Source organism: Tamandua tetradactyla, chromosome 20, assembly GCF_023851605.1.
Source record: "Tamandua tetradactyla isolate mTamTet1 chromosome 20, mTamTet1.pri, whole genome shotgun sequence".
Taxonomy (NCBI): Eukaryota; Metazoa; Chordata; class Mammalia; order Pilosa; family Myrmecophagidae; genus Tamandua; species Tamandua tetradactyla.
In genome coordinates, this window is record NC_135346.1 from 60,724,400 (window position 1) to 60,796,488 (window position 72,089).

The 72,089-nt window shown below is 39.4% G+C and overlaps 2 protein-coding genes and 3 long non-coding RNA genes across 5 annotated transcripts; 3 read left to right on the plus strand and 2 right to left on the minus strand.

The window, feature by feature from the left end:
- Positions 1-9,484: 9,484 nt before the first annotated feature.
- LOC143664645 (uncharacterized) lies at positions 9,485-14,479 on the minus strand. The gene is made up of 3 exons (XR_013166566.1): positions 14,394-14,479; positions 13,764-13,863; positions 9,485-9,807 (listed from the first exon to the last, which is right to left on the minus strand). It is a non-coding gene; the product is annotated as an uncharacterized LOC143664645 (long non-coding RNA).
- Positions 10,940-11,885, plus strand: LOC143664642 (olfactory receptor 14C36-like). Its single transcript, XM_077138113.1, has one exon. It carries the CDS (start codon positions 10,950-10,952, stop codon positions 11,883-11,885), a length of 936 nt encoding a protein of 311 aa, XP_076994228.1. The 5' UTR covers positions 10,940-10,949.
- On the plus strand, positions 14,454-47,763 carry LOC143664644 (uncharacterized). Its single transcript, XR_013166565.1, has 3 exons — positions 14,454-14,968; positions 17,864-18,031; positions 47,654-47,763. It is a non-coding gene; the product is annotated as an uncharacterized LOC143664644 (long non-coding RNA).
- LOC143664643 (uncharacterized) lies at positions 15,559-21,792 on the minus strand. The gene is made up of 3 exons (XR_013166564.1): positions 21,611-21,792; positions 17,532-17,735; positions 15,559-15,647 (listed from the first exon to the last, which is right to left on the minus strand). It is a non-coding gene; the product is annotated as an uncharacterized LOC143664643 (long non-coding RNA).
- A 3,998-nt stretch (positions 47,764-51,761) lies between the features above and the next one.
- On the plus strand, positions 51,762-52,912 carry LOC143664646 (putative vomeronasal receptor-like protein 4). Its single transcript, XM_077138114.1, has one exon. It carries the CDS (start codon positions 51,916-51,918, stop codon positions 52,852-52,854), a length of 939 nt encoding a protein of 312 aa, XP_076994229.1. The 5' UTR covers positions 51,762-51,915; the 3' UTR covers positions 52,855-52,912.
- Positions 52,913-72,089: the final 19,177 nt, after the last annotated feature.

Sequence of the window (72,089 nt, forward strand, 5' to 3'; positions counted from 1 at the left end):
CAAGAGATTAATATTCAGTATACAAAGAATCTTCCAAGAATTCCAGTAATAAAATAGATAATAGATTGTCTAAGCATGGATACCTAATTCCTCAATAAAGATATGAGAAGATACTAAACATAATTGTCCAACTGAAGGTTCTAATATGAAGGTTATAAGCACTATGGAGTTTCATTACACACCGTATGCATTTGCTGAAGTTTTAAGGATTTGATTGAAAATTTGGCATACATGTGGAGAAGACACACATATCATGTATCTATTCCTGGTGAAGCACAACAGGTATTTCTGCATTGAAAGACATATTTTCATTATGCATTATGAAAAGACATACATCTGCTTTAGATCCAGCTATTTCTGTTCTACATACTTAAGTAAGTGTTTATGTCCACCAAAAACAGGTACAGGAAATGTTACTGGTGATATACTGTTTCTAATAGCTAAAATCTGGTAACAAAAAAATATATCCATTAAAAGGGTATTGAATTAGGAAAAAATTAACTATTCATATGGTGGAATACTACCAGCCATGTAAAACATACAATGCTGTTACAACACATAAAATTAGCAAACATGTAGTGAGGAAAATGAGACAGCCACAAAAGAGAATATGCTTGCTATATGTTAGTATTTATATAAAGCTTGAGTAATCATACTATCAATGTCATAAGTGAGAATAATGGATATTTCTAGAAGAATTAAACATGGAAATCAATTGGATGACCAAAATCTACTTTGTGGGTAAATGTAAATGTAAATATAGATTTAAACAACCCAATAGAAGAAAAATTAGATAAAGAAAGGTTGGCACAAATAGCAAACAAACGGCTGATCTTAAAGTGACTAAACGACCAATTACATTCAATATTTGATATAAATAAACTAAAGAATGCAATTACACAACGATTGACAAAGTGGACTGAAAACAATTCAAGGTCTAATTGCATCCTATTGTTATGAAATAAATGCTTGGAAATAGGCATTGAAAATCAGTATTTAAACAAAATGGAAAATACGTAATTTAATACAAACCAAAGATAGCAGGGTGGACTATACGCCTAATGGTAGTAAAACACTGTTCCCCTGGCTTGCCTCTCCTGCATGGTTAAACACATGACCATGTATGTTTAATGTACACAGGGATTTTACATCATGATAAGGAAGTTGGTTAATAGGAAGACATAGTCTCAGATTTATAGGCACCTACAAATATATCTTTGAAGCATATCCTGCATAAAATAGCAGAACACAAAGCAGAACATTGTAAATTCGAAAACCATCATTGGAGGGGAAAATACAATTTATTTAGGTTATACAACATGGACAAACATGTACAAAGGTATACGTGTATGAAGTTATAAAGCACTTGCACAGCATGTTTGCATAATATGTCATAATAAGCACATATATAAATTATCACTCTCATGGTACAGAACAAACATTTTTGAGTGCATTTAAAAACTTTGTTTTCTCTTAAATATTTGCATTTTGAGGAAAATCCTAAAATTTTGAAGGATTTCTTATGCCAGAAACCTATTAAATGAGAGGTAATTAGCATCAAGGTGACTTATCTTATGGTAATTGCACATACATAATTATAATTTTTATTATGTTTAGTAAAGCTGAGATATCCTTGATCAGTTTGAAAAAACTGAGTAGAAGATTCCTTTCCTGAAGAAATGAGATGGAGAAAGTCTTTTGAGAATGGCATCACTGAACCATAAGTTAGCTCAGTCTGGATTTGGATGATTTCCCCAGTCCTTCCCTAATTCAGAAGCATTTTGTACATGTATCAAAATAGAATTTGTACTCAGCAAAAATCAACAATATTTCAGTGGATAAAATTTATAATGATTGTGTTTTCTGAGCTTAGTTGAAATAAACTGGAAATCAATGACAGAAATATAAGTAGTACCTCTAAGAACCATGGAAAGTCTTTTGCTTTCCTGATAGAATCTGACTGATCAATACACACCATATTCATGAAGAATACAATAGGTATTGTCACACTTTCTCATATGCACAAAGTGCCAGCTACTAGCCTAAATGCTTTGGTGATGTGCTGGGCTTTGGCACCATGTTGGTAAATAACATCAAATCCTTTATTTTGGACAATTTCCAAAGGGCTGTTTTGTTCATGAAACAAATCCTCTGAGTTTGACTTCACTAGTGAAAATCATTCCATTCCTCAAAGGGCAACCCTGAGGATGAGTGAGACAATCTTGTTTCCAGGAATTTGGCAGAGGCTGGCTGGCAGCCTCTTCTCTGCTCCTTGTTTTCCAGAATCTACAAGAAATTCATGGGTTGAGATATAAGTATTTCTTGACATAGGAATGTGATGCTTCTTCAGAGTTGTCATTTGGGCCCTGTTTTCTCACCATCAAGAGGCAATTATATCCTTGAATATACCCCTGGGCACTGGCTGTTCTTGATACAAAGGGCTGCATCCCCAGAGGCTTTCTATAATGCCATTATGTCCCCACATTTTAAAATAAAACTGAACATAGACATCCTTGTTAGAAAACAAAATACCTCCTGTCAACATCTCTGCCATTGCCATTGAATATGTCCACTCATCCTGCACCTGCAACAAGTCTGGACCCTTATCAGAAACCCTGACTTGCCTCCGCATCATATTAAACACAATATTTACTTGTGAGTATTTGATATTAATAAATTTCTTTTCTTCTTCTTCTCCTTTCTTCATGAATCATACCCGCTTATATCCTGCAATGCTCATTGCTTGTTTTGTTTCATTTTTCAAAACACTGTCTTGATAGCATAAAGTTTTCAAGTAAAATGTGGGGAGATCAAACCAGAGTTATTTTGTTCTGAGTACTTACATGAGGTAAAGCCCTGTCTCAACAACTCTTAGTTTATCTTTGAAAGATTCAAAACTATTGGTGCTGTGGCATTAGCAGGAACAGGAAGCAAATTTCTAAGGGATTCCTGAAGTAGAAGATGGGGGTCTGATGATAACATACAATTCATCCATGGAGACAGTTTAAACTATTTGAGAAGGACAGGTTTCTTCCATTTATCAGTTTCTGTCAGTTTGGTCTCAGTAGTAAAAACACTCCATTCATGAGAGGGAAACCCTGAGGGTAAGAGAGAAAACCTTGTTTCCAGGGACCTGGCATCCTGATCATTTTCCTAACATTTATAAATGAGGTTGAGATGTTTTTTCAACTTCACTGATGTAGGATATATGTGAACACATAAAATTTAATGATAGGAATAACATTTTGAGTATGAAATGTAGAATCTTATAGTAAGAATATAAATGGCAAATTATAACCAATTTGTGACTGGAAAATCTTAAAATAAATCTATTTCTGCTTGAATTAGAAATAGAAAATATCTTAATTAGCATGTATGGTTTAATTAATATTTGTTTATATTTAATCTTAAATATTAATGAAAGAAGTATGATTTACCCACTGCACTTTTGAAAGGTAATGTATATTTAAAAGATATTGTACAAAAAAAAAGACAGACATATTCCCTGCAAATGTTTCCAGATTTTACTGCATAAAAGTCTGGAATTCATATTATAACCATAATTGAAGTCTATTCATCATCAATCGCCCATTGGATAAGTGTCATGAAGAAGAAACATTTATGGCTCTGGAAATATTCCACAGTTTCACTGACCTGAAGTCTAGATTAGATAGCCCATGCTTCTCTGGTAACAGCTCATTTACTTTATTTGTGACTTTAACCATTGTTCCAGTTGGTATGTTAGTATTTCAAGGATATTGTGGGTCCATAGTTTCCCAGCAAGCTTATTGTGTGGATGAGGTCTGGCCAGCGGCTCCATTCCTTCTTCTGTCTGGGTGTGGAGTGCAGAAGCCAGGTTCAGTCACCTGAGAGTCAAGGAGTCATGGGCCTGCAGAGTGTCCCCTTCTCCCAAGTGGTCAGCTCCACAGTTGTTAATTCCTCCACACCATGCCTTCTAACAGCACCTTCATAACTCAAAGGATATTAGCTAAAGCCACAGCTAAAAGCATAGTCAGCACCACTTTAAAACCAAGTGTTCATTGCCTCTTATGAGGGATCTTTGCCTTTTGCAACTGAATATCAGGCCTGGGAAACTGCACTAATAACTTTCAATAAACACAGATGTCACGAGGGATATACAATTGAGATCTATTTCACAACCAGGTAAGAACTGAATTGAAGTTAGGTCTTTAAATATACATTTTCCCTTTCACTATCAAAAAGTGACCCTTGTCAGAGCAAACCTCACGGCTGCATAGAAAACAGTGCACAGGACAGAATGTTACTCCAACATCAGTAGTTGATGTTTTCATTCAAGGGCCAGTTCCACTCCTGAGATGGGTCATTTGACATAGATCATCCTCAGGAAACAGAGCAAGTCCTTGATCCCTGTTTGTTCAGAGAGACTTTAAATGAAGTTAGTTACAAAATTTAGATAGGAAGGGTACTCGCACAATGAGACCAATGTCTACTTTATGTTCATCATATTAAGAAAAACTCAGTCCCAGAATCTTTAGCAGATTGAAAACTGTTAATGGAAGTTCTGAGTGGATAATAGCACCTAATGGAGGTGATTCCAGCAGAGCAGAGAGGGAAGGACAGAGCATCCCTGTTTGCTGTTTACAGACTCTCAAGAGATTTGCAGATGAAGCAATGGTTGTTAAGAGAGGACATTCAGCAGATCTTGAAGAATTATAGTCAGAAAAGAGAAGAGTGGATGGGATGAAATGTCACCGCCGCTAGAATTGAGTATGAGCTTGCTGTTTGAAGTCCATAAAAATGCTACTTACTGTTCCAGGAATAAAAGAGGCATAGTTCACACTTGGTCCCCTTTCCATCCTCCTCTCTTTCCAGAGGACTTCCTCCAGCCCCATGGTTCCCTCCTTCTCCTTAAACTACATAACCCCAATGTTGATGCTGAGTTCACATCAGGATTCATCTTTATAATTCAGCTAAATGCAGCATATTCCACAAATCTCAGTCTCCCACCCCCACACCAGTATTCCTGAGAGTTATTTGATTATAAGTTTTAAGAAGTTTGATTTGATTTTGAGAAGCTAAATTTGTTTCCTTTATATTAATTTCTTCTTTAACTCCTCACTGTGTCTACTTTGCCATAGAACTGTTGTATCCACACATGCTCTGTGGGACATCACAACTGCTTCTCCACCTGTCATCTAGAGCCTCTCTGTCACCCACCCCTATGACCGTGGTCCCTTTGGCCAAAACATCCCCAAGCCTGGTCTGCTACTTCCCTCCCCAGCCCTGCTTTGTAGAGTGTTGATGGCTGAGAAGGGAATTCTCAAATTGTTTCTCCTGGTCCTCACCTACTGAGTGGCCAGGCTGATGTGTTTCAAACCTGGATGTCTTCACAGGGAGATGAGATGATGGCAGAGTTGGAGAAGATCTTTAGTGCTCACAGGGCTTGCTGGAGAAAATTGCACTGTACGCTGGTCTCTTTTCTGCTGTCTAGTAAAGTTGACAAGATACTACCCCTGTAAAATCTTGTAAAAACAGCATATGTTAAAACAGACCTATTTCAGCATTGCTCTATTAGGAAAATGTTACTAGACCCCAATAAATGATTATTTTTCCCTTAAAGATTGTACTTAAGAAAAGACATACTGACTTGTCTCAAGCAAGCAGCGTGTGCTTGTCCTGTTTTGGAAGGGGCAGCCCTGGAAGAGAAGGCAAACAAGGCCCCAGAGTGCATGGATGATGACTTCTGTGTATAGAAACTTTGCATCTAGAGCTGGTTCTTTACTGACTATGAAATCTTCCTTTGAAGATTTATTGTATGAAACCTCAAATTTGAGGAGAAGTCCTCAACTTGGTGTGAAGTCTCCTTTAAACCCCTCATTCTGGTGGAAAACTCCTTCGTGTAAAAGTAGAGTTTTCAGTTGTTCTTTCCCTCTGGAAGAATTAGGTCTTTTCTGAAAACACGTGGCACATGCTTAGATATGTGATCATAAGTACTTTAAGGTGTGGCACCAGATATCTGTGCATGGCACTTTTGTGAGCCTGGCAGCCAGATTGTAAGTGGGGGGTCCACTAATCTCTACACAAGATGAATTTAGCCTGTGATAAACCGAGGTCTCAAAGAAAGATACAACCCATTAGTTTTCTGCATTCACCTTATAATTACATATATATCAGATCCTTCTGAAGGTGTGTGGAGCCAAAAGCCTTTGGCCACAGGAGGTGTGCATGTGTCCTTAGCTGGACTTGAAGAGAACGTTAAAAATCTGAGGGTGTTTTTGAGATTATTTACAGTGTATGGTTTGTGAACTTTTTTCTAAGACTGAGGATGTTTTGAGCTCCTTCTATAAAGTTGTACTCTTTGCATACAATTGTAGCTTAAAACTTTATATATTCTCAAAGGTCTGATTTAGCTATTAGAAGTTGTTTACTTCTGCTCACAGAACCAAGCTTCATAGGTGATGCATTCCTGGGTGGCATATAATTGCAGCTTACCCCAGTACTGTGGGAGTGTTTTTTAAAGGTTCTGTTCCTGCTTTACAGGAATCAGAAAACCCCTCTTATCTGTTGTTCATAACTTGTTTCCTTATTGACTTTGTTGGACCATCTTTCCTTGTAGAGACTGACTTAGACTGTGATGAAGCAGTTGACAGTAATGCATATTATGTGCAAAACAAGAGAATGAAATTAGTTACTTTGAAGGAATTCTGGCATTGTATAAAGCATTTTTGTACAAATTGTTACTGGACATATAATTATATATTTAACTCCAATCCAGTTTGTGTAAACATTTAAACAATAACGATTCAAAGAAACTATTGAGGGGTTGATCTTAGAACTATAAAAAAATAAATGGTAGTGTTTGGGTACATAACATATCTTCCCCTGAAGGACACAGAGTTTTAAATTAATTATACTGTCACATGGAAATTCAAGATAGAAAACTAAAATTGATTGGAAAGCATGAAATATTTTTACCTTGTGTTCAAATTTCAAATGATTGTTGCCTTTATATAATATAATAGTGACAGTCTGATATGTAGTTTGCAGAGAAACAATTAAGCAATTTCTTTAAGATCTCAACCTGCAGTATGAAACTGACTGTAGTAGATTAGAGATATTCATACATATTGAAAGAGCCATTTTTAATCGAGTTGATATTACAATGTTATCAAAAAAACCCTGTGAATAGGTTAGCTTAAAATAGCAGCAACATAAATGGAATGCTTGAAATGTTCCTAAAATAAAGAACATCATCAAGGAGCAAAAGAGGGAACAATTTTCATTTTATGAGCAGGAGGTTGGTCTGAAAGTGCCACCTGTCCTGACTTCTGAATTAGCAGAGGTTCCCTGTGTCATGAGTTGGGATTCTGGTCACAAGAAAAAAGTAACAAGAAAATAAGAATGTGAAATGGAGGAGCGTGGTAAACATTCTCTTATGGTCAAGAAATTGAGAGTACAAGGTTAAGCAGGACTGGAAGTGTATATTTCACAAATTCAAGCCATCATGCGCAGTAATTTAAACAAGTCCGGTATGATATGTGCTATGCTTAACATTCATTAAGGGTTTTGTCTAGGGACCTCCAATTCTTCTTGTATGGATTGTAAAAACATATTAAATCTTCACAGCTTATGTCAACATCAATTAAATACTGATATCACACCAACAATGCTTGCTCTTACAGTAGTCATCATTTATCTGTCTCAGCTTAATCACATTCTAAAATATGTCCAGGTCTTATTGGAAAGCATAACAATATTTTATACAATATGACTCATTTCATCAGTGAAAATGTCATAATTTTGTTAAATAAATGATTACTTCCACAAAAATATCTACTTGTAATAAGTTGCAAGGAAAGATATTAACTGTCATCGTTCTTCATTTCTAGAAATGAGAAGATTAATTGTGGGAAATTACTGAATGATGAATTAAACAGTCAATGAATTCATCAAGTTTTCACTTTTTTAATGTAAGGTTAACATTCTTAGGTATTTTTTAATCCCGAAATATTGGAATAGATATTGATGGTACTAAATGTTTATAGTTTGAAAGTTCAAATTATCAAAAATAGAAAAGAAATGAACAGCAGCAGCATAACCACACTCGCCCAAAATAATGTATTTTAAGGATTTTTTGTAATGTTTCCAAAGCACATTTTTGAAATATTTTAATAATTTTAAGTTAATTGGGGAGTCTTATTGGCTGTATTACTTGGAGACCTTCTTGCTAGGGATTTCATTTACATGATATAATATCTAAGTTGGTCTCAGTTCAGCAACACTTTGACTGAACTAAAAGTGTTTTATAATAAAATGATGGAGAACTATGATGTATTCAAGTTCAACTAAGTACATGATGATTTAAAAGAATAATATTGCTAATGAAGTCTTACCAGCAATCAGGAAGGAATGTATTACAACAGAGTTCTTTAAGGACAATTTTATTTTAAAAAGATAATGTGAGATGTATGTTACTGATTTGCCAGGAATTAGAGTTACTAACTGCAATCTGGCTAGGACATAAGGGAGAAAGAAGAGTGAAGCTCTAAAAGAATGGGCCAGAGCAGGGATAGAGTGGTGGAAGACGAGATGACGGCAGCACAACAAGAAGACAAATAGAAGGAGGAGGGGGCAGAATAGAGGGAGGAAACGTATTTCAGATGAAGAGGTGTGGAATGTCATGACGCAATTTTGAACTGGCTATTGGGTACTGATTCCTTGAACCCCCAAAAGCCTTTAATGAAGTAAATGGCTAAGACAACAAGAAGGGGAAACACAGGCAGTCAGAGGTGAGGCCCCAGGAGTGGAAATCCTTGTAGTGTACTCCAAGGTCAAGGAGTCTCTGTGAGCTGAAGAGTGACATATCAACCAACAGACACTGTGATGCAAATGTTCTTGGAATTAGATGCTTAGATGCTGGAAGGAGCAAGATTGTTATGTTTCAAATAAAAAACTGACGTGGCTATAACATTGCTTGTGAAAGGCTAATGAAAAGAAGTAGCAAATAAGTAAATAAAAAAATAAACAAACAAATAAATGGACCAGAGTTTCAGAATTAAGTTTATGAATAAAGAAACCTAGGCATTGATGAAAATTCAGAAGCCATATAGAAACAAAGTAACTTAATGGGATATAACAGCACCAGTGAAGAGGAGAGAGAATGAAGATTATAATGGTGAGTGGAACAAATGGATGTTTCCATTCACTACCTCAGCAGGTAAGGAAGAAAACCTAGGTGAGAAAACATAAGAATAGCTTCATAGTGAAAGACTTTAGTCATTAGGGCAATATCTCTTATGATGATTTCTCATATTGTTAGTATACACAACAAGATTATTTCAGATTACATTTCTCAGACTGTTAGTATATAAATAAATTTATTTCAGGTTATTTTATTATTTTAAAAAACAAAAAATTGATTTTGTGCCCAGAATTGACCGAAAATAGGTTCACAATATTTCTCTGTTCCAACTGTAACTCTCCTTTATTAGAAAAGTCACAGAGATTTCTTAAGTGATAATGAAATGATGTTGACATGGAGAAGAAACTGGGACAACTCAGATATTTTACTCTACTACATGAGTAAAGAACAGATTAAAACTAATTATCCTGATTTGAAATTATAGCACAGTGTTGGAAAACAACAAGAAATATAGAAATGAGTGGTATGGAGACTGATTTGAGCATTTCTCATGGTGCACTTAGCACTCAGTGCACTAAGTAGGAAGTCAATGGAGTGATTTCTCAGTTCTCGATAGCCATCATTTAACAATCCGGAAATCATGGTCTCGTAGGTCCAGCACTAGTTGGCAGCCTGGGATGGACCTGTAAAAGGAAGTGCTCAGATTTTATAAGAAGCAGCGATTGTTGAAGTGGAACACAATCAAACACAGTAGGATCAGGAATTCTTGTGGAAAAAATACATAATGTGGAAATGGATTTTCTGAGTAGACAAAACTGGCTGTGAATAACTGCTCTTTCATTTACATTTATTTGGAAAAGCAAGTCTTGGACTTTTCATTGATTTTTTTTTCATTTTAATATTGCCTATGTTACTTCACAATTTATAGAGTTACTATGGGAAGGTTCGTACAATGCGAGTAGTATAGACTACACATGACATTGCAAATGAATAGAAAACTTGTGTATATTATCCAATCTGTTGCTTATGGTGTTTAGGCTCAGAAAGAAAAAAATAAAATGCAAGAACTAATAAGCAACTTAGGTAAGAAGGGAGGCAAAGAGAGCACGAGATAGAGGCAGAGAGAGAGAGATTAAAGGAGGAAGGTTAAATAATCAAACATTAAGATAAAGTGTAAAATCAGTACATACAAGGAGGAGACATATATAGCCAATAAGGAGGTGGTGGTCAGAGGGAGAAATTTTGAGGGTGAATTTCTAAATGAAATCAATATCAAGTCATACCATTGTATTAGGAATAAAAATAATTTTTTGTTAGTGGGCAAATAAAACATTTCAACCATACATAAAGTTTTAAAGGTTCTGATACAATAGAGCCCCCCTACATTTATTCAAATTGCTTTTGGTCATCATCTAATGATGTGTTGATATTTATAGAATATGACCAAAGAGTCCATCTGTATCACCAATTTGCCTATTTATCAACTAAAATATTCTTACAGGCAAACTTTGACCTACACTTACAATGATGTATAGGTGGCTCTTGATTAAAATTTAACCAAGTATGGGCACAGGTTTTAAAGAATTAAATTTCACTTACTAACCACACACTGTAAACAAGACATGCAAACAGGGAAACTAAAGGACCACAAGGCATCACTAGGATCACTATGCTATTTCCTAATAGTTCATGGGAACTACAAAGAATAAATTTGTATAAATATGTGTTCATGAATATATTTGGGCTAAGTTCCTTCCTCATGCTGATTTTCCATATTGTTTGAGGATTATGTGCTTTGTCCATATCCAAGGCAAATTACCTAAAGATGCTGAACTCTACAATGGAGGATGAATTCCTGCTTACACGATTTTCTGATGTGTGGGAGTACAGAATCTTGCATGCCATGCTCTTCCTGCTGATGTACTTGGCAACCCTGATGGGAAACCTTCTCATTGTCACCGTAACAACCTTCAACAAGAATCTTCACACCCCCATGTACTTCTTCCTCAGGAACCTGTCTGTCTTAGACTTGTGCTACATTTCTGTCACTGTCCCCAAGGCTTGTGTCACCTTTCTCACTGACAACAGGACCATCTCAGGGGCTGGGTGTGCAACTCAGATCTTCATGGTCTTCTTTTGTGCATTTGTGGAGGTGATGTTCCTCACCTCCATGGCCCATGACCGCTATGTGGCCATCTGCCAGCCCCTCCACTACCCCATGATCATGAACCGTCAGGTCTGTGTCCAGATGACACTGTTCTCTGTACTCAGTGGTGTGGTCTTTGCAGGATTCCACACTGGCAACACATTCCGGCTGCACTTCTGTCAGTCCCATGTCGTCAATCAGTTCTTCTGTGATGTCCCCTCTCTACTGAAGCTCTCCTGCTCTGACACCTTCATCAATGAAATTTCAGTTTTTATCTCTGCAGTGGTGATTGATGGTGGCTGTTTTGTCTTTATTATCAGGTCTTATGTTTACATATTTTCTACTGTGCTCAAGTTTCCAACCAGTGGAGAGCAGGGAAAAGCCTTCTCCACCTGTGTCCCTCACATCCTCGTGGTGTCTGTCTTTCTCAGCTCTGGTGTTGCTGTGTATATGAAGCCAATCTCCTCCTCACGCACAATTCAGGACATGATCACCTCTGTGTTCTATTCTATAGTCCCTCCTTTCCTGAATCCTATTATCTATAGTCTTAGAAACAAACAGATAATGGAGGCTATGAAGAAAGTTTTGAAGAGAATGCTTTATTCAGGAAAGTGAATGGATAATTCTTGCAGACAATCCTATACTGATGATGTGTGTTGGGAAAGCCATCAATATGGACTGTCTTGACTATTTCCAACTTTTGGAACCCTGTCTTCCTTCTCTAAGTCACCAATCAAAGCAATCTAGGCTTTCTAAGAACTACAAAGCTCCTCAGAATTTTTCTAGAATAGCCCCCCTTATCCATACCCCCTTATCCAACAAGCCGTTCCAACATGCTTGGTAATTGCAAATGCAGCAGCCTCCCACTTCTTTGGTACCAAAATCTGTTCTAGTTTGCTAAACAAAACTTTTTAAGGGACTTGAACTCTTCCAGTGTGATTGACTGTATATTAGTTTCAGTGATCTTTTCACCTTCTCCCAGCCATTAGCCCAGGCAAATGACAATGACTCCCAATATCCTAGCAGTTGGTTCTAAATCTTCTCTTCTTTATGATGGGAAATTGGAGATATGAGGTGTAACATAGCTATGGCAAATGGGACCTATCATACAGAAGGAAGACTGAGTATTGGAGAGGTTAAGAGGGAGATTGATGGCCACCCATTTGAGGCAGGAGCAGGAATTCAAGTCCAGCACTTCTTTCCCAGGTGTTAGGCCACAGAATACAGGAGGAAAATAGAACCAAAGAGTAAATACTGATTAGGTGACAGGTGCTCCATGGGGTGGAGGCCTTGCAGGAGCCCTGCTCAGAGGCCTGGACCAGGCCTGTCCTGTGCTGAGACTCTGTAGTGTGGTCTCTGTAGTGGTGGACTTAGGGGACATGGGCTAGTTCCCAGAAAGCCTATTTTAGCTCTGTGGTCCTGAGCAATGAACGCAGAAGGAATAGGCAGAGTGGGGGATAGGGCAGATGACCTTCCTGAAGCTCTATTCTGGGGTTGGAAGTTATGAAGTCAGAGGTACTTTTGAAACTAGGGTGCTTCATTTTAATCTATATCCCTGCAGAGCCTTTCCTTTGGGCAGATTTCATTCAGGTGGGGATAATGATTATAAGGAGGTTAGCCCAATGTCTGGCACATGATAAAAATTTGATTCTTCATAGCTTTCCTTTCTGTAATTTTTGTTAAATGAAAACAGCTTCAATAATTGTTGACACATGACCAGTTTTGTCATGTGTCTATACCCCATCCATGCCTTTCCCCAGTAGTACCTATTATTTCATTGTGGAGTTCATTTTTGAAAGGAAATTCACCTCCTCCCATGGAATTATAAAAGTGCTACACAATGACCTGTTGCACAAATCCGCTCTCATACCCTCACAAGCCCCCACACTTGTCCTGATTTTCTCTGAATGACATCAGACTGCATTAGCCACGGGAGCTGAAAATTACTCTGAAGATTCATATACAAGGAAAGAACTTACATAATTGCCCAGACTTTCAGTGTTCCAATCCTGGCCACCTCAGTTCTCATTTGCTAGTGGTATAAGTTTAGACGAGGTTTTTGATTATCTGGTGCCTCAGTTTCCTTATCTGGGAATTGGGGTGAGAAGAGTACCTGACTCACAGGATTGTTGGGAAGTGGAAAGTTGTTAGTACATGTATGGTCATTAGAACACTGCTTGATGCACCACAGGGCATTAAGAGATGGTAGCTGTCCATCTGTCTACTTAGGAAATTTTAGTCATTCATGAGCGCCTGCTACTGCCAGATGTTGGACAAGAAGCTGGGCAAACAGAGATAAATGAAACAGGGTCCCACCGTCATGGGCTCCTCATCTCATGGGGTCACAGATCCTACCCATGAAAATATGGTACATCACAAGGAGCTGGCTTGTGACTGCAGACAGTGTTCACGTTTCTAAGCAGTCTGACTCTCACTTCACAAGTGACCACAATAAAACCATGGGTCCCCTGAGCCACAGAGCACAGGATTTACCAGCAGAGCTGGGAGAAAATGGAAGGTTTTGTCCTTTCAGACCTCTTCACACCAGGCTAGCTGGGCAATTCTGGACAACCATGCAGTGATTTGGATTTCCCTTTCAGCAGCAGAAACATGAGAGACAGGCCACAGGGTTAATCATGACATGCACTGGAATGAGATCTAGAGAATGTAATGTAAATCCTTTGAGTGGTGGCTGAAGCTATGGCTGCTCAGCTAGGAGAAGGGATCAACCAAGATGCTGTCAGGACATAGGAGCAGGTAGGCTCTGGCCTCTGAGGGCAAGACAGACAGCCAGGGAAGGCCCTATTTCAGCTTGATCAGAGCAAAACATTTTCTTTGGTCAGAGTTTTCCAAAAGCATGGAAGGCATTGGAAAAGAGCAGTAATGCTCATCCTTGCATCTACATGGCCCCTGACTACTACATCTAATCTTCAGGGTGCCCTGGGTGGGAGGTGTTGGATCAATCATAAGGATGAGGAGGGTAGGGCACACACTGCTGTTGAAGGGAGAGCTGGGATTCATCCCCAGAGCTGCCTGCCTACAAAGCCAGGGCATTTCCAAATCACTGGGCCTTGCTAGCTCAGTAATATGGGAGGCTCCATCTTAGAGGGAAAGGGTCTGTACCATTGGAGGTGCCCTAATGGGTCTTTCTCCAGTGTGTGTGCAGGATGGGGTCATAGAGGAGAGTCAGCAGCACATGAGCCTTTGAGTGTCCAGTACCAAGTCTCTATGACTCCATAACCAGGGGTGGATGAGGGTATTTTACATCATGGGTGGACAAGGTGTAGATTAAACCCACACATGTCAAGTTCACATAGTGCAATGTATTTCTCTTTCCTCCTTCCTCCTACCTTCCCTTCCTTCCTCTCACTCCCTACTCTCCTTCCCTCACTTGTTTCAGTTTTTTTTCATGCATTCATGCAATAGGCACTTACTTGCCCTTGTTATGTACCTTGCCCCAGGTCAGAAGTAGGGAATATAGGTGAGGCAGGAGGTGGTTGCAGTTGGAAGTTGAACCAAACATTTTTCTGTCTTTTGAAAAAACCCACTGTCTAAAAGTGAGAGATTAGATGTGAAAAACCTTTTCATTTCCAACATGAAGCAGAAGGGACCAGGTTCCAGAACTCTGGAGGCCTTGGAGGAATGTGGCTGCAGGCCCTCCTGAGTGGGGAAGAGGACCATGAACTGGAGCCTGGGAGGTGAGTGGAGAGGCTATAGCAACAGTGCAGGAGTGGAGCTGAAGTTCCCAAATGACCTCACCTGCATCTGAGCAAGTCCTGGTGTTTAGGAAACTATAATGCTTAAACAGATGCTTTTGGAGTGTGTCATCAAAGCAGAAGCCATCTGGATCTGACAGTCAGCTATTTTCAAACAGCTAGTCACATCCTATTAGTGGGTTGTGAAGTTAGTATAGTGGTCATGACCAGCATTTCACAAGATGGAAAGAAACAGAGGAGAAATTCGAAATCAAATTATAATACTAGAAATTCAAAATCAAATTATAATTATAATGGATATTATAATAATATCCATTCAAAACAAGGACATTATTTTGTGTAAATCTGTTACACACATACATATGTCTGAGCTGGGTGTAGCTACAATGTATATTTGACCATAATGGTGACTTGTAGTAAAAAAAAAAAAAGTCTAAAAATGCTAATCTGATCCAATGACCTCATTTTACAGAGAGACAGGTCTCATACAGCACAGAGCTCCAGGAGAAGAGGATGGGGTGGGACACTGACTTTTTCTCTGTTCTTTCAACTAAGGCGTAAGCCACACTCACCTTGGTCTTCCAAACCCGAACACCCTCCTTATTCCACGCCCAGAGCCAGGGCCAAACCTGCCAAACACAGCCCTTGGAAGTAACTGGCTCTGTGAAAAAAATTAAAAAAACAACCCACATATATATGTAAGTTTATATTAATTACACTGAGATAATTAACGAGATAAGGGATGTGTAGCATGCAGTTTACAAATGATAAAATGTACAGAGCTCTTGACTGTAAATTCCATTTAGTCAATTGGTTATCACAGGGTGCTTTCACTGATTTGTGCTAAACTCTTTTATCAGTAGCCAACCTATGGTTGCAACAAAGAATGAGTACAGTTCTCATAGGATGGTTGGTTGACATTTTCATTTACATTTATGAATAAAATAAATGGGAAATAGAAAGATGTGTCGACCTCATTCATTCATCCTTGCCTAATTGAATAAAAGTTTTTGAGTGAATAGCCACATTCTTTTCTTGTTTTTGCTATTCACAATAGAATTGCTACAGACATAGCATATGTTTTTTATCTGCATTTTTAACCTTTTGCCCACCACTTTATTAAGAATCTATAAAACAACAAATCAAGCGTTGACCAGCAGTGTTAACTATTTCCATTAAAGCCACCAATCTAAAGCCACTAAATGAGGAACTTGGCAGGGAAGTACAGTAGCACTGTTTCCACGCCCACACACGTGGACACAAATAGTCTCGAGAGCGTAGTGAGTGGTAAAACACAATAACAGGGAAGTGATGAGGTTTGACGTTAATCATCTTTGCATTGAATATAATTTATTTAATTACATATGTTTATATAATTTAATTAACAATGATCATGTAACAACTGGTTTACAGAATTCCTGATAATTTCATAGTCAGATTTTCCATGTTGATGCATCAGCACACCCTTCTTCTGTCCCAGAACACCAAAGCAGGATTGTAGGGATGTTGCCCAGTATAGGTGATCATGGGGTGATTCATGGGTTCACAAAGGCAAGTCAGGACTTGTCCAGATTCAAGCATTCCAATGTGCAGGCTGCAGTGCTGCAAGAGCTACCACATGAATGGACACATGCACACAAGTAGACAGGTGTCCACATGAACAGACATGCACACTCAGACACACATGTGTACACAACACACTCCTAGGCACACATTTGCACACAGATGTACCCTACACACACACATGCACATGCTGTATGCACCTTTTCTGTCCTCTCTGATACTTCTCTGCACTAAGCAATGGAAACAAATTTCCTTCTGCTGCCTGCAAACTGGCCAGCCCTCTGCTCACTAAGCCTATTGAGAAGGACCTTCAATAGTCCTTGCCTGTATGATACTAGCTGGTCACTGCCCCTCTCTGGGTCTTAGTTTCTTCAACAACGTTTCCACTGAATTTCATAAACCTTCCATGAACTCTCCTGTGCCAGGCACTGGTCTGGACTCTGGGGACCCTAATGAGTCGTGCACAGCCACAAACATCAGGGAATACAAAGATGTGAGCCACAGCTGGGCTGGGAGGGACATGACAAGCAGAGCCTGGCTCCAAGAGTCACCTCTGCCTGGGCAAGTTACCAAACCTCTTGTGGCTTCCATTTCCTCATTTTAAAAGGGGATGATACAACCTACCTTGCCAGGTACTTGGAAAGATTAAATCAGGAGAATAAAAAATAGCAGAGAGCTTAGGAGAAAGTGACACAGGATAAGGTGACATCAATCAATGAAAGTGTCATCATGTGTTCAGCTTACTGCTATGGAGTGGTAATGCTTGGTCAAAGGAAGCAGAGGACTGTGGGAACACAGAGGCACCCCATCCCATGCAGCACAGGGCTGTTGGGGAAGGGAGTGGGGAATATAAATAACCTGCACTCTGGACTCAGAGTTCTAAGTCTCTATAACTCTTCTCTGATGGCCCCCAGAGCTCATATTTTTTCAACATATATTTAACAATGAAAAATCTGTAAGTTTTACCCTATCATGAACAGACCTTGCTGTTTCACATAAGAATGATTTTATGATGTCCTCTTCTCATAATTGTGTTTTATTACTTTTGGACACATCCAGTCTTCTCTTTGGTTTAAAAGCAATGCAGCCACTCACTTAACTAGTGGTGATGGGTGTTGCTTTGTCAGGTACAATTCTAAGCAACGGGGACAGGTTCACAGCTGTTAAGTAATGCAGCTGTCTTGTACTGACAAGAAAAATAAAGAAAAAAAATTTTAAGTGAAATGATGTCTAATCTCACCCCCCCCCAGAGATCACCAACATTAATAATTGAATGTCATGGTGTTTTAAAACTCTTTTTTTTTCACTTTATAGTATACCACAAGACCATTTCTGAGCTATCATCAGTTTTGGATGGTTCTTCTAAAACTGGGGATCACTGCTTTGCTGTTGCCCTGTAGATGCTTTTTAGCCTTCAACAAATCTGCCGGAGCAGCTCAGAGCTCACCAGGATGCAGATGTGCCTCAGAGTTCAAAAAACGGGTATTGGTGGCCTCCTAATTTGAACTGACATTGGTGCTTGGTTTATCTGTTCACCACAGTGGTTACTGGAGTGGGAAGTTAGCTTAGGGGGACCAGACTATAATTTATGGACCCCTAAATTATAGAGTTACACTACAAACCTGCAGACTCTCCTTGAGCTCACTTGCAAAGAGATGCCATGAGGCTAAGCCCCAGCTCAGCCCCTCTAAGCAGGAGACAGGCCCAGCAGCAAATCTCATAAAACAGAACTAGAGTGTCTGTGCTCTTCTTCTTGATTCTTTCCCTATCTCAGTTTACAAATACTATGTTGGCTCCCTCGAGACTACAAGAAGTTCAAAACTTTGTTTTGCTTTTCATATAAAGATGACATGCACTGTAACATATTTGATGACTCTGATGGCTACTCATGATGACTAAGGCGGTGCAACCAACCCATCCTGTATGGAGGACACCCTTTAAATTGAGCTCATCTGCTTGGCCATCATGTCCATGGCTTCATTTGAAAAGCCTTTTCTAAGGAATTCTATATGATGTCAGCTTTGAACTTGGTTTCCCAAAGCTTGGGTCATATGCAGCAAATGGGACATGACCCGGAGTTGGAACAGGCAAGGAAAAGATGCTGTGGGCATTAAGGGCTTCCCAGGGCAGTGTGTGATCAAGATGCTTACCCACCAGCTCTCAGTTTCACTGGGTCTAGAGGTCCTTGGACTTTCAGAATGAGGTCATGGTGCCATGATCCCACCTCTCATCAGTGTTCTATTCACCCCCTTACTTTGGTCCTCTGAAATGATTTGGACTAGCTTGTAGTCCTCTAGCTTGTCCTCAGCCAGGATGTGTTTGACAATGGCCAGTGGATAAAGGCTAGAACCTTACTTTGACTGGTCAGCTGGCATGGGTTAAGGGTCAGGCTATGAGGGCATAGGACTTACAGCTGACTGCACCAGAGTATAGCCACCAGAGACCCTGTGTTCTGAGTCACCTCAGTATTGAGCAGCATGGTTGCTAGCCTTAGGTCATGCCCACATATTATGGACCTTGCTACATTCTCATGCTTATCTGAGCAAACCTCATGGATGAGTGTGGCCATTTACAATCACTTTTCCACCATCTTCAACATGAACCCACACCTCTGTCTTGAGGTTGTTTCCCACTTTGGAGTTCCTACCGCTGTCCTATAGGCTGAACCATTTCCCCTAGGTTCTCAGCCTACAAAGCTCAGATGGTTTCCAGGGATCAAGATAGAAACCATGACCATGCATCAGAGGGTAGGGAGGGATAAGAGAAACCTAGGCCTGTCTCTGCCACTTTCTCCCATGCAATCACAGGAAACTGTATGCCTTCATGGAGTACCCCTTCCCCAACCCTGTTCCTCCAGTATAATGGTATCAGAGAATCACACAACAGAGACCATCGTGTCCAAGGCTGGTTGTCAGAGAGGAAGATGGCCTAGAGACAAGAACCTACAAACCAGAATTGCCCTGGTTTGAAGTGGTCAGCACAGCCCAGCCCCCAGGATGCCTCAATAATGAAGACCAGAACAAGGCAGGACTCAGGGAAAAGTTCCTACAAGTGACATCCAGGTTAGCTGCTGGCAACAAGAGAAATGCAGCCTGGGAGAGGTGTGTAACACATGGCAGTTGGCCAGCCTGGGTGAGGTAGGAACTTTGGGTGGGAGAGGTGTGTAACACATGGCAGTTGGCCAGCCTGGGTGAGGTAGGAACTTGGGGTGGCTCCACCCACAGGTCCTATCTAGGATCTGACCACAGTTCATGCCCTCGTTGCCACCAACTTGGGCTTCCCATATCCTCTGCTTCTGAGTTGCAGCAGCTGCCCTTCACTGACCTTTTGTGTCTTCATGCACCTACCAAATACCTCACATCTTCATCTCTTGCCTTGTTGGTGCTCCTAGGACCACCAATCACACTCCCTCCCCTAGGCGAATCAAGTTGTCCCCTCCTCCCTCTTCTCAGGGCTGCCTCAGCAAGGTATTCTCTGGGCAAGACTCAGCCTCTATGTCCACTATCCTTTGTCCTCTTTGCCACTGAATATCTGATCTTCTGACCTCTGCAGGTGGGTGTCTGCCCTTCTTAATCCACTAGAATGGCCTCTCTAGGATGACAGGAACAGAACATGTCATTCCTTATGTCCTTACAACCTGAATGAGTGAGGAGCCCAAGGAGATATCCACCCACCTTCCTTACCATCACACTCTTGTAAATTTTCCTGTTGTCCCATTTTCCTGATTTTTCTCTTCTTTTGATTTTCTTAGACAAAGTTTTGTAGTTTTTCTGTGTATGTCTTTTACGTCCATGGTTAAATTTATTCCTAAATATTTTATTGTTTTGGCTATTATTGCAAATGGAAATTTTTTTCTTGATTTCCCCTCCATGTTGCACATTGCTGGTGTATAGAAATACTACTGATTTTTGTGTGTTAATTCTGCCACTTTACTGTACTCATCTTTAGCATTGCAGCTTTGCTGTAGATTTTTCAGGATTTTCTGCATACGGGATCATGTGGTCTTAAACAGTGACAGCTTGACTTCTTCCTTTTCAATTTGGATGTTTTTATTCTTTTTATTGCCTCATTGCTCTAGCTAGAGCTTTCAGCACAATGTTGAGTAACATCAGTGATAATGGCCACCCTTGTCTTGTTCCTGACCTTAGAGGGAAAGCTATCAGTCTTTCCGCACTGAATATAATGTTAGCTGTGGGGTTTTCATATGTTCCTTTTATCACGCTGAGGAAATTTCCTTCTAGTCCTATCCTTTGAAGTGTTCTCATCAAGAAATGATGCTGAATATTCTCAAATGCCTTTTCTGAATCAATCAAGTGATCATGTGGTTTTTCCTCTTTAATTTATTTATGTAGTGTATTACAGTAATTGCTTTTCTTGTGTTTAACCCCCTTGGATCCCTCAGATAAATCCCACTTGGTTATGGTGTATAATTATTTTAATGTGCTGCTGGACCCAATTTGCAAATATTTTGTTGTGTATTCTCAAATCTGGATTCATTAAGGAGATTGGTCTGTAATTTTCTTTTTTTATGGTATCTTTTTCTGGCTTTGGTATTTGGGTGATGTTGGCTTCATAGAATTAGCTAGGGAGATTTCTTTCCTCTTCAGTTTTCTTGAAGAGTTTCAGCAGGATTGGTAGTTATTTTTTCATGAATGTTTGATAGAATTCACATTTGATGCCATCTGGTCCTGGACTTTTTTGGGGGAGCTTTTGATGACTGATTCAGTCTCTTGTGATTGGTTTCTTGAGGTTGTCTGTTTCTTCTTGAGTCAGTGTTGGTTGTTGATTTCATCTAAGTTATCTAGTTTGTTAGCATACCATTGCTCATATTACCTTCTATTTATCTCCTTGATTTCTTTGGGGTCAGGAACCCCAAAAGAAAACACCAATTAATTGTTGGATTAGGTCAAGGCTTCATACACTGTATAATACAATACCCCAAAGCAGAACATGTAGAGGTCAGAGTGAAGGTGTTCTGGAAGCATCACCCAGGCCTAGGTCAGGGGGACTCAACCTGCCTATTTACTTCCCAGTCCACCTTTATTCTGATTACCCACTTACTGAGTCAGATGTCCAGACATAGAACTGGAAATGGTTTCTCTCTTTGAAGGTTTTCTATGGCACCAAAAGTCTTTGGAGTGCCAGCAGAACAGAGAAACTGTGGTTGCTGAGCCTCTAGACTAAACTCAGTCCAGTGTCCACAAAAGCTCAGTCATCTGGCTCACCTGCTCTGCTGGGGCTCCAAAGAGTTGGACATTCATTCTGGAATGTTGACAAATTGTTAGCAGATAATGTCTGTGGATTCATTTGCATGTCACTCTCACTAACCAATTTCTGTGATACAAGAGTTTCAAAAGAGAAAGAGTTTATTGTTAGGTGCATAATAGGAAAGCAGATGGCCTAGAGGCACAAAATATGTCTCCCGTCTCATAAGTTTTGATATGTTGTTTTCTCATTTTCATTTGCCTAGAGATATTTACTGACTTTTCTTTCAATTTCATTCTTGGCCCACTGGTAGTTTGAGTGTGTTATTTAGCCTCCATCAATTTGTGAATCTTCTATCCTTCCACCTGTTATTGATTTCTAACTTCATTCCATTATAATCCAAGAAAATGCTGTGTATAATTTTGATATTCTTAAATTTACTGAGACCTGCTTTGTGACCTAACATGTGATCTATCCTGGAGAATGATCCATGAGCACTTGGCAAGAGTGTGCATCATGCTGTTGTTGGGTGCAATGTTCTGTAAATGTCTGTTAAGTCTAGTTCACATCATATTTTTCAGGATCTTTGTTTTCTTATTTGTTCTCTGTTTAGATCTTCTATCTATTGATGAGAACAGGGAATTGGAGTCTCCAACTATTATTGTACATGTGTCTTCATCTCCCTTCAGTGTTGTCCATGTTTGCCTCATGTATTTTGTGTGGTACTCTGGCTTGGTGCATAAATATTTATGATTGTTACGTGTTGTTGAATTCGTCCTTCTTTGTCCTTTTAATTGTTTTACACTTGAAGTCTAATTTGTCTGATATTAGTAAAACTACCCTTCCTATTTTCTGCTTGTTTTTTGTGTGAAATATCTTTTGGTACCTTTCACTTTCAAATTTTTTTGTACTTGATACTAAAGTGAGTCTCCAGTAGAGATGGGTCCTGTTTTTTTTATGCACTCTGCCAGTCTGTGTCTTTTGATTGCAGAGTTTAGTCCATGAACATTAATGTTATTAATATAAAGCCATTACTTTCTTCTGCCATTTTGTCTTTTCAATTTTTTGTAATATCTTAATTTTCTCTCTTTTTTTGCCTTTACTGGTTGTCTTCATTTGTACACTCTTCTCCAGTCCTCTGTTTTCTGTGTTTTCCTATTTCTTCAAGAAATGGTGCCTAAAGAACTGGATATCTGTATGCAAAAGAATGAAAGAGGACCCATATCTCACACCCTATTCAAAAGTTAACACAAAATGGATCAAAGACCTAAACATTGAATCTAAGACCATAAAACTGTTAGAAGAAAATGTAGGGAAATATCTTCTTTTTTTTTTTTATTAACGGAAAGAAAGAAAAAAAATAGAAATTAACACAACATTTAGAAATCATACTGTTCTACATATGCAGTCAGTAATTCTTAACATCATCACATAGATGCATGATCATCATTTCTTAGTACATTTGCATCGGTTTAGAGGAACTAGCAACACAACAGAAAAAGATACAAAATGTTAATATAGAGAAAAGAAATAAAAGTAGTAATAATAGTAAAAAACACACGCAAAAAACCCTATAGCTCAGATGCAGTTTCATTCAGTGTTTTAACATGATTACTTTACAATTAGGTGTTATTGTGCTGTCCATTTTTGAGTTTTTGTATCTAGTCCTGTTGCACAGTCTGTATCCCTTCCGCTCCAGTTATCCATTATCTTACCCTGTTTCTAACTCCTGCTGGACTCTGTTACCAATGACATATTTCAAGTTTATTCTTGTATGTCCGTTCACATCAGTGGGACCATACAGTATTTGTCCTTTAGTTTTTGGTTGGACTCACTCAGCATAATATTCTCTAGGTCCATCCATGTTATTACATGCTTCATAAGTTTATCTTGTCTTAAAGCTGCATAATATTCCATCGTATGTATATACCACAGTTTATTTAGCCATTCTTCTGTTGATGGACATTTTGGCTGTTTCCATCTCTTTGCAATTGTAAATAACACTGCTATAAACATTGGTGTACAAATGTCCGTTTGTGTCTTTGCCCTTAAGTCCTTTGAGTAGATACCTAGCAAGGGTATTGCTGGGTCATATGGCAATTCTATATTCAGCTTTTTGAGGAAACGCCAAACTGCCTTCCACAGTGGTTGCACCATTTGACATTCCCACCAACAGTGGATAAGTGTGCCTCTTTCTCCGCATCCTCTCCAGCACTTGTCATTTTCTGTTTTGTTGATAATGGCCATTCTGGTGGGTGTGAGATGATATCTCATTGTGGTTTTGGTTTGCATTTCTCTAATGGCCAGGGACATTGAGCATCTCTTCATGTGCCTCTTGGCCATCCGCATTTCCTCTTCTGGTAGGTGTCTGTTCAAGTCTTTTTCCCATTTTGTAATTGGGTTGGCTGTCTTTTTGTTGTTGAGTTGAACAATCTCTTTATAAATTCTGGATACTAGACCTTTATCTGATATGTCATTTCCAAATATTATCTCCCATTGTGTAGGCTGTCTTTCTACTTTCTTGATGAAGTTCTTTGATGCACAAAAGTGTTTAATTTTGAGGAGTTCCCATTTATTTATTTCTTTCTTCAGTGCTCTTGCTTTAGGTTTAAGGTCCATAAAACAACCTCCAGTTATAAGATTCATAAGATATTTCCCTACATTTTCCTCTAACTGTTTTATGGTCTTAGACCTAATGTTTAGATCTTTGATCCATTTTGAGTTAACTTTAGTATAGGGTGTGAGATGCGGGTCTTCTTTCATTCTTTTGCATATGGATATCCAGTTCTCTAGGCACCATTTATTGAAGAGACTGTTCTGTCCCAGGTGAGTTGGCTTGACTGCCTTATCAAAGATCAAATGTCCATAGATGAGAGGGTCTATATCTGAGCACTCTATTCGATTCCATTGGTCGATATATCTATCTTTATGCCAATACCATGCTGTTTTGACCACTGTGGCTTCATAATATGCCTTAAAGTCTGGCATCGCTAGACCTCCAGCTTCGTTTTTTTTCCTCAAGATGTTTTTAGCAATTCGGGGCAACCTGCCCTTCCAGATAAATTTGCTTATTGGTTTTTCTAATTCTGAAAAATAAGTTGTTGGGATTTTGATTGGTATTGCATTGAATCTGTAGATCAGTTTAGGTAGGATTGACATCTTAATTATATTTAGTCTTCCAACCCATGAACACGGTATGCCCTTCCATCTATTTAGGTCTTCTGTGATTTCTTTTAGCAGTTTTTTGTAGTTTTCTTTATATAGGTTTTTTGTCTCTTTGGTTAAATTTATTCCTAGGTATTTTATTCTTTCAGTTGCAATTGTAAATAGGATTCATTTCTTGATTTCCCCCTCAGCTTGTTCATTACTAGTGTATAGAAAAGCTACAGATTTTTGAATGTTGATCTTGTAGCCTGCTACTTTGCTGTACTCATTTATTAGCTCTAGTAGTTTTGTTGTGGATTTTTCTGGGTTTTCGACATATAGTATCATATTGTCTGCAAACAGTGATAGTTTTACTTCTTCCTTTCCAATTTTGATGCCTTGTATTTCTTTTTCTTGTCTAATTTCTTTGGCTAGAACTTCCAACACAATGTTGAATAATAGTGGTGATAGTGGACATCCTTGTCTTGTTCCTGATCTTAGGGGGAAAGTTTTCAATTTTTCCCCATTGAGGATGATATTAGCTGTGGGTTTTTCATATATTCCCTCTATCATTTTAAGGAGGTTCCCTTGTATTCCTATCCTTTGAAGTGTTTTCAAGAGGAAAGGATGTTGAATCTTGTCAAATGCCTTCTCTGCATCAATTGAGATGATCATGTGATTTTTCTGCTTTGATTTGTTGATATGGTGTATTACATTAATTGATTTTCTTATGTTGAAACATCCTTGCATACCTGGGATGAATCCTACTTGGTCATGATGTATAATTCTTTTAATGTGTTGTTGGATACGATTTGCTAGAATTTTATTGAGGATTTTTGCATCTATATTCATTAGAGAGATTGGTCTGTAGTTTTCTTTTTTTGTAATATCTTTGCCTGGTTTTGGTATGAGGGTGATGTTGGTTTCATAGAATGAATTAGGTAGTTTTCCCTCCACTTCGATTATTTTGAAGAGTTTGAGGAGAGTTGGTACTAATTCTTTCTGGAATGTTTGATAGAATTCACATGTGAAGTCGTCTGGTCCTGGACTTTTCTTTTTAGGGAGCTTTTGAATGACTAATTCAATCTCTTTACTTGTGATTGGTTTGTTGAGGTCATCTATTTCTTCTTGAGTCAAAGTTGGTTGTTCATGTCTTTCCAGGAACCCATCCATTTCATCTAAATTGTTGTATTTATTAGCGTAAAGTTGTTCATAGTATCCTGTTATTACCTCCTTTATTTCTGTGAGGTCAGTAGTTATGTCTCCTCTTCCATTTCTGATCTTATTTATTTGCATCCTCTCTCTTCTTCTTTTTGTCAATCTTGCTAAGGGCCCATCAATCTTATTGATTTTCTCATAGAACCAACTTCTGGTCTTATTGATTTTCTCTATTGTTTTCATGTTTTCAATTTCATTTATTTCTGCTCTAATCTTTGTTATTTCTTTCCTTTTGTTTGCTTTGGGGTTAGTTTGCTGTTTTTTCTCCCGTTCTTCCAAGTGGACAGTTAATTCTTGCATTTTTGCCTTTTGTTCTTTTCTGATATAGGCATTTAGGGCAATAAATTTCCCTCTTAGCACTACCTTTGCTGCGTCCCATAAGTTTTGATATGTTGTGTTTTCATTTTCATTCGCCTCTAGGTATTTACTAATTTCTCTTGCAATTTCTTCTTTGACCCATTTGTTGTTTAAGAGAGTGTTGTTGAGCCTCCATGTATTTGTGAATTTCCTGCACTCCGCCTATTATTGATTTCCAGCTTCATTCCTTTATGATCCGAGAAAGTGTTGTGTATGATTCCAATCTTTTTAAATTTGTTAAGACTTGCCCTGTGACCCAGCATATGGTCTATCTTTGAGAATGATCCATGAGCACTTGAGAAAAAGGTGTATCCTGCTGTTGTGGGATGTAATGTCCTATAAATGTCTGTTAAGTCTAGCTCATTTATTGTAATATTCAGATTCTCTATTTCTTTATTGATCCTCTGACTAGATGTTCTGTCCACTGATGAGAGTGGTGAATTGAAGTCTCCAACTATTATGGTATATGTGTCTATTTCCCTTTTCAGTGTTTGCAGTGTATTCCTCACGCATTTTGGGGCATTTTGGTTTGGTGCATAAATATTTATGATTGTTATGTCTTCCTGTTGAATTGTTCCTTTTATTAGCAGATAGCGTCCTTCTTTGTCTTTTAACTGTTTTACATTTGAAGTCTAATTTGTTGGATATTAGTATAGCCACTCCTGCTCTTTTCTGGTTGTTATTTGCATGAAATATCTTTTCCCAACCTTTCACTTTCAACCTATGTTTATCTTTGGGTCTAAGATATGTTTCCTGTAGACAGCACATAGAAGGATCCTGTTTTTTAATCCATTCTGCCAGTCTATGTCTTTTGATTGGGAAATTCAGTCCATTAACATTTAGAATTATTACTGTTTGGATAATAGTTTCCTCTACCGTTTTGCCTTTTGTATTATATATATCATATCTGACTTTCCTTCTTTCTACGCTCTTCTCCATGTCTCTCTCTTCTGTCTTTTTGTATCTGACTCTAGTGCTCCCTTTAGTATTTCTTGCAGAGCTGGTCTCTTGGTCACAAATTCTCTCAGTGACTTTTTGTCTGAGAATGTTTTAATTTCTCCCTCATTTTTGAAGGACAATTTTGCTGGATATAGGAGTCTTGGTTGGCAGTTTTTCTCTTTTAGTAACTTAAATATATCATCCCACTGTCTTCTAGCTTCCATGGTTTCTGCTGAGAAATCTACACATAGTCTTATTGGGTTTCCCTTGTATGTGATGGATTGCTTCTCTCTCGCTGCTTTCAAGATCCTCTCTTTCTCTTTGACCTCTGACATTCTAACTAGTAAGTGTCTTGGAGAATGCCTATTTGGGTCTAATCTCTTTGGGGTGCGCTGCACTTCTTGGATCTGTAATTTTAGATCTTTCATAAGAGTTGGGAAATTTTCAGTGATAATTTCTTCCATTAGTTTTTCTCCTCCTTTTCCCTTCTCTTCTCCTTCTGGGACACCCACAACACGTATATGTGTGCGGTTCATATTGTCCTTGAGTTCCCTGATACCTGTTCGAATTTTTCCATTCTTTTCCGGATAGTGTCTGTTTCTTTTTGGAATTCAGATGTTCCATCCTCCAAATCACTAATTCTATCTTTTGTCTCTTTAAATCGATCATTGTAGGTATCCATTGTTTTTTCCATCTTTTCTACTTTATCCTTCACTTCCATAAGCTCTGTGATTTGTTTTTTCAGTTTTTCTATTTCTTCTTTTTGATCAGTCCATGTCTTCTTCATGTCCTCCCTCAATTTATCGATTTTATTTTTGAAGAGGTTTTCCATTTCTGTTCATATATTCAGCATTAGTTGTTTCAGTTCCTGTATCTCATTTGAACTATTGGTTTGTTCCTTTGACTGGGCCATATTTTCAATTTTCTGATCGTGATCTGTTATCTTCTGCTGGCGGCTGGGCATTTACAGATTTCCCTGGGTGTTGGACCCCACAGGTTGAATAATTTTTCTGTGAAATCTCTGGGTTCTATTTTTCTTATGCTGCCCAATAGGTGGCGCTCGTGGCACACGTTTGTCTACGGGCTCCACCAGTAAAAGTTGCTGTGGGTCCTTTAACTCTGGAAAACTCTCGCCATAGGGGAGGTTCGGCTGCCAAAGCGTCTTGGAAGAGTGCCAGCTGGCCCAGGGGCCCGAACACAGGGAGGGTCACCGGCCGCCGCAGCACGGGAGAGCGCCCGACCGAATTTCCTAGTTGGCCCGGGGCGCCAAGCGTGGTGGAAGGGCGCCAGCTGTACAGCCCGGAAGAGGGCACTGTTCCCAGCCGGACCGGGGAGTCACATGTTTGGAAGGGACCCCCTGGTCACTGTTCTCCGCAGTCTGGGGATTTCCGACCCAACTCTCTCAGTTGGTCCGTGGGGCCTCACGTTGTGGGGGCACCAGCCACTGCGGCCCAAGGGGACCACCTGCCCAATTCTTCCAGTTGGCCTGGGAAAGAGGAAGGGAGGGACTCCGGCCGCTTGCCGTCCCGCCCAGGAATGCCCGCACCCCTCGGTGATCTCACCGGAGCTGGTTCTCCCAGACAGTCAGCCATTCCAGGATGGGGTACGCCGTCCCTTTGATCTCCATCATGGCTCCCGGAGCTGCTCTGTATTGTCTCCACTCCCCCAGTAGCTGTTCTGGAGGAGGAAAGGTGAGGGTGGCAAAGCTGTCGAGGCTGGTGGCGGAGGAGCCGGTGAAGGTGGAAGAGGGCACCGTGGTGGTTGGAGAGCCGCCGGAGCAGGAGGGGGAAGAGGGCGCCGCGCGGCGGGCCAGCGGACAAAGAGGGGAGAGGAGGGTGGGCGGGTCGGCTGCTGCGGGGCGTGGGCACCACACGGTGGGCCGGCAGACAAAGAGCAGGAAATATCTTTTAACTCTTACCCTTGGAGGCAGTTTTCTAGACTTTACACCCAAAGCAAGAGCATTGAAGAAAGAAAGAAAGAAATGGGAACTCCTCAAAATTAAACACTTTTGTGCATCAAAGAACTTCATCAAGAAAGTAAAAAGACAGCCTACCCAATGGGAGACAATATTTGTAAACGACATATCACATAAAGATCTAGTATCCAGAATTTATAAAGAGATTGTTCAACTCAATGAAAAAAAGACAGCCAACCCAATTACAAAATGGGAAAAAGACTTGAACAGACACTTCTCAGAAGAGGAAATACAAATGGCCAAAAGGCACATGAAAAGATGCTCAACTTCCCTGGCTTTTAGAGAAATGCAAATCAAAACCACAATGAGATATCATCTCATACCCACCAGAATGACCATTATCAATAAAACAGAAAATGACAAATGATGGAGAGGATGTGGAGAAAGAGGCACACTTATCCATTGTTGGTGGGAATGTCAAATGGTACAATCGCTGTGGAAGGCAGTTTGTTGGTACCTCAAAAAGCTAAATATAGAATTGCCATATGATCCGGCAATACCATTGCTAGGTATCTACTCAGAGGACATGAGGGCAAGGACAAAAACTGACATTTGCACACTAACGTTTATAGCAGCATTATTTACAATTGTGAAGAGATGGAAACAGCCAAAATGTCCATCAACATACGAGTGGCTAAACAAACTTTGGTATATACATACAATGGAATATTATGCAGCTGTAAAACAGTATAAAGTTATGAATTGTGTAACATCATGGATGGACCTTAAGAATATTATACTGTGTGAGATTAGCCAGAAACAAAAGGACAACTACTGTATGGTCTCACTGATAGGAACTTACATTAGTGAATAAACTTGGAGAATTTTGTTGGTAACAGAGACCATCAGGAGATAGAAATAGGGTAAGATATTGGATAATTGGAGCTGAAGGGATACAGATTGTGCAACAGGACTGAATGTAAAAACTCAGAAACGGACAGCACAATACTACCTAACTGTGATACAATTATGTTAAAACACTGAATGAAGCTGAATGTGAGAATGATAGAGGGAGGAGGGCAGAGGGCACAAATGAAATCAGAAAGAAAGACAGATGGTAAAGATTGAGATGATATAATCTAGGAATGCCTAGAGTATATAATGATAGTGACTAAGTGTGCAAATTTTAAAAATGTTTTTGCATGAGGAGGAACAAAGGAATGTCATTACTGCAGGGTGCTGAAAATAGATGGTAATTAATATTTTAAAATTTCAACTTATGCATGAGATTAAAGTAAAAAATGTTTATTTGGCACAAAATTTATATTTTGACTAGTGCATTTCCTAATATAATTTATGTAAACAGCTTAATCGAACACCATAATTACATGGAATCTTGAGTAGGACATGAGATTTTTGTTGGTTTGTCCAGAGTGATGCCCAGATAAAGACCCAGAGTGATGTGAGCAGTAAATAAAAAAGTATTTTCAAAGTCCCCTTCTGGGAATGGTGAGAATGGGGGGAAAAACTTCCCCAAGTTGAATTCTTGATATTCTCACAAGCAGTGCGGACAATCAAAGCTATAGGCTGAGCCCCCAATCTTAGGGGTTGTTCATATGAAATTTAACCCCACAAAGGAGATCAAGTCTACTTAAAATTAGGCCTAAGAGTCGCCCCCAAGAGAGCCTCTTTTATGGCTCAGATGTGGCCTCCCTCTCCAGCCAACACAGCAAGCAGACTCACCACCCTCCCCCTGTCTATGTGGGACATGACTCCCAGGGGTGTGGACCTCCCTGGCAACGTGGGGCAGAAATCCTAGAATGAGCTGAGACTCTGCATCAAGTGATTGAGAAAGCCTTGACCAAAAGGGGGAAGAGTGAAATGAGACAAAATAAAGTGACAATGGCTGAGAGATTCCAAACAGAGTTGAGAGGTTATCCTGGAGGTTATGCTTATGCATTAAATAGATACCACTTTGTTAGTCAAGATGTAAGGAAAGGCTGGAGAGAACTGCCTGAAAATGTAGAGCTGTGTTCCACTAGCAATGTTTCTTGAAAATGATTATATAATGATATAACTTTCACACTGTAACTGTGTTATTGTGAAAACCTTGTGTCTGACCATCCTTTCATCTACCTTATCAACAGACAAGTAAAACATATGGAATAAAAATAAATAATGGGGGAACAAACGTTAAAATAAATTTAGATTGAAATGCTAGTGATCAATGAAAGGGAGGGGTAAGGGGTATGGTATGTATGAAATTTTTTCTGTTTTCTTTTTACTTCTTTTTCTGAATAGATGCAAATGTTCCAAGAAATGATCATGATGATGAATATGCAATTATGTGATAATATTGAGAATTACTGATTATGTATGTAGAATGGAATGATCAAAAGGAGAATGTTCGCGTTTGTTTGGTGTTTTTTTGGTATTTAAAAAAATAAAGTAAAAAAATTAAAAAAAAAAAAAAAAAGAAATTTCGGTGGCTCCAGAACATTTCTGCCAACTGGGAAGGCACGTGGCTGGTGTCTGCTGTGGTGTTTGGCTTCTGGTTTCAAACAGCTTCCCTTGGGACATTTTCTTTCTGAATCTCCAAATGTCTGATTCTTGCATTGGGTCTGTCGGCTCTGTTCTCCAAGCATCTATATCTGAGGTTTCTTCAGGAATGATTATACCATCATCAGTAAATTAATCAAGACCTATCTTGAATGGGCAGAGTCCCATCTCTTTTTAATCAAAAGGTCACACCCACAACCTGGTGTGTCACACCTCCATGGAAACCATCCCATTGAAAAGATCCTACCCTTCAATATTAAATCAGGATTAAAGAACATGGCATTCTTGCAATACACAACAGTTTCAAATGGGCACAAACTCTGAATAAAATATTTTGAAAAGCAAATGGAAAGAAAATCGGATACAAATTAATCTTGGAAAAAGGAAATTACTCATGTGATACATTTATAAAGTCTTCCATAGCTGCATGCTCCAGTGTACATGGTTCAGGAAACCACATTATTTTCCTTGGTATAGAAGAGGATAAATGTCAGAATTTCCAGAATGGTTGGAGAATAGGGAGACTATCTCAGGTAGCAGGAAGCCACAGAGATGAGGCCCCTCCAAAGCTGGACATAATCTCCCCTAATATTCTTGCTGCTTCCTCAGTTATGCAAGTGCAGATGAGACTGTGCAATGTACTATGGAGTATGTAATATGCAGTGTTACTTCTCTTCTGAAGAAATACAAAAATGAAATAAACCTGTACAAAATTCATAGAGCAACTGACAGATGACTCTTAAAGTTGGAGAAATGGAGGCAGACTGTCTAGGAAATTGAATGAAAGAAATGAGCTGATTCTGAGGCTTCGCAGCATTTTTTACCTTCTATATATATCTGAACTGACCACTGGAGAGGACCACAACCCAAAAAATGCCAATGAATGCAGATTTAATAAAGCCTCAATGAAAACATTCTTACTTATGAAAATAAAAGGGTATACCGTGGCTTTACTGGACAGAAATAGTTTATTTATCCTTGCCTAGCTCTAGGCAAGCACCACAAATACTAAAAGCAGTGACCCTTTTCTCCCACCCTTTTGGGGCAGCAGAGAACTTGGGCAAAACCCTGTCTTCCAATGGACACTGCCACTCCCCCAAACACAAACTCTCTCTCTCTCTCTCTCTCTCTCTCTCTCTCTGAGAAATGCTGCCAAGAAGCTGTGGTGGGCCATTTTCCTGTACTCCCTTACAGTATGAAATATTGCCTCTCCCCATCCCACATAGAGCATTGTAGAAACACTATAGCCAGGGGGAAGATAAAAAAGAAGATTGTGTATATCCGTGTAGTCCTTTGACAAGTTTAAAGAAGTCCTCATGTGAAATTACTGTACACACAGACAGAAATGTGAGAACTGCAATATGCTGAGGAGTTTACCATGGCTCAAGATTCAGAGAGGCCACAGGGTGGCTACCACAAGTAAGCCAAGCTAAAATATCGCTAAAAAGCTCTGAGAAATTAATTATCATTTGAACTACAGCACAAAAGGTTAGAATATGATGTGTGTTCTGGACTTAAATAGATTGAATACCTGCTAAAATAGAAGATTGAAGTTGGGGTGAGAGTTTCATAAGATAATATTCAACAGTTCTTTGAAAATTAGTTGCTATACCAAAAACCTCAACTAGGGTGAGAAAAGAATATCAAAAGACTCAGAGAGAAAGATGACACGTTTGGGCGATAATCTGAAAAGCATGTAAAAATAAGTTTGATAAAATTCTATGCAAAAATTACAGAAACTCTTCAAACAACAAAATGAATGAAGATATAGTCACAAAGTAAAACCAATATTACATCAATAAAATTTCCTTAAAAAGCTGTAGGGAGGGTGGTGCAATGATAGCTCAGTGGCAGAATTAAAAAACCATAGGGAATTTTTAGAAATGTCTAGTAAAATAATTGAAATAAAAATCCACTTTATGGGTTTGATATAATAGAAAAGTCAGGGAAATATGCAGTGAATTTTAGGATAAATAAAAAGTAAGTGTCTAATAAGGAAAAAACATATTTTTTAAAAATAAAAGTAATGTTATATGCATATTACTGGAGTGCCCGAAAACATAAGTGTACAGAGTGACTGGTATTTGCATAAAAATGGGTGAACACAGCCCAAATTTAGTAAACGATGTAATTGTCAAGATTCAAACCTCTGAGAATAGCAAATAGGCCCAATCTCCAATGCACAGCGTATTCAAATTTCTGAAAACCAAGGAAAAGAACAACAGTTGAAAGAGTGCAGAGGAAATTCTTTCTGGGGACTAGTGGTTTGAATGGCAGCAGATTGCTCCATGAGAAATCATAGAGAGCAGGAGAATGTGGCACAACATTCTTTTAAGGGTGAAAGAAATGATGAGCCACCCTTCTTTAGCTAATAAAATTATTCCTTAGGAAGAAAGGTGAAATGAAGATACTCTCAAATGAAAGAACTTTAAGAGAACTAGGTGCCAACAAACACAATCTGAAAAAAAATTGACCAAAGTAAGTTCTTCACAGAAAGGAAATGATATAAAAGAAAATATGAAATATCAGAAATGAAGAAAGTATAGCAGAAAGGCTAAACATACCATCAAATAGATATTATTTTGCTTTTGAATTTTTAAATTTAGGTTAGATGGTTGAGATGAAAAATTATACCATCATTAGGTTTTATTCTCAGTGCAAAAGAAGTTACCATTTAATGAAAGTATGTGATGAAAGAAAGAAAATAAAGGTACCCAAAGGATGAGGTTTCAGTGTTCCACATGAGTTGGTAATACTAGCAGCTGTGGAAACTTTCATTTATATATGGAAATCACTAGAGATTTGTGCTAGAGCTATTTAGAGTGTTTCTTTTCTGCCCAAATTAAATAGATAGAAGAGGTGACACTGTTCATGTGATAGTAAGGTGAAATAAATGAGGGTCAAACATTTGCATATTGGAGAGCAGTGCTTAGGCCTGATATGCCAGGACAAATTTACAGAGCTAAAAGGAACCAGGGTTGCCTCAGGCTTCCCAAGTCAAAACCCCAACCCCAGGTTCCTGATTGACAATAAGAGAAAAATAGAGAAATTCTGTAAACCTGATCCAAAGTCCCTGGAGCTAGCACACAGATGTAGATATACATTATGCTGTGAAATTTACTTTCATTTTGGTAGGACCAGATGCTGACTAATTTGGATAGTTGTAATGGCACAAATAATTCTTTCCTGGAACTTCAGAGCTTCTGAAAAACATGGGACAAATGTGATATTCTACTAGATTGGCCTAAAATCTGTCTTGGATTTCCATTGCACATTATAAGTTTCATATCATTAATAGCAGTGTATCCATTCACCTGCTTTTAAAGCCTCTGAACCAAGTGAATCTGATTGGCCACTTTATCAAGCTTTCAAATCTAGCAAGTCCCCACCTCAAGTCATCTGGAAGATATGTTCAAGATCAGGAATTGCCTTGATATAAAGTACCACTGACCAGTTCTTAATCAGAACAGGTATTATAGCTTCTTCCATTCCCTTCACAAATCTACTCCTATCACCATTTTCACCTTTCATCAGTCCTGAGAAATAGATTGATTTCATTGGGCCCTCTGAAACATTCACATTCACTTTTATTAACAAGGTAAGGTCTCAGTCCTGCAGGTGAGAACTAAACCACCGAGCACAGAGTTAGGGGATCGGTGAATGCTGGCATCCTGAGAGGTGATGACTTGGTTAAAATTCCCAACTCTTGTGGGAATCCATTAGGCCACAACCATAAGAGACAGTATTTATCCACAGTTTAATGCACATTCCAATGTAAATTTTTCATTTTTGTAGTGCTCTAGCTATTAGGTATTAGTACATATTTTAAACAAAAATCTATTTTCTTATGTACATTTTCTACCAATCCAAATTTTACCTTATCCAGTAAATGGAACTGACTTAATTTTCACCTAGTAGCCCTTCAATCTTTGCAGGCTAGAATATAGGCTACAGTATTATTATTTTAATTCATGAAATATTCCTGGTTTCCATGAGAAAATATTCTCTACTCAGATTTCAACCCTCTGAAAATGTACTTCTTTGTTAATGTTTGCTTTGAAAAGTGTCCTCAATATTAAATAGCACATTGGCAGAAAAATGTACCATTGTAGGAAAGGGTAGGAATACAATAATATAAATAGATTGTTTTTTTTTCACTCAGGCAAATTTATGTTTTTATTTAAAGACAAGAGTTTTAAAGTAGACGTTCTCATTCACGCTAAAGCCTTCAATCCATTAGCAGTAATCCAAATGATCATTTTAGAGTTGAAAACTTTGAGCTCGACAATTGTGGAACTTTAAAGTTGACTTTTAAATTTGGAGACAGAACCATGATTGAAAAGAGCCTCTGAGCACAGCCTGGCTGGTCTGTCTGGGATGGCCTCTTTCTCTACTAGGGAAGCACAGCTTCTGTGACTCAGGCAGGACTAGGGGATCAGAATGCTTGACAGAGACTACGAGGTGAACTATTTGCCAGTAGACAACCATGACCCCTGAAAGTCCAGACAGATGGACAGGGATAGGCTGAGAGTTGGTGCTCTGGACACTGCCCTGGGCACAGAAACATGGGTTCAGAAGAAGAAATGTAACCATTTTAAAATCAGATGGTGTTGGCTGAGAGGGCCAAGATGGCGGCTTAGTAAGGTACGCTCATCTTAGTTACTCCTCCAGAGCAACTACTAGGTGACCAGAAACAGTGCAGAACAGCTCCTGGGGCCACAGCAGGGACCGGACACAGCGTACTCAAGTCTGGACTGGCTGGACTGGCTGCGAGACTCTGCTGTGGTGAGCTCTCCGAGCGGTGCATGCTTCCCTGGGACACGGCGGCTGGTGGCCAGCCCCCCTCCCTCCCTCCTTCCCGGAGTGGCTGAGAGTCTCGGAGAGGCAAGTTCCCCAAGCCACAGTGGCCGGCGGCCGACACCCCTCTCTTGCGGGCAGCTTCCCAGACCAGCTACGAGTCTCGGATCAGTGAGTTCCCCAAGCCACAGCGGCCGGCAACCGGTGCCCCTCACCCACAGGCGGCTGCCCAGAGGGAAAGGAGGGAGTCTCCAACAGTGGCAGGGACTGGGTCCAACCAAACACCAATAGTGGCATTAATAAAGGAGCCACAACACCTTTTGCTGATGGGACCCGCAGACAGACAAGCACCACATACTGGGCAGGATAAAAAAAAAACAGAGCCCAGAGACTTCACAGGAAAGTCTTTCAACCTGCTGGGTCTCACACTCAGGGAAATCTGATTAAATGTCCAGACACCAGCAAAAAATAACAAATCACACCAGGAAAATTGAATATATGGCCCAGTTAAATGAACAAACCAATAGTTCAAATGAGATACAGGAGCTGAGATAACTAATTCTGAATATATGAACAGAAATGGAAAACCTCTTCAAAAACCAAATCAATAAATTGAGGGAGGACATGAAGAAGGCAAGGAATGAACAAAAAGAAGAAATGGAAAGTCTGAAAAAACAAATCACAGAACTTATGGGAATGAAAGATACAGTAGAAGAGATAAAAAAAATGGAAACCTACAATGGTAGATTTCAAGAGACAGAGATTATAATTAGTGAACTGGAGGATGGAACATCTGAAATCCAAAAAGAAACAGAAACTATAGGGAAAAGAATGGAAAAATTTGAGCAGGGGCCCAGGGAATTGAATGATAATGAGAAGTGCACAAATATACATGTTGTGGGTGTCCCAGAAGGAGAAGAGAAGGGAAAAGGAGGAGAAAAACTAATGGAAGAAATTATCACTGAAAATTTCCCAACTCTTACGAAAGACCTAAAATTACAGATCCAAGAAGTGCAGCGCACCCCAAAAGAATAGATCCAAATAGGCGTTCTCCAAGACACTTACTAGTTAGAATGTCAGAGGTCAAAGAGAAAGAGAGGATCTTGAAAGCAGCAAAAGAAAAACAATCCATCACATACAAGGGAAACCCAATAAGACTATGTGTAGATTTCTCAGCAGAAACCATGGAGGCAAGAAGACAGTGGGATGATATATTTAAATTACTAAAAGAGAAAAACTGCCAACCAAGAATTCTATATCCAGCAAAATTGTCCTTCAAAAATGAGGGAGAAATTAAAACATTTTCAGACAAAAAGTCACTGAGAGAATTTGTGACCAAGAGACCAGCTCTGCAAGAATACTAAAGGGAGCACTAGAGTCAGATACGAAAAGACAGAAGAGAGAGGTGTGGAGAAGAGTGTAGAAAGAAGGAAAATTAGATATGACATATAAAATACAAGAGGCAAAATGGTAGAGGAAAGTACTACCCAAACAGTAATAACACTAAATGTTAGTGGACTGAATTCCCCAATCAAAAGACAGAGACTGGCAGAATGGATTAAAAAACAGGATCCTTCTATATGCTGTCTACAGGAAACACATCTTAGACCCAAAGATATACATAGGTTGAAAGTGAAAGGTTGGGAAAAGATATTTCATGCAAATAACAACCAGAAAAGAGCAGGAGTAGCTATACTAATATCCAACAAAGTAGACTTCAAATGTAAAACAGCTAAAAGAGAAAAAGAAGGATACTATCTACTAATAAAAGGAACAATTCAACAAGAAGACATAACAATCATAAATATTTATGCACCAAACCAGAATGCCCCAAAATACGTGAGGCATACACTGCAAATACTGAAAAGGGAAATAGACACATCTACCATAATAGTTGGAGACTTCAATTCCCCACTCTCATCAATGGACAGAACATCTAGACAGAGGATCAATAAAGAAACAGAGAATTTGAATATTACAATAAATGAGCTAGACTTGACAGACATTTATAGGACATTACATCCCACAACAGCAGGATACACCTTTTTCTCAAGTGCTCATGGATCATTCTCAAAGATAGACCATATGCTGGGTCACAAATCAAGTCTCAACAAATTTTAAAAGATTGAAATCATACACAACACTTTCTCAGATCACAAAGGAATGAAGTTGGAAATCAATAATAGGCAGAGTGCCAGAAAATTCACAAATATGTGGAGGCTCAGCAACACACTGTTAAACAACCAGTGGGTCAAGGAAGAAATTACAAGAGAAATTATAAATATCTCGAGGTGAATGAAAATGAAAACACAACATATCAAAACCTATGGGACGCAGCAAAGGCAGTGCTAAGAAGGAAATTTATTGCCCTAAACACCTATATCAAAAAAGAAGAAAGGTCAAAAATTCGGGAATTAACTGTCCACTTGGAAGAACTGGAGAAAGAACAGCAAACTAACCCCAAAGCAAGCAAAAGGAAAGAAATAACAAAGATTAGAGCAGAAATAAATGAAATTGAAAACATGAAAACAATAGAGAAAATCAATAAGACCAGAAGTTGGTTCTATGAGAAAATCAATTAAATTGATGGGCCCTTAGCAAGATTGACAAAAAGAAGAAGAGAGAGGATGCAAATAAATAAGATCAGAAATGGAAGAGGACACATAACCACTGACCTCACAGAAATAAAGGAGGTAATAACAGGATACTACGAACAACTTTATGCTAATAAATACAACAATGTAGATGAAATGGACAAGTTCCTAGAAAGGCATGAACAACCAACTTTGACTCAAGAAGAAATAGATGACCTCAACAAACCAATCACAAGTAAAGAATTGAATCAGTCATTCAAAAGCTTCCCAAAAAGAAAAGTCCAGGACCAGACGGCTTCACATGTGAATTCTACCAAACATTCCAGAAAGAATTAGTACCAACCCTGCTCAAACTCTTCAAAAAAATTGAAGTGGAGAGAAAGCTACCTAATTCATTCTATGAAGCCAACATCACCCTCATACCAAAACCAGGCAAAGATATTACAAAAAAAGAAAACTACAGACCAATCTCTCTAATGAATATAGATGCAAAAATCCTCAACAAAATTCTAGCAAATCGAATCCAGCAACACATTAAAAGAATTACACATCATGACCAAGTAGGATTCATCCCAGGTATGCAAGGATGGTTCAACATAAGAAAATCAATTCATGTAATACACCATATCAACAAATCAAAGCAGAAAAATCACATGATCATCTGAATTGATGCAGAGAAGGCATTTGACAAGATTCAACATCCTTTCCTCTTGAAAACACTTCAAAGGATAGGAATACAAGGGAACCTCTTTAAAATTATAGAGGGAATATGTGGCATATTTCTCAGGGATTGGAGCCTAGTCATACTTAAAAATTTTTAATCATTTCTACCTTCTCTCCCTGTCTCTCATGTCTGTAGCCTAACTCACTGTTCTCCCTTCCCCCTCTCGTCGTAAACCTCCCATCTCAGTAGCTTATCTCAAAACCACAAGCCTTCCTGTTATTCTGTCCTTGCCTCTAGCTATCTTCTACCGCCCTTGCCTAGCAACTACCTTTTAGCTTGTGTAATTGGCTCTCCGAACCCCCTACCCTCTCCCCTACTCCTCCCCCTGTGCAACTGTATATAACCTGAGCTCCCTGGAGCCTCGGGGTCTTTTGTGCACTTGAGCCCCCTCAGTACTTATAGCTCATACCATGTAACAATAAAGAAGCTTTGTGCTGATTAATTGGCCTTTGGCTCAAGTCCTTCAGTCCCCTAGCTGAGACGGCTAGGTTCCGCTTACCTCAGGTTTACACCCAGCGAGCTCGCCCCCTCTCACCCAGGGTTCTGGCCGCGAAGCAGCCCGGCTGCGGCTATCCCGGCAATTGGCGCCCAAACAGGGACCCTCTTCAGCCAGCCCGCGGCAGACCCCTGGAGACTCTCCTAGGACCTCTCCGAACCAAGGTAAGCCCCCAGACTCTCTCGCGAAATAAACGCCGTCCTAGGATTCATTCTTATTCACGCAGAGTAGTCCTCCTAAATTCAAAATGGGTTCATCTCTTTCTAAAACCCAGGTCCCCCAAGTGAGAGCGCTGGCCGCTCTGCTAGATACCCATAGGTGTAAGGTTTCAGCCCGGCAGCTGCAAGTTTATTGGGACCTCCTGCTGCCGTTTAACCCCTGGCTGCTAACGAGCCCGCTTTGGACTCCAGCTACCTACAATCAACTCATTACCAGGGTCACAGACGAAATGGAGCATGAAGGCAAGCGTTTTCCTCCAGGGCTTCTCCCCACACTCATCACCATCCGCTCTTGCCTTCAAGGCTCCTTGCCCCCCACTGATGGCCGGCCGAAACCAACTAAAAGCGTCACTACAGCAGCCGCTGCAGAGACGCAGTCCGGCTCTAAGTCGGAGCCCGACTCTGACGCTGAGTCCCTCCTCGAACAGCTTGAGGAACGCCTCGAAAAGCACCCGCCCCTACAGGACTATGGCGGAGAGCCTCAGTGTGGAAAAACTAACTCCACCCTTCCGCCTTCTTCCCCATCATCCAAACCAGAAAAGGGCCGTAGCCTTTATCCCGCCCTCCCGGAGGAAGTGGAGGCGGGATGTCCTGTCCCCTCCTCCCTACCCTCCGGCCCTCCCCCGGCTGCCTATCATCCTTCCCTTAGCAACACCAACCCCTTCTTCCCAAAAGCGCAGCCGCAGTTTTACGCACCCCCGCCACCACCTTACGCAGGGCCGTGCACAAAACTATCGCCATCTCGTTCACCCCGGCCGCCCTGTTACAATCCCACAGGTGGCAACCCCCCCTCGGGTCCAGGGCAGCTCTAGCCCCCGGTCCGGCCGCTGCCGCCGACACAGGCAGCACTCTTCCCCATTGATCTCACCCCATCCCCGCAGCACCCATTCCCGTGAGTTCCCCACAGTGAGGAAGATATAAAGCGACTGCGCAAAGCAGGCAAAGAGGATGGGCTTACCAGTCCCTACGCTACCCAGCAACAGTTGCTCCAAAGGATTGGAGCTTCTTCGAAAGAATCCTACTTGCCATAATTTTCCTGTGCATCATCGTGTTTTAACCTGCTCATTTTCTTCCTCTAGGTGCTAACCTGCTTATTATTTTCAGTAAAACTGTTTTTCTAGCACACCCCTCCGGAATTTTCACCTGGCGACTCCTCCCTGTAACACTTCTAATTTTCTCCACAGCCACTTCTGCAAAACCTCCTGAAAGCGAAGTGTGGGCCACAATCCAATATCCCCCAGGATTACTGTTCCTCACCCCCGATTCCCCCACATTCCCACAACCTTTTGTTAATGATTGCTTACTAGATCTCCCATGCGATCCCAATATCCTCCCCGCTAGTGCGTCTCTCAACCTATCATCATTCCCCAATTTCTCCCCCCCTCCTGAAGCCCTAACGATTAACCTTACCTTTTTACAGAATTCGTCAATGCAAGCCATCCCTGAAGTCTCCCAGCCAAACAACAAACTACTAAACCTCATATTAGCCAATCTTTCAGGGCAAGCAGAAAATGGGCTCCCGTGTTCTCCTCAATAGCCTAATTGCATCCACCTTATCTACTCCTGAACCATAAGCGCAGGTATACTCCGCGAGAACAAGCCAAAAGCCCTCCTTTTCACAGGACCTTGGCCAGCTAGAGAAACTGCACCCGGATATAACCGAACTCGCCCGCACCCGCCGGTGCGGCCCCCAGTTCCCCTCTGCTCGCCTGGCAGCTTTACACCCTCGACTTCCTTTACAGAAATCCCGTGGCTCCCGTGTCATTCTCCCCCTCGAACTCACAACTCCTCCAAATATAACTTCTTCGTTCCCTATAACCCCCCCTTTTCTTAATGGTACCAGCAGTTTCACCCACCTCTCTCTCTGTAGAAACCTCAGCTGCCTAAACCTACGTCCCTTCCTCGGAGCAACCGAATCCCAAGGGCGCCTGGTCACCTTCAACAGCACCCAGCAGCCCCCAACTGAGGGTAACAAAGTTACCGGTCCAGACTACTATGCGTTTAATGTTTTAGGTGGCGAAAACCTCACTTCCACGGTCTTTTTAAGTCCTTCATTCTATTTCTTTACCTGCTCAAACTATAGTCACCCTAACACATGTCACCTACTTAACTACCTTAATACCTCTTTCTCAGTAGTTTTCATAGTACTTCAACCTAGACTCCTGTAGATCCCGCTCAACGCAACCAGGTGGGTTGCTCCTGCACTGCCCATGGACAGCTCCGTCACTCAGCTCAGCCCACACGCGAAGCGAGACTTCAGAATCACCGCCGCCAGCTCTGCAGCCATCATCGCCTCTGTAACAGCAGCTGTCACCGCAGCCGTCACCCTCACCCAAACATCTACCACCGCTGAAGTGCCGTGCAGACTGGACTCAACACCCTTACTCCCCAGGCTGTATCTGCCCTGCGGCAATTAATAGACTTACTAGCTTTATATGCCAAAGCACTGTATGAAGCAGCCGCCTCTACTTTTGATGGACGTTACCCCTTCTCCCGCCTCTGTATCACACCTATCCTTGTCAATACCTCCCGGCCCCGTCTCACCCTGCGTGAGTGGACATTCTCTGCCTATAATAAATCTCTCTGGAACTAGGCGCACAGCCTAGTAACTCAACTTCTAAACATAAAAGGCTTGTCTGTACCCAAACTCTCTAACTCTATCCTTACAGACCTCCTCCACAAGTTTCCTCCTTCTGTCAACCCTCTAATCTCATCTTCTACAGCATTATACTAATAATCCTCATCTGTATCTTCTTCCTATTCTAGTGCCTTTTCTCAAAAATACCTCACCATAAACGACAAACTCAACTCCTAGCCCTAGCTACTCTTAAGCTCCAAAATCCCTTTGCCGATACAAACAATTGTCGGCAAACACAAGTTTGGCTGGCTAGTGTCGCTCACCCTCAGGACTGATCACCTTGAGGAGGCTGCCCCATACTGCTGTAACACTGGCCCAGCAAGCTGTGTGCCTCCGTCACTCCTCTGTCCTGTATATTCCCCTATGGGGGCTGCACGTTACCAGAGCATGTGCATCTGGGGCCGGCTGGCTACCAGATGGGTACCGCTGGGTGCAACAGAGTGATCGCAGAAGACAGGCCGCTCAAGCAGGCCTCCTCTGGCTCTTCTGGGGCATATGAGATTTGCATAAGGGTCGGCTCAGCACATACCCTTCCCCTGAAACTCTGAGCCCCACACACAAGGGGAATCTCATCCCTACCCCTCCCAGCAAAGGTTAATGCCCACCACCTGTCATGCAGGTGAGCCTTTGAAAGAAAAAGGAGAGGAATTGTGGCATATTTCTCAGGGATTGGAGCCTAGTCATACTTAAAAATTTTTAATCATTTCTACCTTCTCTCCCTGTCTCTCATGTCTGTAGCCTAACTCACTGTTCTCCCTTCCCCCTCTCATCGTAAACCTCCCATCTCAGTAGCTTATCTCAAAACCACAAGCCTTCCTGTTATTCTGTCCTTGCCTCTAGCTATCTTCTACCGCCCTTGCCTAGCAACTACCTTTTAGCTTGTGTGATTGGCTCCCCGAACCCCCTACCCTCTCCCCTACTCCTCCCCCTGTGCAACTGTATATAACCTGAGCTCCCTGGAGCCTCGGGGTCTTTTGTGCACTTGAGCTCCCTCAGTACTTATAGCTCATACCATGTAACAATAAAGAAGCTTTGTGCTGATTAATTGGCCTTTGGCTCAAGTCCTTCAGTCCCCTAGCTGAGACGGCTAGGTTCCGCTTACCTCAGGTTTACACCCAGCGAGCTCGCCCTCTCTCACCCAGGGTTCTGGCCACGAAGCAGCCCGGCTGCGGCTATCCCGGCAGGAATATATGAAAAACCCACAGCTAATATCATCCTCAATGGGGAAAAATTGAAAACTTTCCCCCTAAGATCAGGAACAAGACAAGAATGTCCATTATCACCACTGTTATTCAACATCGTGTTGGAGGTTCTAGCCAGAGCAATTAGACAAGAAAAAGAAATACAAGGCATCAAAATTGGAAAGGAAGAAGTAAAACTCTCACTGTTTGCAGATAATATGATTCTATACGTTGAAAACCCCAAAAAATCCACAGCAAAACTACTAGAGCTAATAAACGAGTACAGCAAAGTGGCAGGTTACACGATCAACATTCAAAAATCTGTAGTGTTTCTATACACTAGTAATGAACAAGCTGAGGGGGAAATCAAGAAAGGAATTCCATTTACAATTGCAACTAAAAGAATAAAATACTTAGGAATAAATTTAACTAAAGAGACAAAAGACCTATACAAAGAAAACTACAAGAAACTGTTCAAAGAAATCACAGAAGACCTAAATAGATGGAAGGGCATACCGTGTTTATGGATTGGAAGACTAAATATAGTTAAGATGTCAATTCTACCTAAATTGATTTACAGATTCAACGCAATACCAATCAAAATTCCAACCACTTATTTTTCAGAAATAGAAAAACCAATAAGCAAATTTATCTGAAAGGGCAGGGTGCCCCGAATTGCTAAAAGTATCTTGAGGAAAAAAAACGAAGCTGGAGTTCTCACACTGCCTGACTTTAAGGCATATTATGAAGCCACAGTGGTTAAAACAGCATGGTACTGGCATAAAGATAGATATATCGACCAATGGAATTGAATAGAGTGCTCAGATATAGACCCACTCATCTATGGACATTTGATCTTTGATAAGGCAGTCAAGCCAACTCATTTGGGACAGAACAGTCTCTTCAATAAATGGTGCCTAGAGAACTGGATATCCATATGCATAAGAATGAAAGAGGACCTGTATCTCACACCCTATACTAAAGTTAACTCAAAATGGATCAAATATCTAAACTTAGGTCTAAGACCATAAAACAGTTAGAGGAAAATGTAGGGAGATATCTTATGAATCTTACAATTAGAGGCAGTTTTATAGACCTTAAACCTAAAGCAAGAGCACTGAAGAAAGAAAGAAATAAATGGGAGCTCCTCAAAATTAAACACTTTTGTGCATCAAAGAACTTCATCAAGAAAGTAGAAAGACAGCCTACACAATGGGAAACAATATTTGGAAACAACATATCAGATAAAGGTCTAGTATCCAGAATCTATAAAGAGATTGTTCAACTTAACAACAAAAAGACAGCCAACCCAATTACAAAATGGGAAAAAGACTTGAACAGACACCTCTCAGAAGAGGAAATACAAATGGCCAAAAGGCACATGAAGAGATGCTCAATGTCCCTGGCCATTAGAGAAATGCAAATCAAAACCACAATGAGATATCATCTCACACCCACCAGAATGGCCATTATCAACAAAACAGAAAATGACAAGTGCTGGAGAGGATGCTGAGAAAGAGGCACACTTATCCACTGTTGGTGGGAATGTCAAATGGTGCAACCGCTGTGGAAGGCAGTTTGGCGTTTCCTCAAAAAGCTGAATATAGAATTGCCATACGACCCAGCAATACCATTGCTAGGTATCTACTCAGAGGACTTAAGGGCAAAGACACAAACAGACATTTGCACACCAATGTTTATAGCAGCATTATTTACAATTGCAAAGAGATGGAAACAGCCAAAATGCCCATCAACAGACGAGTGGCTAAACAAACTGTGGTATATACATACGATGGAATATTATGCAGCTTTAAGACAGAATAAACTTATGAAGCATGTAATAACATGGATGGACCTAGAGAACATTATGCTGAGTGAGACTAGCCAAAAACTAAAGGACAAATACTGTGTGGTCCCACTGATGTGAACCGACATTAGAGAATAAACTTGAAATATGTCATTGGTAACAGAGACCATCAGGAGATAGAAATAGGGTAAGATAATGGGTAATTGGAGCTGAAGGGATACAGACTGTGCAACAGGACTGGATACAAAAACTCAGAAATGGACAGCACAATACTACCTAATTGTAATGTAATTATGTTAAAACACTGAATGAAGCTGCATCTGAGGTATAGATGCAGCTTCATTCTTTTTCTGTTGTCTTTCTATTTCTTTTTCTAAAGTGATGCAAATATACTAAGAATGATGAATATGCATCTATGTGATGATATTAAGAATTACTGATTGTATATGTAGAATGGAATGATTTCTAAATGTTGTGTTAGTTAATTTTTTTAATTAATAAAAAAATCAGATGGTGTTTAATGGAGAAAGAGTTATGATCAGCGTTAAGGTTAGAGGTAGATTGGCTCTTTAAAATGGGATGGTTCATGATACCACAGAATAAGAAAATGTAGCAGTTGCTAAGCAGTGGGTTCTCTATTCCCGGGAATAGAGGAAGTACAGAGACTCAGGGCCTGGGGGTGGCAAAAAACACTGTGGGAGCCTAGAATTCCAAGTCACTGAAAGCTGTCCAGAGAAAGTCTATAATCTGGCCATCATAGCTTCTTTCAGTGTAAGTGTCCTTTCTGACCTCCAGAAACACAACTGACCAGTAAGTGAGGGAGGTGAGATGGAACGCAGTCTGCTTTCTACTTCCCGTGCCAAATGCCTCAGCTCAGGACAACGCTCCATGGAGGAAACTGTGCCTCACCTAAACACATATGAATGGGGTCATTTTCCTGATTTGTACAGGGGGCTGTAGAGTCTTGCTGTGACCCTGAAAACCAGGGAACCCTGGAGGACACAAGTGGATCACTGGGTCATTCCTAGGTCACCAGGAATCTCTTGACCCAGCATGGAAACTTTGTGCATCTGCCAGAGGCTCTGCTCAGTTTGAAGACAGGGTATTGTGGGGCTTCTGCTTTGTTAATGATAATTGTGACCGCACAAACCAGTGAGACCAAGGTGGCTGAGGAATTGTGCTCTAATGCAGAAAAGTTTGGCTCCCAGCTCTCCCTAATCTGCTGTTTTTCAGTCATTAGTTAAGTTCAGTTTTCCCTTTGGTGGCTCCGATTTCTACCAGTCCCTAGGTCACGTCCTTCCTGTTTCTACAGCTGACATGATAATTACGGCCTGGAGGGAGAGGAGCTGATGACGTCCCTTCCTTATAACCACGTCCTAGGGGCCTCGTCTCACACGCGACTCGCTGCAGGACTCGGCTGGGTGAGTGTCTCTTTCTCAGCCTCGTTAACGTGAGTGTTCAGGGCTCTAGGTGGGGATAGCATGAGGGAGTATGTTCTCGGTGAAGTGAGAGACTTCTCTTCCCAGAATTTCAGTCATATCTCTACGACTCATAGCTAAAAGCAGTGGATGACTCCAGGTAAAAAGATCAGTTTTATGAATCTTATGGATTTCTATTGTATTTTAATTGGAATAATCCATAATTTTTCATTTTAATAGTCTCAAGTAAAATTTACTTCATACATGTATGTGAAATTTTATTCTTTAAAACATACAAAATATGATCTAATTCAGAAGTTTTGTCATCTAACTTTGTTTTAGTACTGTTTAAATAATTGTACCCCAAAATATTAAAAAATAAAGAGAATTTAATGGATGACCATAAAGGTAAGTGTTTTCTTCCTTTATAGTAAGTGCTAATAGAGAATTTTCTTTTTCTTGTTACCACGAAACTGTCTAGAACTATCACCTCTGCTGTTTATCTAAGAGTTACTTACTAACTCAAATGCATGAGGGATAGAAGTGCTCAGATGATTCAAATATATCATAAAAATAAATTCAATTTTGTATTTTGGGTTTTCTTAACCTAATATTTATAAAAGTATATCTGTTAATTACCACCACTAAATTTTATCATTGAAAGAAAATAAGATGGTTAATTTTTGTTGTGTGTATGTTACCACAATAGAAATAATTAAAAACATAGAACTACACAACACAAAGTGTCAAATCTGATGTAAACTAGGGAATGTGGCTAACAGCATAGTTATAATAATGGTGTTTCATAAATAGTAACAAAGGTACCACAAATGAAAAATGTTAATAATAGAGAAAACTGTGTGTGATGAGAACTCTGTACTGTCTGCATGACTTATGTGTAAACCTACAACTACTCCAATAAGAAAAAACAAAAATAATAAAATGCATATAACCCAGTTTTGGAGAGATTTGTTTCTGAAGGAAAATATTTTGCAAAATTTGAAGTAAGTGATATTCTCTTATTTTTAAGAATTACTCTCTGAAGAATGTATCCCTAGTATTTACTCAAAAGTTTTAAGTTCTAATTTCCTTATTAAACATAACGTTCCCAAAATCGACATGTACGTTTCTACTCAGCGAGTGCATCATCATGCGTGTCACGCTCAGGTTGTCTGAGAAGTGTAGGGACAGTGTCTTCTGGTGTCTTTGTGTCTTTAAGTGGAAGACACAGGATGGAATCTGGACACTGAGGAGAACAAGGAGCAGAGAGATGACCATAGTGACCGTCCATTTGTGCCTCAAAGGACACCATAACCGCAAATACCATGCTCTGTAGAAGTCCTTATTTTGGTCTCTGGACATGGGGGGATTTTAAGTGTTTCTTAAGGTCGTTCGTGTTTAAAGCTCTGTACTTCCTGCCTGTAGGACATAGAATGTCTGAAAGTGGTCTTGAAGTGATCCTGATCAGGTACGTGGTGCAGAGGGGCATGTTCTCCATTTCATTCCCAATTCAGTGTTTGACAGGGTTACTATGACTCCCATCTTCTCCTTATGGTGATACATTTGGAAGTGATGGTAAAGATCACGTGAGCCTTCAGAGGAGAAAAAAGGATTATGTTTGCACATATCATACAGTTGTGGTGGTTAGGAAAGCACTGGCTGGACAACGTGTTTACTGTTTGCTGAATTCATAGCATACAGTTTGTGATCAAGCCCCTCCAGGGTTTTTTCTACCTCCCACCTTTACAGCAATGAATATCCTTGTCAGCAAGCACAGCAATGCTCCATAAGTACCACTGCCAAAGAACAGTAGATGTATTTCTGTGACTCAGTGGTATCTTACACTTAACATATTTGCCCGTTTGATATTTGTACATTTCAAAAAGATTGCTTTTCTTGGAACTCATTAAATGGAAAAGGTGCTCTCCCCCCCTTTGCACTTGTCAGTTGGGGTCTCATATTGTCGACTGTTGCCATGGAGTCAACCCACCCCCTCACCTGTCACCTGTAAACCCCATGGTAGTTTATGCTGTGCGTGATTGTGCTTTTAATAGGATATGAGGAAATGGCAAGGGAATCATATTTCTACACTAATATATTTAAACAAAGTATGGGTCATTGTTTTATGATGTAGATTATATGATAAGGCAGGCAGGGTGCAAAGATCCAGCAGGTGAGCCCTCTTTCAGTAAATGGTAGTCCTTTCCTCAGGGATGGGGAAGCCTGGAGTAAAGAACTGAGCTGAATATCCGTTGAAGTGAGGGAAGGAAGAAATGCAGTTCTTAGTTGTGTACTTTTATCTAATAATTTTTATTATCTGTTTTAAATATGGCTTACACTAGAAAGGGTATATTAATGAACTGATTCAGACACATGTTTATGGGACATAAACATACATATGCTAATGTCCCATGTGCAAGTATTACTTACTGGACTAGGGTGGGATCTGTATGATGTGGAGAGTGTTATAACACCAGGTGTAAACATTATCCTGGTGCTTCTTTACCATGGGTCCAAGATGGGCACTGAGCTCAGCTGTGCTAAGGGTGCACATGTGTGTTGATTATGGTTGTTGGGGTTAAGGTAACTGTGTCCCTCTAGTTTTTGAGAAAGAGTAACAAGCAGTTGATCAACTGTGCAGTATCTGTTTTATAAATTCATACATAGTGGTTTTAGAACAGTGTTCTACCTTTCTTCATGCATTTCTAATTGTGAGCCAAGAATACTAGTTTTTAATATTCTTGCATTATTGTAGAAAATTATAGGATGGCATAATTTTAAATATCTTTGAAAACATAACTGAACCCTCCTCAATATAAGAAGTAGAATATAAGGCAATGTGTGGGCTTTTCGTTTTTGGCATCTCATACAGGTGAATGTTTTCAAAACCTTTCATACAAATGGATAAAATAATTATACAACATCCAAGGAAATTAGCACAAGAAAATAATTGTAAAACTTCAGTGAAATTTTTACAAAGGGTTCTTGTGTGGAGATATTTTGATTTTGACTCAAGGGGGATTATCTTTACTATTAAATGCTTAAGTATTTTTCAAGGGATGAGAAGGTATCCCTGTATTAAGCAAAGTCTCAAGAAAGTGATAACTATGTACTCATTTAATGCTACCTTATTACTGTCATAAAGTGGAGAAAAGTGTTTTTATTCTCCTGATAATTGAGAGCTTGCATTGGCAATTCCCTCTTCAGATGAAAAGAGCTTACATGAGGCATCTCTGTGTTGGAAACTAAACTAGGAGGTAGCAGGGTCCAATTTGAGAAGATGCAGTTCAAAAGACTTGTCTTAGAATAATGGTCACCCAAAGATGTCTATTTCTTAATCCATTTGGAGCCTCCATATAAGATACAGCACTGCTGACCCCTTGATTTCAGCTCAGTGAGATACATTTCAGAATTTTACAACCAGAATTGTAAGATGGTAAATTCCTGTGACTTTCAGCCACTAAATTAGTGGTAACTTACTACACCAAGAACAATGAAACATGAGATTGCATTGTCATATCCCATGGGGAGATTCATTAAAATAGTTTGATATTAATGTAGTCTTTTGTCCTTTCATTCACAAGCAACAAAATTAAGTAAATCTACTGATGAAATTCTACCACTTCTTCCATGCACATTTTTAGGGAGTAAGCCAGAAGAACAAAATCACAGAAAAGATCTAATGAATGTAAGAATTGATTTCTCAATTGTCTATTTTGTTTATTGTATTCCTGTTAACATAAATCTTAACTTTAGTTCAGCTCTACAACTAAACATGACTTTTTTTTAATGTCCACTACCATTCTTATATTTAATATAAGGAGGAAAGATAAAATGGGAAAGGATTACTTTCTAAGGTGAGAGGCTCAGGTATGACAAGAATATAGATGATTGGCTGTAATTGCCTAATAAGTATTGATGTTTTTCATAAACATGCCATTTGGTGTATAAAATAGTGCTGAGGATTAAATTTTAAGCATTTATCAGAGCTAGTCAGGATTAATGAATGATTGGGTTATATAAAAATGATGATGGTCATGATGATTTTTACTGTGCAAGAAAGAACATTGATGACATGAGATCTTTTATTTTGTTCTGCTTCCAGAATTACAAAATATACTTCCTCTTGCCATGAAGATGAGCACAGCACCCACTTATGTTTATGTTCCAACTTATGTTGGGAAATAAATGTCTTATTTCCCAAGCTGGCATTGGAATCTCAGCAAACACCATCCTCCTTCTCTTCCGCGTCTATACTCTCCTTCTTAATCACAGTCCTAAACCCACTGACCTGACCACCGGTCACTTGGCCCTCATCCACATAGTGATGCTCCTCAACGTCATCATTTTGATGTCTCCAGACCTGTTTGAGTCACTGAATTTTCGGAATGATGTTAAATGTAAGACACTTTTCTTCGTGAGCAGGGTGATGAGGGGCCTCTCCATCTTCACCACCTGCCTCCTGAGCGTGCTCCAGGCCATCACCATCAGCCCCAGCTCCTCCTGGTTGGCGACATTTAAACATAAATCCAAAAGGTTCATCTTCCATATCTTAATCTTCATCTGGTCCCTCAGTTTGTCTTTCAGTAGTAACGTGATCTTTTACACTGTGACTTCTTCCAACATGACCAATAGCAATCTTCTGATTCTCAGTAAATATTGTTCACTTTTCCCCATGAAATCCATCATCACGAGTCTCTCTTTCATTATGACAATATTCAGGGATGTGTCCTTTGTAGGAATTATGGTCCTCTGTAGCATGTACATGGTGATTCTGTTGGACAAGCATCAGAGGCAGTCCAAGCACCTTTACAGCATGAGTATTTCCTTGAGACCCTCCCCAGAGAAAAGGGCCACCCAGACCATCCTGCTGCTGGTGAGTTTCTTTGTGGTCATGTACTCGGTGGACTTTATTATCTCATGTTCCTCAATCCTGTTATGGGAGTATGACCCCATCGTCCTGGGTGTCCAGAGTTTCATGGTCAATGTCTATGCCACTGTCAGTCCTTTTGTGCTAATCAGTTCAGATAAAAGAATAATCAGCGCTTTGCAAAGTATGTGGTTAGAAGTGCCATTGATTTTAACAAGGTGGTGATGAAAGTAACTGGGTTCAAACAGATGCTGATGCCACCAGTTAAACGGTTGAAGTAGCACAGGATTTGCTATCCTATTTAACTCAAACGTACCTAACTACACTTGGAAGGTATCTAAATTTTTAGACAACTATTATCCCCCAAATTTATGGTTTTTCAGTTCAATGCCCACCATCATTTACTATTTCTGTAAGTTTTCAAGCTTCTTTCACTATAATTTTGATTCTGAGAACATATATGGGAAAACTTTTCTTTCTTTGTAAGGTGTACTCATTAGATACCCCTATTGGTAAACATACCTCTCAGTGTTTTAATTTAGAAAATATTTTACCCTTATTCATTAAAGTTATTTTGCAGTTCTAACTTGAATATTAATTTCTCTCAGGCCTCTTATATTTTACTGCCCTGTTTTATGGGTTCTACTAAGATAATGGTGATTTTACCATCACCTTTGCAGATTATCTCTTTTCTTTCTCTTTCATGGGTGTTAAGTTTTTTTCTTCTCTTTTCTGCTATACATGTTAACTTTTACTTATGTTTGTGTATTTGTCTGTTATGCACATCTGAATTCATGGCGCTTGTCTTTCAATTTTAGACATTTATAAATCATTATTTCTGTTCTAATTTTCATGGTTTTAGTATATATTCCCTAATCCTTGCACCTCAATAAGTTGTGTTTGTTCATTTTCATTCTAGTTTTCATATATTTATAACTATATTCATATTCTCTATTAATTTATCTTTCTCTACAGCATTTTGTTTAGATTCATTCAGCTCATTCTTCAGGTCACACTACTTTATCGGCCTGTTCTAATATAATTTTTAACCCATAAATATTACATAGAAGTTATTTGTTATATTTTATAATTGTTTAATTTCTATTTCAATGTTTTCCAAATACAGTTTTTTAAGTTTATATTTTATTGCTGGTTTCACTTTGCTTGGATATCACATTTCCCTTTGTGTTTGACTAAGTTTACTAGCTATTAAAACACATACCATGCATGGCTTAACTCAGGAATTTATTGGCTCATGGTTTCAGAAGCCGGATTTGCTTTCTCCTGGGGTGTGTATCTTAAGTGTTTGGCATGCAATGTTTGGAGTTCCTTAGCTTTTCTATCACATGGCAATGTTCAAGGCAGCAACTTCCTCTTTCTCTTCTAGGTTACCTTGACTTCCAGCTTCTTAATGCTCCCTTTGGCTTTTTTCCCTGTTAACAATTTCTTTTGCTTATAAGGACCTCAGCCATACTGGATTAAGGCCCACCCTCATGCAATTTGGTCACCTTTACTGACAACATCTTCAAAGATCTTCTTTACAAATGAGTTCACACCTACAGGATGAAAATGTTAATGGTTTTTGGGGAGACATGGTTCATTCAATCCCCAGCAGTATTATTTTTAACATTTCAAACATTAACTAATGACTGAAGTTTTTGTAATGACCAAATTCTTATGACTCTTTTTCTTAATGCTTTATTTCTTTGCACTTCTTAATTTATAATTTGGGTCTCACATTGGGAATTCTTAATCCCTGGGATATCTCTATTTTGCATATGTCTTGCTTTTTCCAGTTACCCTGGAATATTTGCATGGACAACCATTACACATGTGGGGTCCTTGTGATTGGGCGGTATCCTGAGGGGCACTGTAGGTTCAATTTGATCATTCGTTGGATTCTTCTCTTGGTTTACTTCTGCTCCTCAAAGTCCTGTTTTTCCCTGACAACACTGTTAGGAATTTTAAAGACTCCTATAACCTTGAAAGTTTTTAATTTTTGCATTCTAAAAGTTTTTGAATATATTTATTTTTGAAGGACAGTTGTCCACATTATATACCTAGTATAACATTTAACTCACATATTTTCTGCCAGGCATTAGGTGGAAAGCATCCTCACCTAATCCCATAGTACATGACACAATAATAATATGTTGGTTGTGGTATTTTTAACACTTGAAAAATAGTTTTATGATTTAACCAAATTTATGAACTATCAATCTTCTGTTTTAGTGTACAGTATCAACATATGACCAGAATTAATATTTTCCGATAATGTTAAGCTAGTAAGTAAGAATGCAGGTCCTTTGATTCAGAACACCAGGCTTAATCCTTAGCACTTCTCAGACTCCATAAAGAAATGTCAGTTTGGAATTTTCTTTGGGAATTTATTTGAAATAATCTTCAATGAAATTTGCATGACTTGAAATTGGTTCTTGGTTACAACTTAGTTGATAGTCTCTTTTGTCATTTCACAGCGGACAGAAAATATTTTCTGTAGGTTTTCTGCTTTAACATTTTTCTTTTGTATTTTAAAGTAATGTTTATCCTCTAGTTGTCATTAATTTATGTGCCTAACTTGTCAATCATTTTAATAAAGTTTTTTTTAACATTATTCATGCCCAATAAATTGTTTTTATGATTTTCAGGTCACCTCATATGATTGTAAATGTATTAAGTACCATTATTTGCTATGACTCTTTTTGTTATGTATTTTAACCTCACATATATTAAGGTCACTATTTAATAACCTAAAATAGTTCCTCATATATTGCTGAATATAAGTTACTCTTATTAATTCATATTTTGATCTGTTGATATTATTCTTAGGTTACAATGATACTCCGCATTTTCTCTTATTAAAACATTTTGTGTCATCTAAATATTAGTTGAAAAGACTCAAGTTCAGCCTGCTATTTGACAAAATCTAAAGTCCAATGGCACAATTTCCTAATTTATCTTACACTCAGTACCTCAGTTTTCTGATCAAATGATGAGTGGAGGACACAGCAGGTAGAGTCATTTCCCCCATCCTGCAAAAGAGGACCCTAAGGCTTACAGACATGCATTGATTGCCCAAATGCTTCATTCCTCCATATGGTTCTTCCTTATTCTTCCACCTCTGTTACTATACAATCTAGAAACATAGAATAATACAAATCAGAAATGTATTCCTGCACATGCGCAATGCAGACTCATGAAAAAATATGATACATGTGAAGACCTACACATAAAGAAATCCATTACATGAACAGGCATATAATAAATAAAGAGAGTACAATACTCAGAATTATATTAAAAACTTTCCGCCTAGAATATGCAAACTCAGATGGTTTATCTGGTGAATTGTACTTCATATTTAATTAATAATTAATACTATTTCTTCTCAAATACTTTAAAATTGAGAGTGCAGGGAATATGTCCCAGGCATTCCCAGCATTCAGTAGTATGCTCATAACAAAGCTGGAAAAGTTATCACAGGAAAACTACCGAACAATATTTATCAGGACTATATTCACAAAAATGCTCAACAAAATGTTTGCAAACCAAATACAGTAATGTGTAAAGTAATTTATACTGAATGACCACTTGAGAGATTTATCCCAGGAATGCACACTTGGTTTAACATTTACAAATAATCATATTAATTTAATAAAATACAAATAGCACATGATACTCTCAATAGACACAGAAAAAAGTGACAAAATTCAACACCCATTCATGATAAAATATCTCAACAAAAGAGGAATAGAAGTAAATCACCCTAGCCTGATTAAGTGAATATGAAAAATATGAAATAATATCATTGTAAATGATGAAAGGCTGAATGCTTTATCCCTAGAAATGGTAAAAAGACATGTATATTCATTTTTACCACCTCAATTCAATATTGTACTGAAAGTTTTAGCTACAAAAATCATACAAAAAATAAGAAAAGAATAAAAGGACTTCAGATTGGAATGGAAATGGTAAAAATGTCTTGTATTGTAGATGGCATAATCCTATATATAAAATATTCCTAAGGAAATCACTAACTTTATTAGTTCTAACCACATTAGAACTAATAAAGAGTTCAGTAAGCACATAGGATACAAGGTAAATATACAAAGATCACTTGTAGCAGTTATAATCTGAAAATGAAATTAAAACAGATTCACTCTTATCGTATTGAAGAAAATGAAGTACAAGTAAATTTAACAAAAGATGTTCAAGAGTTGTATACTGTAAACTACAAAATGTTGCTGAAAGTAATGGAAGATATAAATAAATAAAAAGACATACAACAAAAGAAGCAGGATAGTAGAGAAGGTAGCTCCAGGACACAGTTTGTGCTCTAAGGTTGCTAGTAAGCAGCCAAAAATTGTCTGAAAAAATGAGGGCTCTGGAGACCAGTAGAATACGGTACAGCATTGAGGGAAGAGCAGAGGGAAGACACTGGTAAGCTGTGGTGAAGTGCTGTGAGTAGATCTCTCTAGGCTCTGGAGGCTGGTGCCCCACCCACCCAGCTGCCTATCTCAGGATCCAGTGCCTGGATGGAAATAAAAGTCCTCCTTCCTAAGAATGGGTGGTGGGCCACAGCCAAACACTGATTGCCACTCTTGATTAGCAAAGCTGGAATGCAGGGTCCTGGCTGTGAGTACAGCTATAGATTTAACTAGCCCAGGACAAAAACCAGCCAACAGCCTCTGTTTCAAATCTGTCCTTGGCAGGGGTGGAAGCAGGGTGATTGACAAGCATCAGCACAGATAAATCTACAATGCAGACAAACTGGGAGCTGTGAGATCTATAGTAGGCCCACCCCCAGATTCTTTCCTGTAAGGGTAGAAGGAAGGAGGCAAGGCTAATGACAAAAAAAGCAACAAAAAATCCCAGTGGTTTCTGGAAAAGAGATGTGCCCCAAGAAAAAGGGCACATAGAGATGGGTATCAACTCTGGCTCTTGATTGGCAAGACCAGGGCTGGGGACTAGATCTAAGAAGGATTTTTTCTTTCCCTTTCTTTGTTATTTTCTTTCTTATTTATTTATTTATTTTTTCAGCAGCCCATTAAGGAAAGTAGCAGGTATTTTCAGTTTTCCATCCTGCCCCAGGAAAGGGTGGAATTAAGAAATGACTGAAAAGCAAAGCTTTTCAGGTGAGTAAGATAGATCCCTAAAAGGCATAACTTCCCCAAGGAAAGGGGGAGCAGGGCCCAGTGCAAGTGACCACTCTCACTGAAAGATTGGACCACAGGGGCTGGGATATCAGCAACAGTTTCTACAACAAGCAGAGACCAGCCTGTCTCAAGCATGCAACAGGCAAAAAGTGGAGCCCGTCCTGTCTCAAACAACATTCCTGGCACAGGGGAATGATGAACGCCTTGAAAAGCCTGTAACATTCCCAACCTGCAGAAACAGGAGACAGAGTGGTTCCTATTCTCAAAAAAAAAAAAAAAGTGGGCAGTGGAGTGGGTGTGTGGCAAGGCCCAGCACAGGCAGTGACCCTAAGAGCTGAAAAACAAAAGCCATTTAAGGTTGCTTTCAGCCTCTGTCTCAGCCAGGCAGGGACAGGGTCTGGGGAAAAGCCATTTAAGGTTGCTTTCAGCCTCTGTCTCAGCCAGGCAGGGACAGGGTCTGGGGAGAATTGAAGGCACAGCACCATGTGACACCTGTGAGAAGCAGCAGGCTGACAAGCACCATCTGCTGGGCAGGACAGGAAAATCACAGACTTAAGAGGCTTCATAGGAAAGACTGGCACCCGGCTGGGTGTCATCCCCATGGATGCTGATCACACCACCTTCATGAGACCTGGTCATATCTTGTCTGGGATGACCTGACTGAAGTCGATCCTGTTTGGGGAGAAAGTCTTCTCAGAGCCAGACCTCCAGGTAAAAGTTGCTACAGGTAATGAAAAGAGTACTAAAAATATATGGAGTCCAAAAACAAAACAACAGGAGAACAACATTCCCTGAGAACAAAGAAGGAAGAGGGAAGCTTTGTCCTAGGAGTAATGCAACTACACACACAAAAATGGGCGATCTCAAAAAAGTTCCGTATGCACAGGCTAGAATCAGAAAAGCAAGAGCTGAAAAAATCTGATCTGTGAAACAGAAGTTATTCCAGACATCTAGAATAAGTTGAGCCGAATGTCAAAAAATAGAGAAAAAAGCCAACCAACAAGAAAACTCTAGGTAAAATAGCGAAAACAATGTCCTGAATAAACTAATGCTTATTACAAAGCTGCAGTGGTCAAAACAGCATGGTATTGGCAAAAGGATAGACATGTTGACCGTGAATTTGAATTGAGAGTTCAGAGATAAATCCTCATATCTGTGGTCAGTTCATATTTGGCAGGGCTCCCAATTACTGAACTGGGAATGGATCATCTCTTCAACAGGTGGTGGTAGGAGAACTGGATATCCACATGCAGAAGAATGAAAGAGGACCACTTTCTCACACCTTACACAAAAATTCATTCAGAGAGAGGGAAGGTGGTCATGTAGGGAGTCGAAGGATTTAGTCTCCTCCAGGGCAGCTAGTACATAGCCAGGAACTGTCTGAAACAACCATTTGGGGAGCTTTGGAGACAAGCCACACATTGTATACCCGCAGGCCTGAGTGGAAGAGTAAGACTGATAAAGTGCAGCAAATAGTGGTAAGTAAACCCTCCCGTGATGTGGAGATTAGTGCCCTTCTCCCACTTGCACAGCGGCTCACTCGAGAGTCACTCCCTGGTGGGAGGCAGAAGCCATCCTTCTTAGGATTCAGGGTAGGGGAACATGGCCAGGCACCAGTTGCAGATTTGATTAATGAATTTGGACTGCTGGATTCCAGTTCTGAGCACAGATTAAAGTTTACAATGCCTCCAAGAAAGAAACTGGGAGTTCTGTTTCAACCCTGTGCCCAGCTGAAGAAGCAGGGCTGATAGAAGGACAGAGGCTTTTAGAGTTGGGTAAATTTAGTTTGTTCAAAGATAGCTCTTTGCCAAGAAAAGGGGCCCACCAATTCTGATCCTTGTTAGGTAAATGTGGGGTGCTGGAGTCCAGCTCTGAGAAGAGCTACCTATTTTTAAGCAGCCCATTAAAGAAAACATCCAACAGTCTGTGTTTGTTTTCATTACTTCCCCAGGCAGAGTGGAAATAGGGTTGACATGGCAGATGTTAGTGATAGTTCCCTAAAGAGTGTATCTTCCCCAAGAAAAGGTGGACAGGGCCCAGTGCAAGTGGCAGCTGCCATTTAGAGAATTTAGATCCTAAGGGCAAGGATATCAGAAAGTTCTAACCCACAAAAAGCAGAGCCCAGCCTTTGTCTCAAACAGGCACAGGCAGGAACAGAAGTGGGGCTGCTTGAGAGTCACTACAACTCTTCTGACTTGCCTCCTTCCAAAGAAAAAGGGGAGGTAAGCAAGGCCTAGTACAGGCCATGACAATTACTTAGAGAATTCAGATCACTGGGCATTGGGAAAACTGACACAGTTTCAATCTGCTTTCACTACAGCCTCAGTTTCAACTATCCGTCCTTCAGGGGCAGAGTCAGTGGAGAATGAAAGGCACTGTGCCAACTCAGGCTTGTGAGGAGCACCTGGCTGAAGAGTGCCACCTGCTTGGTAGGACAGGAAAAGCACAGAATCAGGAGGCTTCACAGGGAAGACTGTGACTCTGCTGCACCTCATCCCCAGAGAACTGATTGTGTTAGTTAGATTCAGTTGTCAATTTGGCCAGGTGAGCATACCTAATCTTGTTGCTGCGGACATAAGCCAACGGTACATGAACCTCATCTGTTGCCAATTACATCTGCAGTCGGCTAGGAGGCGTGTCTGCTGCAATGAGTGACGTTTGACTTAATTGGCTGGTGCTTAAATGAGAGAACGCAATGTAGCACAGTCTACGCAGCTCGGCATTCCTCATCTCGGCACTTGCAGCTCAGCCCAGGCCTTTGGAGATGCAGAAAGAAGTCATCCCGGGGAAAGTTGTTGGAACCCAGAGGCCTGGAGAGAAGACCAGCAGGGACCATCCTGTGCCTTCCACGTAAGAAAGAACCTCAGTGGAAAGTCAGCTGCCTTTCCTCTGAAGAACCAACAAAATAAATCCCCTTTTATTAGAAGCCAGTCTGTCTCTGGTGTGTTGCATTCCGGCAGCTAGCAAACTAGAACACTGATCTACTTCCTCTTTGTGAGTCCTGCACTACCTTGTCTTGGAGAAACTGACAGGAGAAGATTCTGTCTGTGGGGACCCTCTTCCCAGAACCTCTATGAAAAAGTTGCTAAGGATAATGAAAGGAGTGTTAAAAACATACAGAGGCACAAGAAAAAGAAAAAAGAAAAAAAACAAAAACAGAAGAGATCAAATTCCCTAAAGAGGAGGAAGGAAGAGAAAACTTTTTTTCTGGAAGTGAAACATGCATAAACAGCACAATCACAAAAATAATTCCTTATATGCAGGGCGAGAATCAGATAAACAAGAAATGAACAAAATTTGATTGAACACAAGCTATGCTAGCAAGGTCTAGAATAAGTTGAAGTTATTCTAGAAATAACTAGAAGAGTTAGAGCATAAAGCCAATCAACAAGGAAACTCTAGGCAAGAGAGAAAAAACAACCTCCATAATGAACTAATAAGGGAATCACATGCCTAGACATGACACACAAAAAATAATACAACTCACCCTAAGAAGCATGAACATATGGCCAAGTGAAAGGAACAAACTAAAACTTCAGATGAAATACAGGTTGGAAACAACTAATTAAGGATATTCAAACAAATCTTTTAAATGAATTCAGTGAGTTGATGGAAAATGTAGCAAATGAGAGGAAGAATGTAAGAAGACACTGGGTGACAATAAAGAACTGGGAAGTATGCAAAAAAAAATAATGACATGAGAATGAAAAGCACAATAGAAGAGATGAAAAACACACCAGACGTATACAACAGCATATTTGAACAGTGAAAGAATCCGTGAGCTAGAAGACATGGCAGTTGAAATTGTACAGACAAAACAATTTATAGAGAAATGTATAGAGAAAGGAATGGAAAAATTGAGCAAGGTCTCAGGGATATGAGTTACAGTACTAAGTGCACAGACAAATGCATTATGGGTGTCCCAGAAGAAAACCAGAAGAGAAAAGGGGCAGAAAGAAAGTTTGTGGAAATATGGCCAAATGTCTCCCAACTCTTATGGAAGACATCCAGTTATAGGTCCAAGAAGTACGGTGTGCGCCAAACACAATAGATCCGAATAGACCTACTCAAAGACACACCAGATTGTCAAATGTCAAAGACAAAAAGAGAATTCTGAAAGCAGAAAAGAAAAAGTGATCATAAGTAGATATGTTACATCTGTGATTTGTGTATGTTCATAACAACAGTGACTAAGACTGAATAGTCAATGTTGACTCGGTGTTTATCTTTAGAATAGTTTGGGAGATGGTGATGGGGAAACATGTTTAGAAACATGATGGCAAAAACTGGTGAAATGAAGCAAAGTCAGGGCTGTTGGGGGGGGGGGGGGGAATTTGTTAACCAAGCAGAAGTGGTAAATCTTGTAACGTATCTTCCTTTCCTGCTTCACTTTATAGCCTCAATTCTTGCCTCTCTGTGGCCCAGGGTTTTACAACTGGTACTGAAACAATAATCAGATTTGTACTTTAGAAATATCACTTTAGTGGTAATGAATTGGAAAATCAGAAGACAGAAGGCAGGGTGACTGGGTAAAAGACAATGGTGTACTAAAAGGTGCTGATGTAAGTGGAATGAAGTGGGACACATTGTAATACCATGAAGGACTGTGGGGGGGGTGGGATTTGCTGTAAGTGAGGCCTTATGGAATCTGTTAAATAAAACCACCATAAATATGATTGCAGATCTGCCATTTTCCAAATGGCTGTATCAAACTTTTGAAGAATTAGTTTCCAGTACTTCTTTTGGGGTGGGGTGGGGTGGGGCAGTGCATGGTTCAGAAATACAGTATCTTTTAGGGTATCTTTTCTTCCTGATATGCTCTATTATTTCATGACTGTAAAATTAAGGTCTTGCATTGTTTTAGGTAAAGATGTGGGGAAACCAGTTTCCTATGTTTTTGCCATAGTCAATCTGATTAATAAAATATGCACATTATTTAGTTTTGAAATAATTGAGAAGTGTATGCATTGCCCTTCCTTTTGTTGGATAATAATGATAAACATATTTGATGATTCCATTTAAAATATCCTAGAACTGGAGAACTAAAGAAACTATTGAGTGAGTGGGATCATAGTCTTCCAAAGATGATTTTATTTTACTCTACCCAAATAAAAAAATTTAGAGAATATTTTTAGAACAATTATCCTTTTAGATAAGCTGTTCAAAATACAATTTTAAATGTTTGCTGCCAAACACAATTTATAAGACCCATGCCATTGGGAAAATGTTTCATAGAGTTATAAATATTATTAATAATTTGAATTCCTAGACATGGAAGAAACATTGTTGCTCCAAGTTTCTTGGATAAGTGTTCAAAAAACAGAAGTAAAATAGCTTGTGGCAATTATATTTTCCTAATGCTAGTAAAGAAACTGTGCCGTGCACTGAAGTGTTTTAAACTTCAGAATTTATTATTGTGAATGAGATTATTATGCCAGCAGTATTTGAGTAAGTGAATTGCCCTTGTAACATAATAACAAGTCTAAGGATTCTTACATCCTCCAAAGCACATTAAGAGCTGTGATTGGAATCCTTCATTCAAACATTTAGGAATATTGTAACATTTGTTAGGAAGAGATGTTTGAATTTTTTTATGCATTATCTGCTTTCTTAAGTGTGTTCAAAGTTTTGAAGGAACAATAAAACCATTTATCTAGGGATGGCAAAGGAAAAGAGGATTAATAAGTAAAATTAGATGCATTGAAATTCACATTCAATACAGTTCTGATTGCATTTCTCCCCTCTGAAGATACTATGTTGTAGACAAATGCTTTCTGTGTCTGTTTGACAGCAGAATTATTCACAGTTTGGCACAGTCCAGAAACTGCAACCCCCTGATTTTATGGCTAGGAAGACATTGAAATTGTCTTTTTAAATGAGAAGATTAAGTATTGACCTGCAATGTGCTTTTTTTTTTTTTTACCTTGCTCTCTAGAGTATTTTACCAGTTTAGAATATGAAGGCTGAGTCATACTCCATAGGATAGATATGTCATCCATTTTAAACTGTTTATTAATGAACTCATGGTGCCATTTTTGAATCTTGATGGATCATATTAAAAATGAACATTTTGTACTTAAATATTTCTTTACATGTAGTTATTTTTGTACAACTGATTCTGAGAAGAGAATTATTGATTTAAACGACCACTGTTATATGAATTTTGACACAAAGTGCTAATTTGCATATTATAAAAGCCTAAACCCACTAGCCATCTGTGAGAAAAGACTAATTCTTATATCCCCCTGTGCTGGGTGGTCTCTGTCCTCCGTGCAGGTGCGTGTCTGCAGCTACGGGTCTGCTCTGTGACCCTGGTGGGAGGTTTGCAGTGAGGAGGAGGCAGAGGTCTGTGAATACTTTCTCCCAGCTCACATTTCAGCTGGTGGTGGCTGATTCTCCCCTTGTGGCCCCGTCGGGCAGGGGCAGTGCTCCCACGCAAGACAAAGGCCATGGGTCCTGGAACCTGCTGCTCTTCCCTTTGCTTCTCCAGCCCACACCGGAGAACGCGTCCCCTTGAAGCTGGCTTTGGGTGGTGCTCCATCACGTGGTGGCTTTTTAAAAACCCTGTGTATTTTAAGCTCTCACCAATCACAACCTTTTCTATCTCAGTCTTCATTCACTCACTTTGTTTTTGCTATATGTGACTAAATATTTGCCATTGATATTGTTTCTGTTGAGATTATGTTTTTGGATTTATATTTCTCAGACTAATCATGAATTAGCATCTTTTTGCATGCTTACTTAGCATCTTTTAAGCTTGAAATAACCATCTTTTATGAATAATTTGTTTTCTATAAGCTTTTTTCCTCATATAGTGTGGTCTCCTCTATTATATAGATGCTGCCTTTTATACAACTAAGATATAAATATGTGTTATTGTTTTCTTTGTTGGACAGACTTTTTTTTAGTCTTATAAAGAAATAGTTTTTTTCTGATTTGGAATTTCACTCCCGGTTTATAAAGGCATCCCTTGACACATATATAGAAATGTCCATCTATGATACCAGAATTTGATTTTTATTCTTATGAATAATTCTTTAATGTGCATGAATTTATTATTTTAGTATGCTTTGGGATCAACATCTAATTCCAAATATTTATTCACTTATTGAACATGAAACTTAGATATATGCAGTTTGTCATTTTAACCATATTAGAGTGCACAGTTCAGTTGATTTTAGCACATTCATAAAGTTGTGCACTCATCACCACTGTCTAATTGCAGAATATTTTCACTACCCCGCATAGAATCCATATACACATTAAGTAATCACTTCCACTTTCCCCTCTTCATTGCCCCTGGAAACCACTAATATGCTTTCTGTCTCTATGCATCTGCCTACTCTAGACATTTCATATGAATGGAATCATGCAATATGTGGCCTCTGGTGTCTGCTGCTTTTATGTATCATGATGTTTTAAGGTTTATTTCCATTGTAACACACAGCACCACGTTTTTTATTTTTATGGTTGAGAGTGTTCTATTGCATGAATATACCATATTTTTTTATCCATTCATCAATAGATGGACATTTGTGTTGTTTTCACCTTTTGGCAGTTGTGAATAATTCTGCTGTCAATATTTGTGTACACGTTTTTGTTTTGTAACTGTTGCCCTCTTTCTTGAGTATGTATATAATGCAATGCTGGTTCACATGTTAATTGTTTAACTTTTTGAGGAAATGGTAACATGGTTTCCATACTGGCAGCAACATTTTACATTCCCAATAGTAATTGGGAATTTCCCAAATAGAAAATGCATGACAGTTCTAATATTAACACTTCTTCCCTAACATTTGATATTTTTAAATTTATTTTCTTAATTGTCATCCTAGGGAGTGTGAAGTGGTTTCTCTTTTTGGGCTGTATTTGCATTTCCTAATGACTACTGAAGGGTGTTGGCTATCTTTTCATGCTTTGTTAGTCATTTGTACATCATCTTTGGAGAAACATCTATTCTTGTCCTTTACCCATTTTTAATTGTTTATCTTTTCTTGTTGAGTTATAAGAGTTGTTTATATATTCTGGATAGTAGACTTTTATCAGATATTTTATGTGAAAATATTTCATTACACTCCATGAGTTGTTTTCATTTTCTTAATAGAATCCTTAATGTGCAAAGATTATAGTTTTTATCATGGCCACCTTATTTGGTAATGTTACCAAAAAAAGTATTTTTTTCCTTTTGTTGCTTGGGCTTTTGATGTCATATCTAAGAATTCATGGCCAAGTCCAAGCTCATGAATTTTTACACTTATGTCATTAATCATTTCGAGTTAATTTTTGCATGCGGCTTGATGTAAGGGTACAACTGTTTTTTGCATATGGTTATCCAGTTGTCCAAGCACCGTTGTTGAAAAAAACTGTCCTATCCAATTGAATGGTTTTAGCACCTACCTTATCAAAAAAGAAGTGATTGTAGAGAGGTTTGTTTCTGGACTCAAAATTCTATTGCACTGATCCTTTTATGTGTCTTTATACCAATTCCATATTCTTTTGACTACAGCAGTTCTGTAGTAATTTTTTAATTTGGGAATTGTGAGATTTCAACCATTCTTTTTCAAGATTGATTTTGGCTGCTGGGGACACCTGCAATTCCATGTGAACTTTAGGATCATCTTACCCTCTCTGGAAAAAAAAAGCAGTTTAGATTTGGAAAGAGATTGCTTTAGATTGTAATGACATTCATAATAAAATTACATTGATTATGGGATGTCTTTCTAGTTATTTAGGTCTTTAATTTCTTCTAACAAAATTTTTATTTTTCAGTGTACAATCTTCCATCTCCTTTGTAAAATTTATTTCTAGTATTTTATTCATTTCAAAACTATTTTAATGGAATTTTTCTCATTTTCATTTTTGGATTTTGCTCATATGAGGAAATAAAACTGATTTTATATGTTGATATGGAATTCTGCAACTTTACTGAACTCTTGTTACCTGTAATAGTTTGGAGGACACCTTAGATGTTATGGGATCATATTATTTGTGAATAGAGATAGTTTTCCTTTTTCACTGGATTCCTCTTGCTTCTTTTTTTGGCCTAATTTCTCTGGCCAGAACTTCCCTTGCAATTTTGAATAGAGTTAGCATGAACAGGAATTCTCATCTTGTTCCTTATCTTGGAGGAAAGCTTTTAGTCTTTATTAAATATAGCTTTACCTCTGGGTTTTTTATAGATGACTTTTATCATGTTGAAGCAGTTCCCCCCTCATCCTATTTTTTTTCATGAGGGTATTTAATTTTATTATTAAATTATTTTTGCATCAGTTGATAGCAACATTTTCCCTTTAATTATATTATTTTACTTATATTGAACCAACTGTGCAAAACTCAGATAATTTGTCCTTTGTCTTCATATGTGATGCTTCTCATATGACGTTTGATATAGGTTACTAGTATGTTTTGAGGATATTTTGCATAAATATTCTTAAACATCTTGGGTCTGTAGTTTTCCTTCTTGCAGCATCTTAGTCTGTCTTTGGTATAGTGGTAATACTGGTTGCATAAAATGTATTGGGAAGTGTTTCCTCCTCCTCTATTTTCTTGTAAATGCCTGAGAAAGACCGGTTGTGTTTATTCTATTCAGAATTCATTAACTTTCTTGCATGTTCAGATTAATTTCTTTTGGCAAATTTGAAAGGTTTCTATCATCAATTCTTGAAATATTTTTTCTGCCACTTTCCTTTCTCTTATTTTTCTTGGATTCCCATTTGTATATGTACTTGTATGCTTGCAATTGCCCCTAAGAATCCTTAGCCTCTGCCCACTTTTCTTCATTCTTTCCTCATTCTGATGTTCAGATCATATAATCTAACTTGCTCTACAATCATGTTTTATGATTTGTTTCTGTCTCCTCAAATCTGCTATTGAACCCTTCTGTTGAATATTTTATTTCAGTTATCATTTAACTGCATTCCTTAACTGTAGAATTTGAATGTTTCCTTTCAATAATTTTGTTCTCTTGTTGATAGTCTTTATTTGATGAGATACAATTCTACTGCTCTTCTTTAATTCTTTGCACAGTTTCCTTAGTTCTTATGGCATATGAAAAATAGTTGATTCAAACATTATTTTTAGGAAGTCAAATGACTGAGCTTCCTCAGGGACAACTGATACTAATTTCTGCATTTCTTGTTTACTGGGCATGATTTATTGTCTCTTTGCATGCCTCATACTGTGTTGTTGATAAATGAACATTTGAATATTATAATTTAGTAATATTTGAAATCAGATTTTCTGACCTTCTTGGTTATTTTTTTGCTGCTTGTCCAGTTGGTTTTTGTTGTTGTTACTGTGTCTCTTCACTGATTTTTAAAGATGTTCATTCTCTGTTGTAGTCACCACTGAAGTCCCTGTTCTGTTAGCTTAGTGGTCAGCTTGTGATTTGATGTTTTTTTAAATGCCTGGAGTAAAACAAAAGAAAATTGCAAGTCTTTTATCTAGCTTTTACATAGGAAATTTACTTGGTCACAAATTTGCAGTTCTAAGACAATGAAACTGTCTGAATTAAGGCATTGACAAGATGGTACCTGCACACTGAATTATGGCTGCTGGCATCTGGAACACCTCTGTCAGTTGGGAAGACATGTGGCTGATATCTTCTCATCTTTTTTCCCTTGTCATTGTCTTTAGCTTCTGATTCCAGTAGCTTTTTCTCTGTGTCCTACAGGGCTTTTCTTAACATCTGTGGGGTATTTCTCTCTCCAGGCATTCATGGGTCCACTCTTAGTATCTCTGAAAAAATGTCTGGATTTCAACTCTTAGCTTAGTATCTCCCTGGGAATTTTCTGTCACCAGTCATCTGTGCTTTCTCCAAAATATCTCCCTTTTAAAGAACTCCAATAAGCAGATTAAGACCTACTTCAATTGGTGGGGTTGCATCTCCATCAAAATAATCTACTTCAGAGTTCCCACCCAACAATAGGTCTTTACCCACAAGATTGGATTAAAAGAACATGGCTCTTCTGGGATACATAACAGTTTCAGACCAGCACAGTCCATTCTATGGATCCAAGAAAGACACGTTCTTTCCATATACAAAATATGTTCATTCCATCACAATATCAGAAAAGTTTTAAACCATTTTGCTTACAATACAAGGTCAAAAACAGTGCAGAGTCTCATCAAAATCATGTGGTTTGTCCTAAGGCAAAATTCTCCTTGGGCTTTAAACCTGTGGAACATAGAACAGGTTATCAGCTTTCAATATACAAAGGAAGAACAGGGATAGGGTAAATGTTCCCATTGTCACTGGGAGAAATATAAAGGGAAATAGGGGTCACCAGACTCTAGAAAACCTGCAGGGCATACTTTATTAGACTTTAAGGTCTGTGAGTCATTTATAGAATGATGTTTCACCATTGGTAATTGAGGGAGTGGCATTTCCATCTTTCCAGACACTGGGTTGAGGGTTGCAACATTGGGGAGCATTGGGGAGACCATCTTGTTCTTGGCCCCTCCCTCTTCAAGCATCTGGGTGGCACCCAAACCCTCTACTGTCTCTGGGGCACACACCCAGAAAAGTGAGGTGGTGGTTAGGCTCTCCCCAATCCCTCAAGAATATGCTCCACACCCTCTGTGGCTTGTGATAGCAAACCTCTTCCTGAACCATCAAGGCAGGATGTTTACCCTCTGCCTCTGGGGCAAACTCATCCTCTCCACATGCATGCATGGGTCTACTCTTCTGGCTCTAGAATTTTGGCTCCAGATCTTAACTTCCATGGCTCTGCTTTTGAAGTCAGTTTTCCTACAGTTTGTCCCTTTTCTTAACTTTTAGTCCAGACTAGCAGTGGTTCCATTCATACAGATCTCACAAACAATTTGTTGGCTTGGCCTGTAGCATACAAGAGTTCAAAGCTATCAGACAATGAAACTTCCTACAAATCCTTCCTTTATAACACCGTCTCCAAGAATGGCTCATCCTGACATGGCTGACTGGTTCTATGTTTGGTTAAATCCTCACTATTCTCTTGGGCACTATTCTCTGGGAAGTCATTTTCCAGAAGTTCAAAATTTTCAAACTATCATTTTCTGGTTTCTTTGTATCCAAGATTTCAGTTCTCAGCTTATCCTTCCTTCTCACATTTTATTATAAACTATAAGGAGAACTCAGGCTACATTTTCCACATCAGTTTGGAAATTTCCTTAGCTTGATATCCAAGCTCATCACTTTCAAACTCTGCCTTCCATCCAAAACCAGAACTCGGTTTTGCACAATTCTCTGCAAATAAGATATTTTAAAATAAAGATCACCTTTCTTCTAGTTGGCAATGACACATTCATCATTTTTGTCTAACACCTAATCAGAATTGGTGTACAGTCCACATTTCTACCAACAGGTTGTTCAAAGCATTTCAGGTTTTTCTATCAAGCATACCACATTTCTTCTGGGACCTGCCCCTTATCCATTTATAAAGCCATTTCATCATTTTTGATATTTGCAAATTGCAGGACCCCACTTCTCTGATGCCAAAATTTGTTTCAGTTTGCTAAAACTGCTGAAATGGAATACGTCAAAAATGGGTTGGCTTTTACAAAGGGGATTTATAAGGTTACAAATTTACAGTTCTAAGGCCATGAAAATGCCAAGTTAAGGAATCACCAAGATGATACTTGAACTCTGAGGAAAGGCTAGTGGTATCTGGAATAACACTGTCAGCTTGGATAGCACATGGCTAGTGTCAGCTCATTCATGCTATCAGTTTGTTGCCTTCAGCTTCTTGTTCCAGCTGTTTTCTGTCTGTGCCCTGAGGCACTTCTTGTCCGCAGCCGTCTCGTTCGGCTTCTGATCCCCGGCCGGCGAAGGGAACAGGAGGGGAGAAAGAGACAGACGCAGGCAAACCAACTTAAGTGACAAACACGGGTTCGAGGCACGCAACGGTTGTGAGCACAGACCTTTACTGGAGTTAAGCTTGCATTCTCTGTTACAGGTTCCACGCGGGACAAGATACCCCACGGGGGAACAACCTCTATGCGGCCATCAGGTACGGCTCCCTGTGGGTTGTCTCCACCCACCCTGTCCGGGTAACCTCTTATATACTGTGCCCAAACCCAATAGGTTAGTGCCACGTATACAGAGGTGATTGGAAGATAGGGTTGGTGGGCGCGTGCGTCATACGCGGAAACAGGATGCGGGCGCCATCTTGGCTCACTCGATGGGCGGGGGGAACTCTAGAGCAGGCTGCGGCGTGTCCACTAGGCCCGACCCGGGAGGCGGCTCTCCACAACTTCTCTTAATATCTCAGAGTGTTGCTCTGGCTAGGGGTCTGTGGATCCTATTTTACCTTCTCCAGGGAAAACTCTGTATTTCATCTCTTAGCTTAGCACTGCCTGGGGCATTTTCTGTCTCCAGTGATCTGTGCTTTCTGTGATAAGTCTCCCACTTGAAGGATTAAGACATACCTTGAATGGGTGCAGTCACATCTCCATAGAAACAACCTAATCAAAAGATCCCACCCAGGAATAGGTCTTCCCCCACAAGATTGGATTAAAAGAACCTGGTTTTTCTGGGGTACACAACAGTTTCAGACCAGCATATCCCCTGTGTGTGTATTGTGGTATAACTTCTCTATTTATCTAGGGAGTTTACACTCTGCCTTATTCTTTACTTTCTTCTTAGGGAGAGATTGAAAGTTAGTCGTAGGTGAGAATATGTCCTTCTCAGATCTTTTCTCATCATGCCCCCAGTCATGGACATACGTGACATCCTCTGATTTCCAGCAATATGTGAGAGTTTATCAGATCTGTTCTTATCCAGAATATCTCAGTTGTCAGCTTTTCCTTCCAAGTTTTTAAGTTTATCTGGGTTTTTTTTTTTTTTTTTGCTCCAATTTTTATCTGTCCTGGTTGTGGTAGCTAATGCATTTCCCTTTAAAGCTTGTCAACAAATGCCCACTGAGTAGCTACCTCTGACTTGGGAGAGTTCTGAATTATGTGAAATAAAGACTGCCTTTGAAAAGGTCTTTCATGGAGGAACCATGCTGATCAAAACTAAAAGCAGCACTTCTTTGACAACCAGGCATGTCTTTCTCACTCCAGCACTAGGAACCGATGATGGCATTGTAGGCTGTCGCTGAGGGCCACAACCAAGTGGGCAGTGGACAGTTGGACCAGGTCAAGTTAAAATGCCCCCAATTCTCTCATCAAGTCTCAATTTTTTTTCTTTGATTAAGTTTTTGCCTGATAGTTTAAAATATTTCATTAGTTTCCAGTTAAAGTTGATTCGAGCAGCCCTTGTTAATTTATTTACTACAGTTATAGAGTGACAAATGAGTAGAGTCGAGTTCCCTACTCTGCTATTTTTAC

Excerpts from the sequence above, each read along its gene's own strand:
- LOC143664642 (XM_077138113.1), top strand. The coding sequence starts at position 10,950 with ATGCTGAACTCTACAATGGAGGATGAATTCCTGCTTACACGATTTTCT.
- LOC143664646 (XM_077138114.1), top strand. The coding sequence starts at position 51,916 with ATGTTTATGTTCCAACTTATGTTGGGAAATAAATGTCTTATTTCCCAA.